General features: G+C 40.6%; 1 protein-coding gene and 2 pseudogenes across 1 annotated transcript; all 3 read right to left on the reverse strand.

Moving 5' to 3' along the window:
- Positions 1–2,983: 2,983 nt before the first annotated feature.
- LOC124515612 (60S ribosomal protein L17-like) lies at positions 2,984–3,767 on the reverse strand (annotated as a pseudogene).
- Positions 3,768–12,585: 8,818 nt separating this feature from the next.
- On the reverse strand, positions 12,586–14,031 carry FOXD3 (forkhead box D3). Its single transcript, XM_047082563.1, has one exon. The coding sequence runs from the start codon at positions 14,029–14,031 to the stop codon at positions 12,586–12,588; it is 1,446 nt and encodes a 481-aa protein (XP_046938519.1).
- A 41,468-nt stretch (positions 14,032–55,499) lies between these two features.
- LOC124514342 (40S ribosomal protein SA-like) overlaps positions 55,500–72,089 on the reverse strand; it is a 16,756-nt pseudogene continuing 166 nt past the window's right edge.

A 72,089-nucleotide genomic window follows, 5' to 3' on the forward strand; every position in this document is an offset into this window, starting at 1 on the left:
GGGCTCAAACTCACAAACCATGAGATCATGACCTGAGCAGAAATCCAGAGTCCAGTGCTTAACCCAGGTGCCCCACGAATCAACATTTTTTAAGGAGGGAAGTTAGAAGCTGAATGCAAATTATGTGCAAATATTTAGATTGTATCCTTGGGCTATCAATGTTAATTTAATAGTAAGAAACGCTAACATCTATTGAATGCTGATACACTCAGGACTATTCTAAGCATTTTACATGTATTAATTCATTTAATCCTCTCACTATGAGAGTAGGTTCTATTATTATTCCCATTTTACAGATAAGATAACTAAGGCACAGAGAGTTTAAATAACTTGCATAAAATAACACAGCTGAAAAGTGATGGAGCCCAAATTTGAAATTAGGCAAATTCATTTCCATCCCTGTGCTCTAAACCACTCCCTTACACTGTCTTTTGTTAGGATTTTAAGCAGAACTGCTTCTTAATTTTTCTCTTTCCCACCTACTTTTAGAACCAGTTGAGAAGTAGACACAGGAGTCACAGATAACAAATGTTATTTTTACTTCTAACGAAATCTACATTAAGTGATGTGCAACCAAGTGAACTGGCTAATAGTGGCTGAATTAGTTAGATTTACCTACCTAGTCACTGGGAGCACAAAACACCTGTAGATCTCAACCACAAGTAAGATCACGTTTTGCTAAGGTCATGGCATGACAGAGGCTGAAAACCATAATGCTTCCTTTCTGAGAGCAGGCAAATCCAAAATGTGTAGGAGTGGCTGATCCACAAATGCTCATTTCCTTCTTCTAAACTGAGTAATCAGGGGCACCTAGGTGACTCACTCAGTTCAGCATCAGACTCTTGATTTTGGCTCAGGTCATGATCTCACAGTTCGTGAGTTTGAGCCCCGCATAGGACTCTGTGCTGACAGCACAGAGCCTGCTTTGGGGTCTCGGTCTCCTTTGCTCTCTCTCCCTCTCTTTGCCCCTCCCCCTTCTCAAAAATAAAAAAACAGGGGCGCCTGGGTGGCTCAGTCAGTTAAGCGTCCAACTTCAGCTCAGGTCATGATCTCGTGGCTCATGAGTTTGAGCTGTGAATCGGGCTCTACACTGGTGGTTCAGAGCCTGCCTGGGATTCTCTCTCTCTGCTCCTTCCCTACTTGTGCTCTCCCTAAATATAAATAAATAAATAAATAAATAAATAAATAAATAAATAAATAAATAAATAAATAAATAAATAAATAAAATTTGTATTAAAAAATACCGATTAATCAGGTAAGTCCTCCTTCCTCCCTCAGAGAGGAATGAATAAGAGGTACAGGTTCATGTGTCCTCCGATGAAAATTCCTCCCCATGGAAATAGTAGGAAATAAGTATCTTCTCACCCAGCACTTCTTAGTTATTAAATTCATCTGTATAAGAAGAAAACATACTGGCTACACACCCACACAAGTAATGTGGAGGCTTCCCAGAAAGTGCATATAATATTTGAAACTGAGGTACCCTTAGAAGAGCCTGGAGTATAGAAAATTAAGTAGAACTTTTCCCAAAGCAGTATCTAGTTGAGATAATCCACTTAAAGCACTAAACACATTTCCTGGTTTGTTCTAAGTAGGCAGTTAATCAATCTTCTTAGCTTCTATCTTTATTATTATTATTATTATTGTGATTGTTGTTCTGTACACAGCTACAATTCACTTTCTGTGTGAAAACACAGAGTAAAACACTTAAATGGCTGACCAAGTCTTGTCCAGAGTACAGACACATTTTATATTTTATAGCACCGTGAATTTTGCAGAGCACTTTAACATATATTATCTCATTTGATTCCCAGAACAACCCTGGTAAGGCAGATATTATAATGGAAATTGCATTTTGTGCAGGAGTTAGATTACAAAGTAACATGTAAGGTAAAAAATCAAATATAATAAAAAATTAGTCACAAAATCCCTTAAAAGTTGCCCTTATAATAGACAAGCATATAGTCTCTCCATTAATCTAATAGTTTTCTCCTCCATTGTCTGATGTGTCTTTGGTTTAATTCTACATATAATAACTAGCTTGCATTTAGGGGCCATGTTGTACAAAAAGATAAGAGTAGTTTGTTTAAACACTGAGATCTCATCCCATTTTCTGTACAAGATGCTCACATTATAAGATACATAAGGGAACTGAAACTAACTGTGGAAACAGCAACTTCATGGCACCCTTACATATATCCCTGTGTCCCATGCCCATTGAATAGAATTAATGGCAGCTTCACATTTAAATGGTTTTCCACTCTTCCTTTCTCATACTTTTTAAGTAATGTTTGCTTTAATTTGAATAAGCTAAATAGACATATGTCTCAACTAAATCATCATGATTTGAGGTTTCAAGTGATTTAGTCAAAATCATGAGGCAGCAAACCCTAATCAATCTGATTTCTATCACATCTTCCTTTAACTATACGATATCACATCGTCCCATTAGCCAGATAGTACAACTGAGGAGATCTTTACAAGCTCAAAATTAGGCATTTGCCTGATCAGATCCCATCTAGGCAGTGACTTCTCCCAGTGAAATCTTAGTGCAGATGTAGAAAAATGTTAAAATTAGTCTACCTAGACCAGAGCTCAGCAAAGACATAAGGCACATGTCCTTGTTCTTGTGAAAGTGCTATCACATCTTTAATGACTATTGTCAAGACCTCTCATCCACAAGACTGAAAAATACCCTGAAAGTGAAAAAGTGATTTACCAAGTGGCACTACAGAGTAAATTGTTTCACATTTGTTAAGTTGTGAGAACACAAAAATGATACCTCGCTCAAACAGATGGAAGGGACGGTGGTATCAGCAACTTCATTTTTAAATATGAGATGTGACAACTATTGGTGTATGATATCAAAGAAAAAAATAAAGGTAGCCTCATGAAAATATGACCGCTATAAAATCAGCAAAACTGTAAAGTAATAATAACCACCATTTTTTTTACTTTCATTTGCATTTATTTTATACAGAATTTACTCTTGGGCCATAAGTTTTTGTTTCTTCAGTTTCTTCTGGGATATCTTTTTCTTCTGTGCAACCTCCTCTTCTGGTTTAGGAACAATCTGCTCTTTTTCAGTAAGGATCATCTCAATGTGGCAGGGAGAGCTCCCATGTGGGTTAATCCTACCATGAGGCCTAGAAGTTCTATGCCACATCTTGAGGGCTTTGTTCACCTGGATGTGCTCAATGACGAGAGAATCTACATCTAAACCCTGAAGTTCATCATTACTCTCTGCATTTTTAAGCATGTGCAGTAAAAATTCAGCACTCTTTTTGGGCCACTGAGCCTGTGTCCAGCCCCACTGTTTGGCCTGGGCACACCTCCCAACTCCACCATTATAGCCACAGAATGGCATACATTGCTTCTGAAAAGTGACATCTTTCAGATTCTTGGTTGCTTTTTGGATATGCATACTCTTGATGGCATGGACAGTTTCACATGTGTTCCTAAAAGTGAATGTGAAGATTTGAACCTCTTTTTTTTATTTTTTTTTTAATGTTTATTTATTTTTGAGAGTGAGAAAGAGAGAGGTGGGGGAGGGGTAGAAAGGGAGCCGGAGACATAGAATCCAAAGCAGGCTCCAGGCTCTGAGCTGTCAGCACAGAGCCCGACACGGGGCTCGAACCCACAAACTGTGAGATCATGACCTGAGCCAAAGTCGGATGCTTAACTGACTGATCCACCCAGGCGCCCCTTGAGCCTCTTGATTTGCATGATTTCATAGGGTTTTCTGGGTCAAGTGAAGAGCGAACCATTTTCAGAGATCATCTCAGGCCACTTAGGGGAAGAGCAATAACCACCATTTTTGAGCACTCCAAATACATTTTCATAGTAAATCTTCACAGTATGATCCCCATTTTATAGATCAGAAAACTGAGATTCAGAGAGACTAAATAACTTATGAAAATTATATTTAGGAATTGGCAGAGCCAGAATCTGACCCTAGAACTATCACATCCAAAGCCCATACTCCTTCCAGAATATCATTCTGCACCTCAAATAATAAACCCTCCTTAGCAAGGGAATCAATTTTGAAAATACAGTATAGCTATCTCTTACACAGTAAGTTTTTAGCTCTCAAAATTTAATGAAGTTTTTCCTCACACTTCATCTCAATTATGTAAGAATATTTAAAAGCAAAACATGTAACCCATTAAGTATGTATATTGAATATACTGTACTAGAATGAAATGATGGCTCCCAAAGTGGAGGGTGGATTCACTCACAGTATCCCGTAGGGGGGAGCTTCAATTTATTCATGGGGCCTCATGGATGATGGTGGTAGAGAGGGGGTGATTCAGTCCCCTACCCTAAACTACAATATACACTATCAATATCAGAGTAAAGGAGTCATCAAACTGCTGGAGGTTTGAATGACAGATGTCTTAGAAAAGTAGATATCTTAAGACAAAAGTGAAATTAAGTTTTAAAAAAATCTCTAAATTTTTAAACAGTTACTCAAAAAGATCTGTTGGCTAAAAATCTGAAATGATAGTTATAATACTATAATTCTTCTCTTTCTCTCAGCTAAATTTTCAATAGTAATCTTTACGTGGGCAAATACAGAGTCCACCAAATACTTCCAAGTTCAATGTCAAGACTAGGACTAAGAATTAGTCTTGTCTTTAAATCCAATCTATTAATACTTGCACTCGATTCCCTCCAGCAACAAGAGCAACTTTATCATAAAGTCATAATTCCTGATGTATGTGGAAAGGTGATACTGTTGAAGTACCATCAATAAAGAAGATGTTTCATAGTGGTTGTGATTAATTTGTGCTGATCTTGGTACCACCTTGCTCTTGTAACCAACATTTACATTTGCAAGATGGTAGAATTTGAGAGATGGCTTACTGGTATAATCTGTAACAATGGCAGAGGAAGAGGCTAACTGGGCTCTATAAAGACTAAATCAACAGAGACCACATAAACTAGATATAAATTTGTAAAAAAAAAAAGTTGTATTCAGTGTATAAGGCTAAAAAGCATGTTATCTTGATCCTAGTTGGAGGGCAATAGCCAAATAATCTGTGATTTCTTTTTTGTTTATATTAAACAGTAGAATCCACATGAATATTTTTCAGAGAAGACATCTAGTTTCATATGGTTGGGATGACTGCAGGTAAGAGGTGACTATTATGCCAATGGTTACAGTAATGAAAAATAAATTAAACGATTTAGCTTTTTAAAAATGCTTTTGAGCGGGGCACCTGGGTAGCTCAGTTAAGCACTGGACTTCGGCTCAGGTCATGATCTCATGTTTGGTGAGATCGAGCCCCAAGTCCATCTGTGTGCTGACAGCTTGGATCCTGCTTGGGATTCTCTCTCTCCCTCTATCTCTGCCCCTCCCCCATACTCTCTCTCCCTTTCTCAAAAATAAATAAACATTAAAAAATACTTTTTTTATGGTTAAAATAAAGAACATGAAATTCTAACAACCAACCATCCCACAAGACTTTTACTGCCAGTATTGCCTGAATTCAATCCTAGGGGAGGTGGTAGCTAGGGCTCTCTGAGAACAAGACCCCTGGACAGCCCTGAAACATGTATACTGAAGATAGAACCCTGATGCTGTCTCAAAGCTTTAGCTTTTGCTCACTTCCTCCCACAAACAATAGTTTTAATGTAAAAGCCAAACCACAGTGAATTCTTTGTTGTTTCTAGATAAAGAAACCCAACACATGATAATATGATCATCTTATAAGGTCATCTTTAATATTAAAATCTAAGCAAATGACTCTCCAATCCTCTATATTTTACTAAAGAAATAAAAGGGTTCTATAAAAGAAAGTGTAACAAATAAAGATGCCCCTAACGTTTGGCAAGGTTTGATTCCTCCTCTACTGGAATAATTAAAGCAGAAGCTGGCTAAAAACTGAAGTACCATAGAGGGGGTTTCCTCATTAGGAAGGTGGGACTTCTCATGGTATGTATTCCAGGTAGGAGAAGGCAGAGAAAACATTCCAGAAAATCTAATCACACTATGAACGTGACATGTCTTATACCTCTTAGATCTCTAATAAATGTTTTTAAAATTCCTTCATTTAAAATGTCAACATGGTGCTTATAAAAGCATTATCATAAAGAAGGGGACTGAAGAAAAGGAATGGGAAGAAAAACGGTCCCCAAACTCTTGAGAAAGACTTGATTTGATCAATTAACAGCCTTCCTCATCCTCATCCCCATGGTCCTCTCTTGTCATTCGCTAGACAAATAATTTTAGTTGTCTCTTTTGTGCTCAGCAATGTTAGACAGTAAGAAACTCACAGGGCATCAGTGACAACGCTTCATTCGTTGGCACAGTGGGCTCCAACGAGGCTCAACAAACCGGAGCTGGGAAGTTCCCTAGGGCTTCCTGGAGGAGGCGCTGCCTCCCAGTTGGAGTTTGAGAGCAAAGACAACATCAAGCTTTGGGGGTTGCTCCGGCACTGACAGCAAAGCTCCCTGCGATACCAGGCATACACGCCCCCTACAGAACAGGGTAACGGGCAAAATGTGTTGTCGACCTCTGGGAGAAAACTGAGTCGCGCTTACCATTTGTCGAGAGGAGAGAGTGGAAGGGATGGAATGAGGAAAAGAAGCAAAGCTCCCCTCTTCAATAAGGCGTGCACTGCAGCCCCTGTTGCCAGATCCATCCCAGGAAGGAGCATTCCAAATGCCCGAATCCGCGGAAGAGGGAGAGGCCAGGGCCGGGATGGCCGAGAGAACTTGCCGCGCATTGACGGCCAGGCAAACAGGACCGGGTTGGTGACACTTGGGTCTGTCCGCCACCCAGCCAGGTCTCCAGAGTCCTCACGACCCTCCTTTTAAGACTCGCCAGGGCTGTGGCCTAACTAGAATGCAGTAAACTTGCTCTCGGTTTCCCAGAGACCCCAGGCTGGGGCTTCCAGGCCGCCCGGCCGGGACTTGTTTCGCGTCGCGAGCTCTCCTAAGCGCTTGCAAGTGGGGCGCCGCGGGGGAGGGCGGGGAGGAGAGTCCCCACCGCGCCCTCCGCTGCCCCCACCCCTGCAGCAGGCACCTTTTACCGATGGGTTTTCTCCCTAATTAATTCAAATTCTCTTCTTCCCTCCCTTCAGACAGGGGGAGCTGGAGTCCCACAGGCCGAGCCCTCCTGGCTTGCGCAAAGGTGGAAGGGCGGGGGCGACTGCCGACCCCAGAGCGCTGTGGATGGGCCGCTGACCTGCGGGGTGAAGGGAGGTGCGGGCCTGGAGTTCCCGCCTTCTTTCTTCCCCTCCCAAATTACGAGGCAAGAAGGAACTCTAACCCTCGGTCCCGGCAGAACCGCCCAGTGCTGGGCTAGGGGCGCACCAGCTAGTTGGGGCGGAGCGGCCTGCCAGGTCTCGGAACCACCCCAGGGTCCAGGACTTCGATCTTCCTGGAGCCGAATCCCGCTCGGCCCAGCGCTTCTCCGTGTTTGTTGTTTGGTGTTTGTTTGTTTCCTTTTCTCTGCGCTTCCCAACCTTCTTTGCCCCAGGGTTCAGTTTTTTCCTTTCCTCAAGTCGAACATCCTTCCTAGGTAGAGAAGACTTTTTCCTCCTCTGTTTCCATAGCTTACGCTTGGGCTGCTGAGTGACCTTGGAGAAGTCACAGCACCTTCTGGGCCTATGTAAAAAGAGGGGAGAATGTTCTGTAGGACTGTTTTTTCAGAAGATACTTCCGAAATTCAGCCCGGGAGGACTCAGACCAGGGAACGAAGGCGTTTCCTCCTCCTCCCCACCTTGCCACTGACAGGACAAAGCTGTGCCCATCAGCACAATGTCATCTGGAAAAGAAGGTCTTTGAGTACGAGCTTTATATTAAAATGGGGGAGGGGTTTAATTTAATTCTTATTTTGAGAAATTCTGATGTAAGACACCCCCTCAGGAAATAAAAATAAGATGACAATGCTTTCTTAGGACTTTATGGCTGATTTTGCAGCATTTATTTTCAAATTTTATTCTGTGCAACTGCCCTCCTTGGCTGATCTTGCTCCTGGCAAGCAAAGAATGACCTGTACATTTCTAAGAAGGCAAGGGGAGGGGGTGGTGATAAGAGAGAAGTTGGCGCTAGGTATAACTCTGCCAACTGTTGGGGGCAAAGCAAAGGGATGGTGGTCTTTCACACATGTTTAAGATCTGGTTACCTTTAATTCCCCCCGGAGCCCATGTCGTCCGCTAATGGGCGTCTGTCAGCGGAGGGCTCCTGTTTCTCCACTTGCTGCGGAGAGTGGAAACAAAGGGGCAAACAGCAAAGTGGACTGCTCAGCCAGAAAGAAATAGCCAGGCCTCTAGAGCTGGCAATGAGGGCTTCTCCTCAGGCTCAAGGCATGGTAGGACTTAAGACCAGGAGGAGACTCCACCTTTTAAAAGCCTCTTCTCACCAGCCACTTTTCCTTCCAGGTAGACAGGAGCTGGAATAGGTTCTACCACCCTTCTTAGAAAAACCCACTTTTCACACCAAAAACCGAGCTTTTCAAAACCAAGCCAAATACTGCTGGTGTTTGGAACAGAGTTGTTTCTTTGTCCAGAAGCCATTAAAAAATACCACGCAAACTTCTTACATCTCCCCAGCTCCTTACAGTTTATAAAATATTTTTCACTGGCAACAGTTCACCTAATCCTGTAAGCCAAAGCATCAGGTAGACTCCTCATTCTCACGGTAGAGGTAAGGAAATGGAGAGACTCAAAGAAACCAAGCAGCTTGTTCAAGGTCACAGTCACAAAATGCCTAATCCCTGCTTGAAACCCCCCTCTGCAAGGCCTCTCTCATTTCCATTCCTTCCTGTTATCCCCCCCCCCCCCATGATTGGGCCTGGGCACCCAGAGAATGTTCTTACAACCCCTCCCCACCCCAGAAAGGAGAATATTAACTAATTCAGGATGCAGTTTGCCACCATCACAGACACAGGTGGAGTCCAACGGGCACATGCCTTTGGAACCAGCTTTCAGATCACATGAAGGCTGTGATCTTCAAGGAACCCACATTAACCCCCCCCCCCCCTTCAGCCATTGGCCATTCATGTTTTCCTCACTGCCAAGGCTCTTCCTATAAACCATGTAAAATAAATAACCTCAAATATAACTCTTAATTGCTTCCAAGTCGATGTTTCCTCATCACTAAACTTTATTGCTTCCCAATCTTTAAGATAAACTTCCCTCGGGACTCTGTCCCTTCCAGGAGACAGGCTGAGAGAAGCAGCTTCTCCGAGATTCTACCTGGATGTCCCAGACCCGGAAGATGAACAAGGGTGTCAGGGTGCTCCGAGGCTGCGAGGCAAGGAGAAGCCTCCGAGGGCTGGGGCTGGACTCTGGGAGACAAAACGGGTAAGTTTTCCATCTGCTCGTCGCCCCCTACAGGCCGCATCCGCCATCGCAGCGCGAGCCTATCCTAGCCCGTGCAAGTATTTTGCTCTAGCTAGGTTCATATTTCCCTGGACCTCCGGATTCACCCTCCATTCCCGGAGGGACTGCGTGCGAGGGCTCCACTCAGGGACTCTGCTCTGGATAAGTTCTAAGGACTACAGGCCTCGAAAGTGGATTGACATTCTGGAAATGAGTGCTGGAGGAATGGAAACCAGTTTAAATTCGTTTAGCCGAAAGCTAAAATTCTCTCCCATAAAAAATCAACCCCCTTCCTTTTTCTTTTTTTATTACAAATAAACCTGCCTAAGTGGAATAAAAAGTGGATATCAGTCGTGTTGCCTTTAAATCTCAATGTAAAGGGGGATTTCAGTGCCTTTCGTCGCTGGTGCCAGCGTTCAAACCAAATGTGAGTTTCAACCCTCCCCCACCAAATGCTTACGTTCATTATATATATTTGCATTTTCCCTTCTGCTCTAAACCTTCGTGGTTTAACAAGCTTAAACCAAAAAAAGCTTTCCAAAGGGGTACAGCCAGGTCTATCTCCCAGACATCTGCCAGCACTTTAAACAGCCGCTGGGCCAGCTTGGGGTCTGGATCTGAGAGTTTCCTATTCTCCAAGAAATAAAGGAAGGGGTCCATCTCCAGGCTCTAGTTCAAGGTTGAGAAGTAGCTAGAAGGAAAGTTTCCGGCGGATCTTTGCTCCTCTTCTCCCTGCCGCCTAATGCATCGCTGGAAAAAGCCCTGCGGATCTCAAGCGTCGGCTTGTGGCGGAGTGTCAAGCTGCGGGCTCAGGCTCGGCCGGTATTGCTGCTATGCGTGGAAATATGAGCGAGTAATTTTATAAGTAACAAAGGATCAGGGATGGAATGAGGCCTCTGTTATCCAATGTCATTTAGAAGCCTTGGATCAGCAGCTTCTTGAGGCTAAAAGTGAATTCAAGAAGCCCTGCCTTTCGCTTTTCCCAGGGGTGTCAGCTAAAATTAGAAATAACCTCTATGTGTTTGCACAAATCATGTACCATTTGCTGTTTGTGTAAAAACCGATTAGCCAGACACAACTGTGAAACAACTTGTTACTTTTATAGCTGCAACACACAAACAAATTTAGATCCGTTTAGTTTTCCTTGTAAAAGGAGATTAGAGGGGACCCGCCCGGAGACTGAGTGGTCCATAATCTCTTCTCCGTGAAGGTTACTGTTGCTTCTTTCGGCCGCAGTTGATTATCAGGTTCTTGTTTATCAGGTTAAACTATCTCACCCCCGGCAGCTTGTTTTATTTTAGGACCCTGATCCAGGAGGAATGTTTACTCAGGACACAATAATGTTTACTGTTTACCAGGAAAACAGATTCGGTATTTTCCAGGACACGTCTTTCAAAGCGACTCCGTAGCCCACGCCTATAGTAGAGAAATAAGGCTCGGATCTGAAGCCGGGAGGCATCTCCACGACGAAGAGGCGAGGTGGACGCCACCGACAGGGACTGGCTGTGTTTTGCAAGCAGGACGCGCATAGGGCCGAGCTGACAGCACTGCTACCCGTTCCAGTTTTAAAAAGCGATTCCGCATAAGTAATTGTAACAGCTAAATTAATTACAAAATAATTAGAATTGATGCCGTTTGAGGATATGTTGGTGGTGATGGAAAACGGCTTCCCGCTCTAGATGTTTTCTTTCTACCTTAGTACTTTTAAGGTTACGACAGCTGAAATGCACATTAAAAATAATCTAGGAGGACATCTCCCCATTCCTGCCCTATGATCTCTCATTTCACACTAACCTAGCCTAAGTTTATTTTAAAAAAACAAGACTTTTAAAAAAGGGGGGAGGAGGAAGGGATGATGTGCACCTATTTTTAAAAGGGTGTTAAGGCCAGTATTCTTTGGCCTTCGGAACACTGCGGGTTGGAGGGAGAGGCATGCACAGAAATCCTTCAGAAATCAAAATTATGTTCTGGATTTATTACTGCCATACAAAAGAGGTATATTATTTAAAAATATTATGAAAGAATAGGACAACTATGTATTATTGATCAGGTTAATATAGATAATACAATTCCACTGCAAAAACTAAACTGCCATAACATACATTTAAACAAAAAACTGGAGTTTATTTACCACTTCCACTAGGGGAATGAAAATAAATACTTTCAAAAATTTAAGATTTAAATGCTAAAATGGGGGGATGTTTGTAATTTATGTTTTTTGAAAGAATAATTGAAATAACCAAGGACTCTCATTATGGAAGACAAGTCTGGTATTAAAAAAAAAAAAAGATTGTGCTGTTGTTTAGACTTAGGTTATTTTTTTTTAACGGCAGCTTATTTTTGTCTATAGAAATATCTGGTCATTCAGACTTAATGGGTTGCTATGAACAAGATCCTCACCCACATTCCAATTTTATGTAAAAACTAAAAGAAAAATATTAACACGATTTAAATTAGGCATATTCTTTCCTTTCTCCAATTAAATTTTTCCTACACTCAAATCACGCATAGCTAAGTTTGAAAGGGTCATTACTTGAAACTCCTCAAATTTTTGGGAAAGATAAAATGTAAATACAATTTTAAAATATTGTCGTTTACCTCAGACCTCTAAATAAAACACTAGGGTAAGCATTTTAAAAATTTATTTACAAAGTTGTGTACAACACGATGGAATAACATTTAGAATACCATATATATTCATTCATATATAAACAGACTTTTATAATAGAATGACACTTTTTGCCTTTTGAAAATTTTTTTTATATTTAAAATCTCCCAACGTCTCTATACATTTTCTTCTCACATAAAACTGCGGAGAGTGAACCTTCAAAAAAAATGAAAGTTCAGAGCTCTAAATCTACTGAATTTTTTTTCTTAAAAAAATAAGAACCCCAAAAGGAAAGTCAATAATTTTTATACAAATATGTACAAAGAATTTCCCTCCCACCCCCACGGTACTGAGAGCAGGAGCCGTCGGGGTACATTTTCGGAAAATTCGGTTTTTCGGTTTTACCTGTACAGAAAGCTATTCCCGGCGGGCGTGCGGTGTGAGTTTGCTCCGCCAGCCTAGGTGTGCGCAAGGGGGTGGAGGCCGCCGAAGGTCGGTGTTGAGGGGTCGGGGGGAGGAAATGGAAGAGAGGCAGAGTCCGGGATTGGGCAGGGGGGCCGGGCCCGGGGCGGGGCGCGCAGACTAGAAGTGCAGCCACCGCCCCGGGCAGCCGCCCGGCCCTCGGTCCCAGCCACCGGCACGTCCCTATTGAGCGGGCCATTTGGCTTGCGCTGCAGCGGCGGCAGCAGCCGCGGCCGAGGCTGCTGGCTGCAGGAACTGTCCAGAGAGCGGCACGCTCAGGATGGGTGCGATGGTGGCCGTCGTCCGGCTCAGCGACAGCGGCTGGTGCGTGGCCATGAGCGCCGCGGACTGCACGGTCCCGGGCGGCCTCAGGAAGGACTGTGCTGCGCTGCCGCCCCCACCGCCCCCAGTGCCCCCAGTTACCCCGGCGCCCCCAGCGCCCGCCGCCGAGCCCCCGGGCGCCGCCGGGCCCCCGCCAATGATGTTTTCGATGCTGAACGACGGCCGCGCGCTCGGCTCGGACTTGATCAGTGACGCCGTGGTGCCCGCAGCGCCCGCCGTGCCCGCGGCGGCCGCCGCAGCGCCCAGGCTGTTGAGCTGCAGCTGCAGGCCCGGGCCGAGCTGCGAGCCGAAGGCAGCCGCTTTGCGGCCCAGCTCGCCCGAGGGCAGCAGCGGCACGGCAGGCGGCAGCACGGGTGCCACTGGCGGCAACGCGTATGGGTACTGGAGCGCTGCGGCCGCTGCCGCTGCCGCCGCAGCAGCCGGGTGAGAGTAGGCGCCAGCCGCGGCCGCGGGGTGCAGGCCGTAGGGGCGGCCGTAGGGCCCCGCGGCTCCTGCTGCCGCCGCCAGGCTATAAGCGCCGAAGCTCTGCATCATGAGCGCCGTCTGCTCGCGCAGGTGCTCCTGCTGGTGGCGCTTGAAGCGTTTCCGGCGCCGCAGGAAGCTGCCGTTGTCGAACATGTCCTCGGACTGCGGGTCCAGGGTCCAGTAGTTGCCCTTGCCCGGGTTGCCCGGCTCGCGGGGGATCTTGACAAAGCAGTCGTTGAGCGAGAGGTTGTGGCGGATACTGTTCTGCCAAGCGGGGAACTTCTCCCGGTAGTAGGGGAAGCGGTTGCTAATGAACTCGCAGATGCCGCTCAGGGTCAGCTTCTTCTGCGGACTCTGCAGGATAGCCATAGTGATGAGCGCGATGTACGAGTAGGGCGGCTTCACCAGGCTGTTCTTGGGCTTGCTGGGGGCCAGGCCTCCCGCCGCACCGCTGCCCGAGCCGGGCCCGCCGCCGCTCCCGCCGCCCTCCTCGCTGCCAACGCCACCCTTGCAGCCGTCAGCTTCGGAAGCGCCCGCCTCGCCCCCTGGCCCAGCCCCGGTTCCAGTCGCCTCTTTGGGCAATGCCAGGGGCTGCTGGTGCGGAGGCTGAGGCTGCCCGTGGTGGGGTACCGCTGGCGTCACCTCGTCCGCCTCGTCCAGGCGCAGCTCCGGCGGCCCCACGGGGCTATCGCAGCCCGCGTCGCTGTCCTTCTCCTCGAGCCCGTCGTCGCCCTCGCCCACCACATCGATGTCCACGTCCTCGGCCGTCAGCACCGTCTGGCCGGACATGTCGCTGGCGCTGCCGCCGCCGGAGAGGGTCATCCCTCCTCGGGGTTGGTGGCGGCGGCGGGGAAGGAGCGGCGGGGGATGGGAGTCGTCAGGGACTGCCGCCGAGCTCAGGGAAAGGGGGCTTGGGTGCTCCGGAAAGATGGGAGAGGGGAGGGGGACGTAGGTGGTTCGGGGCCCTCCCGGCTTGGCTCACACTTAGCAGCCCGGCATCGCGCGGCGCGGGCGCTGCCGTCCGCCCCCCGCGGCCGCGCTCTTCAAACTCCTGCTGTCCCTGGCTCTCGGTACTAGGTGCTCGATGCCGCTCCGGGCCACGGCGGCTTCTCCACGCCGCGCCCCCTCACTTCGCCCGCCTTCCTCGGCCTCTGGCCCGGGCGTGGAGAGCAAGAGCGGCGCAGGCGGGCGCGGGACGCCGGGCTCCCAACAGCTCGGGAGGGCGCGGACAGGGGCAACAGGGGGAGGGGGGTGTCAGGGACGCCGAGCCCCCGTAGTCGAAAGTCCCGTTTTAAGGACTGGCCTGATAGATTACTTTCTACTTAAAGATCCAGCGGGAGGCGGGGCCACGTGACCGCGCGTGACGTCAGGGCCGCGGTGGAGCCGGCCAAACTCAAGTTGGTTCAGGGAATTGTCAACAAAGGGACGAGGGACGCGCAACTCAGCGCCGCACGGTGCGCCAGCATCCCGAGGGCTCCGAGGGCGTCCTGGCCCACCCTGGACCCCAGCCTAGGCTGGAGCCTTGCTCAGGGGTCGAGGGAGCCTGTGGGTGTGAGTGTTGGAGGGTGGTTGTGAGCGCGTGAGGGCGTGGGCCTGGGAGCGTCCGCGGGACCCTGCGGCTCTCGCTGCCCTGCCCTCCCTGCCCCCTCTCCCTTCCCCCTTCCCCACTTTGCCAACACTGCTTAGGCTGGGACTGGGCAACACCGAACGAGATTCTCATCCCCCCCCCTTTTTTTTAAAGGAAAAACTTAGTAGCCTCCGTTTTGTTTTTGGGGTTTCTTTTTAGCTCTTGAGTAAGGGCCGAGCATCCGGCTCCGTATTGCTAATTAGACTTCAGATCCCCTTTCCCCTTCTGTCTCGGTGCTCTTTCGGCGGAGACAATTAGTGAGGTGACGCGTTCCCTTTCCCCTCAAAGCCAAACCACCTGGGTCCTGCCTTTGCTTTCCCCGCTAGATGTGAGCGTGCTTTTATATATATATATATATATATATATATATATATATATATATATATATATAAATTTTTTTCCCCGCGCGGCCACAACAGCGTCAGCTGGGGTTCCCGAAGGTCAGAAAATAGTTATTGATTAATCTATTAGAATAGTTGCCGAGAGAAATAAAAACGACGTAAAATAACAGCGAACCTATAAATAAAGAGGCTGTAACTAGCAGCTGGGAGTTGTTAAACGACTTAGCAAGTGAAAAAGTCGGAAATGAGGCGCTGGGGAAGGAGCCGGGACTGGCAGCGGCCTGGGTAAGTCGAGTGGAGCGAAGTAGAGGATTCCGGGCCTCCAGTTTGGACGCCGCGCTCGGGCTGGGACGCCGGGAGCTGGCGGTGTGACTTTACCGGGCGGCGGGGCCCAGCCTCTTGGGAATGGGGGGCGGCCTCGAGCATGCGGGTGGGCTAGGCTCTCAGTTGCTGCTAACTCACGTGGATTCTTTCCTCTTAAGGCTTAGGTAAATCCTCCAAGATTTGACTTCCCGCGGAAACCAGTAGCAGAGCGGGTGGAGGAGGCGAGGATGCGGCTGGTACACACCGAGTTTCCTTGGCAAGGAAAATCGATGGTAGGAAAGGCTGTGGGGATTTAACTGGGGTTGAGGGTGGAGGCTCGCAAAACCACCACCGGTGCGTGGCATTGCCAGTGCGTGCGCTTGGACCTCGCACCTCGGGATAGTGCTCCTGACCTGCTGAGTCCGCGACGCGCCACCTCTCCTTCCGAAGTTTTAGGCCGCCTCACAGCGAGCTGCAAGAGCGGGCCGGCCGTGGCGGGCTCCTTGAACCCAAGTCCTGTCTGTCCGCTAAGTCCTGGGAGGAGAATTTTGGCCTCGCCAGAGGAAGGAGCACAAGGGGAGCGAGCGGTCCGAGAGGAAATAGTTGGTGAAATATTTACAGAAGACGCTGGGAAACCGATTTAATTCCTGGTGGACAGTGGTGCTTCTGATTCCCTCAGTCTGTGTCTCTCACCTACGACGCTCTCAATCCTTGGCCTAGAAAAAAAATCCGTAAACTTACTTCATTATAGGCAGTGAGACACATAGATTGACTTTCATCTCCACTAGATAATTTCCTGGCTATAACACTAGTCCATTGGATCTCCATTTCGCAGGACGTTCCTGGTTTGTACTGGGGATTGGGGGGAGGGGGGCAGTTACTCCATCCAGAGACAGCCGCGGAACTCCAAAGTTGTTTTTTTTTGTGTGTGTGTTTAAATGATCCTCCCGATTCCCCTTTGTACCTGACCCTAAAATGTATCTCTGAGTTGATTTCCGCAGCAGCACCTCTTTGTGGCCCCGCAGGTGCGAACCGTTTACAATGCCATCTAGACAGCCTTCCGTGAAACCGACGGGAGTGGCACGAGCTGGCTGCCCCCTGCACCCAGCTGCAACTGTCCGAGCAACGCAATAATTACAAAAGGAAGGTCGGAAGGACAAAAAAGAAAAAAGAAAGAAATCCGAAATCTGAAATTCAGAAATTACTTTTACATAGCTTCAGTTGTCCAGCTCCAATGCCAGGCGTGGGCCCCAAGCCCCATTACAGCCCAAGAAGCTGGGCTCTCGTGGATGCGTGCCGTGTGTGTGTGTGTGTGTGTGTGTGTGTGTTTGAGAGAGAGAGAGAGCGCGTGAGCGTGGGAGTGGGAGTGTAGCGGCTCCGGGGGCTGCCCTCGGCAGCCTTCTTAAAGTAGCCTCCAAATGAGCCTAATTTCGATTCTGCTGTCCGCCAGGGCTGGCTCTCAGGACTCCTCGGCGCGGTTGGTCGCTGCCTCACCCTCCCTCGGCCAAGACCTGGCCTGATCCGTCCATTCCCTGGTGTCTCATTGGAACCTCCCTGGAGGAAGGGGTGGGGGGTGAACAACTCCCAGCCGCCAGTTCCATTTGTTGCGCTTTTTTCATTCGACACAATAAAAGTCAAATTAATTGATTCATACCATTAATTACGGCGCGTAGCGTGAAAAGCAACGCTTCCCCTCGGTTAGAGATCTATTGTGCTAATCTCTTGTTCAATCAGTGTTACCATCTGATGCCGGGTCTGGCCCTTACAGAAACTTTTCGACTCGATTAGCTAAATGATGAGACATGCAGGACCTACTGGCTGCGGCCCCGACGTCCGTCGCCTGTGCCGGCCCAACCGCTTAATATCGATTTCCAGCCAAGGCAGCGGATTTTCCCGCGACCACCCTGGACTGGGGAACCCGCCACGGGTTTCCCCCTTCCGGGCTGACTGTAGCACCAGCGCAACCTCCCGGGGCCGGAAGGAGGCAAAGCAGCGGCCCAGGTGGGAGGCCGGAAGGTTCCCGCAGTCCTCGCTGCGGGATGCCGCCGGGGCGGAAGGGCTGGAGCCCATAGCTGTGCAGGGACCTGCCTTTCGCCGACTAGATTCTGGGCTAAGTAAATCCTGCTTGCCTCGTAATTGCAGTTTGCAGCTAAGAGCCCACAAATCGTCAGTTACTGCCAGACTTCAGGACAGAGAGAGACTGAAGAAGCGAGACAGCTACAGAGAGAAAGTGACACATTAGTCGCGGAAAGAAAAATATGATAGAGGGACCAGAAATATTTGGGGGTGGGGGAGGAGAAATGTGGATTAATATTGTCTGGGTCGCAGAGGGCTACTGGGGAAGATAGAAGGAGAACGAGTACACACACACAATTATTATGAGTGAGAGTAACTACTTGGGTCGCAACAAACAAACTTCCCAAGAGGAATTTAAAGAAGATGGCACCCAGCTGTCTCACCTGTTCAAATGTTTGAAACGTTTCAGCCAAAGGAGAAGGGAATGAGGCTCCCTGCGTTTCTCCTGGGGCCCGTAGAGTCCGTGGTACCCAGCTAGGGAAGCCACCTGAACGGGATCCTTCGAGGGCGAGGTCGTGGCGGTGGTGGAGGGGACCGAGGTTCTAGCAACAGGAAACAAGAAAAGTGGAGTCTGGATCGATAAGAAGGAAATTGAGACGTCTCCGGGGAGGGGAGATTTAGTGTGTTCTGGGGGGTGAAATGGGGGTGGGGGAACAATTTATGACGGAGAAGAGGAAGTTAATTACAACTCAATTTGGGTTCCTAAGTGGTCAACACTGGAGGAGAGGCACGGTAAGAGTGTGCGGGAGGCAGGAATGGCCCACCTACCCCTCGCCAGGCCCAAGCGAACCCAAGTGCCCTCTTCCTCCTCCTTTAAGTCAGGGTCTATGCCAACGGCTTGAATAAATCGTTGGTCCGAAGTGAGATAGAATCATCACGCCCGTGCGCTGGTGCACTTTTTCTTATAATCCGGGGAGATGTGACCAGTTTCTGGGCAGTAAGGGGTGCCTCCCCCACCGAGAGCAGCCGCCCTCTATAGCAGAGGGAAGGAAACGTGGGTGGAGCCCATTTGGAAAATACCCCTCCTTTCCCTCCACTCCCGCCCCCCACCCTCGTCCCAAGAAACAAAGTCGGCTTCTTCTTGACAATCTTCATAGATATGTTAAACTATTATCAGCCTCTGTTTGGATGGCCACCACCGGGCAAGGTGGGACGGGCTGAGATGACACCCAGGTCCCCAACCCACCCAGATTATTTCTATTTCCAAGTGGGTGGGATTTTCAACTCACTTCCCACCAACCTTGTGTATGTCTCCAGATCTCTTTGGGGTGGGGAAAAAAAAAAAGAAGCTAATTTAACGTTCTTGTTTGGATTTCCATCTCAAAACTTCATTTATTTTCAAGGTGTCCGCCACTCAGGGCCCATGCCAAGAAGTACCTATAAATGGCGAAAGACCAAAGGGAAAGGAGGAGAAAGAGAGAGAGGGAGAGAGAGGATGGTTTCGAATTTATTTATATTGGAAATGTATAAACATCCATTCTGTAAAAGGCAACACGTTTAATTAACGATGAGAGAGCAGTTAGGGGCAGAAAGCTAGTAAAATTGTGTGATAAATTTATGGCATTGTTAGCGTGCTTTTAATTATGGCTATTATGTTAATTATTTCACATTAGCATGGAGTTATCAGCAGCATGTCAGATTTAATCAAAACGAGCCTTTCTCTCGAAAATTGTTCTTTTCATCCACGAGGAGAAAGGTCCTGGGCAATATCGGGGCTTAAAAATGACTTGGCATTGAAAGCTCGTGTCTTTCCGACACGGTTTGGAGCGATGCGGCCGGGCCCGGCTGTCCGCTGGCTCCCTCCAGGCTACCGGCAGCTCGCGGAGGAGCCGAGGGCTGGGTTTTTAGGAATTCACCATTTTCACCCCCTTCGGAGCCGACACTTCATCATACGGGTTCATTCTGTCAAACAATATGATGCTGCTCATTTTTATCTGTCCCGCTTTACAAAACCCCATTCAGCCCGCCGAGGAGCAACAAAAGCCTCGGAGCGGCGCTGCGGCCGCTGGCGGCCACGGCCTGCCCGGAGCCCCAGACTGAAAGGCAACAGGGTCCGAGGAAAGCAGGCGGCGGGCGCGCGCCCCTCGCCGCCCGAGGGAACGCGGCCGGCCGGGGCCCGCGCGCCCAGGTGACCAGCCCTCGGGTGTGGCCCGGGCGGGACACGCCTCTCCCAGGCCCGCGCCCGCCTGCGGCCTCCCCTCAGGCGCAGGCCGGTAGCACCTTTCCCTCCTGGCGAACGACTCGCCCACCCAGGCCACATCGATTTTTTTAATCACTGCCGATCGATTTATTGGGAGCAAATAAATAGCCCGTTTTGGAAACGTTTCAATTGTTGCCTTGATGGTTGGGCGACGCGGGCTGGCGCGCAGGGCCGAGGGGCGCGCGCCGGAAAGGGCTTGTGGGAAAGTGCGGAGCGCAAAGGCCGAACGCCACTTGCCGCGGGAGTCTCGTGTGTGTGCGCGCGCGGGGCCGCCCACCACAGGTGCTCCTGCGCCTCCATCTCGGGCGATGCCCCGGCGTCCTCGAGGGTCCGTCCGGCTTCCTCCTCTCGCACTCAGCTCCCTCTGGCGGCGGGGCGGGCAGGAGCTCAGCGCCAGCCTTTCCACCTTGTCACGTCCAGGCAAGTTCGCCCGGGTCTCTGATTCCTTAGCAAAGTTTTCCTTCAGGACACCGAGCGGCCCTGAGTCCAGTCCCCGGACGCTCGCAGGTTGAGGCCTCTCAGGCCCACGAGCAGCTTGCGCCCACGCCACTGGCCTTCCGGCCCAGGCCCGCGGACGCCACTGCCTCCGGGTCCCTGGATCGGGAGCGGTCTTCGGGAGCAGGACCACTCAGGCCCCCGCCCTTCCCGGGACAGGGCTGTGGACCGGCCAGCTGTTGCCTTATTTTTAGCGCCATTCCATTCGCGCGGTTATATTTAACTCGATCCACTCCTCCGAGGAGGTCGCTCGGACATCGAATTCTCTACATCGCAGCCTAGGCCGGCCCGCCTCGCCTCAGGGGCGGTCCCTCAGGGGCAGATTGGAAAACCCCTGCTTAAGAATCTTTGACATCTCTGGAGTTCGGCTGGGAGAAGAGAGGTTGGGAGGGCTGGTTCTAGGAGCTGTCGCTAGCGCGCCTGCCTGCACTCTGCGTGGAGGTGCAGTCTTGGGTGGGGGGAAGGGGAGTACGGCCAAGGAGTCAGTCCCCAGGGAGGGTGCTCTGCGGGGGGGGGGGGGGGGTGTCGGGTCCACTTCCTTCTTATGCATGGCCCAGAGTATCCATCCAGGTGAACTGGAAGACCTCTTACAACTTTGACCTTCAGAAGGTTTATGATTTTCTATTCCTGCAGAAGTCCCCCCTTCTCCCTAGTCCCAAACACAAACTCAACAGGGTACTTAAATTTGACTGGCATGTTGGCTTTCTGGTTCCAGCCCAGTCTTCCCTTGACAGAATCTCAAGAAGACCATGCCATGGACTCAGTCACATCCTGGGGAAAGGACCCACTTAGATCACATGTAGAAACGCCATTCTAACATACTTAATTCACTCAGCTCAAAGTGAGTTTACAAACAATGCAAAAGCCACATACTAAAGGTACGCATACAGAGCTGGGACATGGAAACACACTCTTAAAACTTAAATTCTCCTTCTGACACTTTTATGTATGTATTTATTTATTATTAGAGAGAGAGAGAGAGAGAGAGAGAATCTTAAGCAGGCTGTGCACTCAGAGCCCAGCCATATCGGGATCCCAGGACTCTGGGATCATGACCCCAGTGGAAATCAAGAGTGCCGTGCTCATCATGCTCATTGGACTGGGGCACCCAAGTGCCCTTCCTTCTAATACTTTTAAAGAAAGAACTTTCTTAACCTTTGGTCCAAAGCGGATATTTCTGGCTGCCTCTTTTTGTAGATCTCCCTGCAATGTATAGGAGAAGGATGGAAGTCATACAGCTGAATTCAGTGGGAGGGGATGTACAGTTGACCCTTGAACAATGTGGTTTGAAATGCACAGGTCCACTTATAGTCAGGGTTTTATTTGTTTTGTGTTGTTTTTTAAGATTTTATTTTTAAGCAATCTCTACACCCAGTGTGGGGGGCTCGAACTCACAACCCCGAGACCAGGAGTCACTCCCTCTATTAATTGAACCAGCCAGGCTCCCAAGAAGGGTTTTTTTTTTTTTCCATACAGTACAGTACTATAAAAGCATTTTCTCTTCCTTATGATTTTCTTAATAACATTTTCTTTTTTTCTAGCTTACTTTACTGTAAGAGTATAGTATATAATACATATAATATACAAAATATGTGTTGACTGTTTATGTTATTGACTAGGCTTCCTGTCAACACTAGACTATTAGTAGTTAAGTTTTGGGGGAGTTAAAAGTTATACCCGAATTTTTGACTGCATTGTCGGTGCCCCTAACCTTAGCATTGTTCAAGGGTTAACTGTATAAATAAATGCATATATATTCATTTACTCATTTATTAATACTTTGAACAATTCTAAACTCTGGAAAAGGCTAGGGAGGAAAAGAATTAAATTCAGGATTCCACGGTGATAAGTACTGTGGTAGAGGTAAACAGAGCACTTGGGAGGGCTCAGTGGGTGGGAAATGAGAAAATGTGAAGCTTTCCAATACAGAAGATAATACTGACCAGCTAGCTCTAACTTCAGGGGGCATTGGGAAAAAATCAGGGAGGAGTAAATTAGAACCTGGGGTACTTTGGGAAAACAAAGTACTAAGATGACTGAGTATCCTTCTAGATAGGCCACTGGGTACTTGGTCTCAAGGGAAATGGGGAATAGAGTGTGACAAGGAAACAGATGAGAATAGGAAGAAGGGAGAAGGTATAGTATAGAAATAGAACTTTGCTTAGAAATTTGGTCTAGGTCCAGTATGACCCATTTTAGATGACATGCAAGTGCTTTGACTAACACATGGGAGAGATTTAAATGGGAACATAGATGAAAGGAAAAGATTTTATGGAAGAGCCTGACAGGGAGAGACTACTGAAAAGACTGGCTAGTAGGCCCATCTCCTTTTCTAACCTTATCATATTAGTTCATCGAGGGCCAGGCACTGGAACTACAGGAGTTAATAAGGTAGACTCCACTTTTATAATATTAACTCCACAAGGTTAGGAATTTTCATCTGCTTTGTTCACTATTGTATCCCTGGCCTCCAGCTAAACATTGCCTGGGTGGGGAGTAGGTGAAAGTTGGGGGGTGGCACTAAACATGGGGAAGGAGAGTCATGCTCAATAAATATTGATTAAATGAAGGCATCAGTAAGACACAGCCCCACTCTGATGGGTGACTTATTGAAGAAATCTATAGCTAAAATGTAGTGTGATGAATTATAAATACTTAGAATATTATAGGAGTGCAGAGTAGACATACCTAAGTCTTCTGGGAAAAGACAAGGACTACATAGGAAGGTTTCCCAAAGGAAATAATGCTTGAACTGTCTTGAATAATGATAACTGCTGTTAGATGGATGAAGAGAGGAACAGAGTTCTAGGCAGAGAACACAGCATGAGCAAAGACACAGAGGTATAGGAGATGTGAGAAGTGTATAGTCTAATATGACAGAAATAGGAGGCAGGGGGCGCCTGGGTGGCTCAGTCAGTTGAGCGTCTGACTTTGGCTCAGGTCATGATCTCACAGTTCGTGAGTTCAAGCCCCACGTCGAGCTCTCTGCTGACAGCTCAGAGCCTGGAGCCTGCTTCGGATTCTGTGTCTCCTCCTCTCTCTGTCCCTTCCCCACTCATGCTCTGTCTCTCTCTGTGTCTCAAAAATGAATAAATGTTTAAAAAAAATTAAAAAAAAAAGAAATAGGAGGCAGGGAGTGGCTGGAGTTGATAGCAGAAAGCTAGACAAGGGTGAAATCATGAAGATTCCTGAATATGTGCTCAAGGGCCTGAAAATGGTAAAGAGTCACGGATGGATTTCAACTCTATGATTGGCATGATCAGAGTAAAATGTTGGAACAGTCTTTTAAGGGCACGTGAAGAATGAATTAGATGGAGTAAAACTGGACATAGTAAACAGGCAACTTCAGTTACCTCAAAAGTGATGGAATTGTGGCTCAAATTATTGGCAATGGGACTGGAGAGAGAGGATGAATTGGAGAAGGATGTAGGAGGTAAAATTGGTAGGAGTAAGTGTCTAATTAATAAAAGAGAAGGAGTTCATGGTAACTCCCAGATAAGAAATTTGGGTGTCTGGAGGCAATGTTGGGAAAATACAGATGGAGGAACATTCTCTAGTCCCTTTCTCCTCAGTCATCCCCATGACTACCCATGTTATTTCCTTAAATATTAGAGCATGACAGTCACTTTCTGATCAAAAACCTCATTATTTATAGAAGAAAATCCAACTCTTTAAGAAAGTAATTTAGGTGTGGCATGATCTGGCTCCAGCTTAACTTCTAGTGTCACTTGTACCCAATGCACTAGCTCCATGGGATATATGCTATTCTCAGGACACACCATGAACTCCTTTATATACCAGTCGGTGTGACTTTGAGCACATTCGTAGATTTTCTGTACCATATTTCCTCATCTGTAAAATGAGGATAATGATACCTTCCTTATGTGGTTATTGTAAGGATTAAATAACCCAACACGCTTAGAGCAGGGTTTGACACATACTTAAAATTTCTTTAATGAGTTATATCTTTGAAATGCCTTTTCCTGTTTTGTTTTGCTTTGTTTTGTTTTGCTTTTTGATTGAGAGACATAGTCTCAGCTTTCTAGGAATTTTCAGTTTAGTTGTAAGAGTAAGAGAGGCAGACATTGTAAGCCCTTGAAGATAGAGATTTCTCAATCTTAGATTATTATTATCTTTATCCTGAAAGTGACTATTGTAGAATTTTGAGCAGGGGAGTGATATTACTGGATATGTGTTTTAGCAATATCACTCTCATCAGCGTGGAGAACGGACTGAAAAGAGATGAGTTTAGTTTTCCACATACTGAGTTGGAGGCGCTGGTAAAATTTCTAAGTAGAAATACTTAGTAGGAAATAAGAGTTTAGAGTAGTGCTGTCTAATGGATGTATAATGTGAGCTACAAATGTGAGCCGTGCATGTCCTTTTAAATGTTTAATAACTACATTTTAAAAAGTAAACAGGGGCGCCTGGGTGGCGCAGTCGGTTAAGCGTCCGACTTCAGCCAGGTCACGATCTCGCGGTCCGTGGGTTCGAGCCCCGCGTCAGGCTCTGGGCTGATGGCTCAGAGCCTGGAGCCTGTTTCCGATTCTGTGTCTCCCTCTCTCTCTGCCCCTTCCCCGTTCATGCTCTGTCTCTCTCTGTCCCAAAAATAAATAAACGTTGAAAAAAAAATAAATAAAAATAAAAAGTAAACAGAAATAGGTCAATTGATTTTAATGATACATTTCATTTGCCCAATATTCCTAAAAGTGTTGTCATTTCAACATGTGTATGAAAATTTTTGAGATATTTCCCATTCATTTTTTCTAGGTCTTTGAAATATGGTGTGTATTTTATCCTTATAGCCATCTCAGTTTGAAGTGGCCACATTGCAAGTGCTACACAGCCACATGTGGCTAATGTCTATAGTATTGAACATCTCAGGTCTAGAACTTAAGAGAGAAGCCAGGACTACAAATAAAGATTTGAGAGTCATCAGCATTCAAGTGTAATAGTTCAAGCAATGAGTAAGCTCTGGGGTGCCTGGGTGGCTCAGTTCCTTGAGCATTCAACTCTTGATTTCAGATCAGGTCATGATCCCAGGGTTGTGGGATGGAGCCCTGAGTCAGGCTCCATGCTCAGCATAATTAATGAAGATTCTCTCTCTCTCTCTCTCTCTCTCTCTCTCTCTCTCCCTCCCTCCTTCCCTTCCTCCCTCTCTTTACCTCTCTTTCTCTCCCCCTCTGCCCCTCTCCCCACTCTTGCATTCTCCCTCTTAAAAAAAAAGAAGAATCTGAAAGCCATAAGCTCAGCAAATGGGAATGTGTAGGATGAGGAAAAGGCCATGGGAATATCAGAGATAAGTGAAAGAGAAAGGGCCCATAAAGGAGAGTGAGAAAATAGAGCATAAATTGGGAGGAATACCATCATGTAAAGGAAGCAAGAGGGACTTTTGAGAAGATAAGTGTAGTCAATAAGATCAAGTGTTTTTGAGATATATTCTTATTGTGTGTACTTATTATATAGATATTATTATAAGGGTTTTGCCATCTCTGATAGGAATTATTTAACTATAAGTAGGTTAGTTATTCAAATTCTGGCAAGACAGTTATCAAGATATCATTTCTTCATTTTGTGCATAGTCACAAAATGTCATTGTTTGATTTCATTAAACCATGTGTATTGCCTCTTTCTATTAACTTGTGCCAGTCACAGTGACCAAACTATTGCTACTTGCCCGGAACTGTTTAAGTCTACTTTTCAAGTATAAGTATATCTAGGGCCTGTTTTGTTCTCAGAATCGTCCCAGTTTGGATAATAAATTATTTGGTCACCCCATACATGGTAAACATAATTTTCGACACCTGGAACATAGTCAAACTGCCCTTCAGGTTTTCTACTAATGGATAGAAAAGTACTAAGAAAGAAAGAAAGAAAGAAAGAAAGAAAGAAAGAAAGAAAGAAAGAAAGAAAGAAAGAAAAGTGCTTGAAACACACATAGGTGCCACTTACTATAGTTTTAATTGCCTCCCAGTTAGATCAGGGCTTTTCTTTGGACTCTCCTGAAGTGTTCTGAAGGGAGTTGAAGCAGCATAACCTGCCAAGTAAGACTGTGACTGAATCTTTGTGAGTACATCTGTACATTCTCATCCCATCCACGTTCCCAGGATAATGAAAGTGATTTATTAAGCACTTGCTATGTGCTACATGCTTTCATATGCAATTTACATGTATTTAATTTTTACTACAATCTTATGAGGGAGGGGCTATAATTATTCCCATTTTACAAATGAGTAAGGTTAGCCAGTGTTTGAACCTGTGCAGTGTGGCTTCAGAGCCCATGCTCTTAACCACTACATTATACTGTTCTGTAATATCATCTTTCTCTTCACCTGCCCCTTCCATTCCTTCCTCATCCCCAACAACTTTCTCACTGGCACTCACAACTGAGTTAAATATTTCAGTATGACATATTGATTAAATGCTTCTATACTTTTAATATTAATTATTTGAATGATGGAAGATGAACCAAGAACAGAGACCTTTATTGTCTAGTCATTACTTTGATATTCTGCTCTTTTATGGGAAGAGAAGATTTGTGTCAACCATTTTGTGTTATTTTCTTTTAAAAGGATCCATAACACTTTTTTTTAGAGGAAAAGATTTATTTATGTTTTTATTAATTTTTTTTATTTATTTTTGAGAGAGAGAGAGTGCAAGCAGGGGAGGGGCAGAGAGAGAGGGAGAGAGAGAATCTCAAGCAGGCTTCATACTGTCAGCACAGAACCAGATGTAGGGCATCAGGCACTCAGGTGCCCCATGCTTAATCGACTAAGCCACCTTGGTGGTTCTTGCTCAGTATCTCCCATGAACCTGCAGACAAGCTGTTGACTGGGGCTACATTCATCTGAAGATTTGATTAGGACTCCATCACATGGCTGCTTACAGGAGGGCTCAGTTCATTGCCATGTAGGCGTCTCCATAGGAGTTCTTAAATATCCTTATGACATAACAGGTAGCTCCTCAGAACAAGAGAGAAAGCAAGAGAGAAGCCACAATGTCTTTTATAACTTAGCCTCATCACATGCTATCACTTCTGCTGAGTCTATTGGTCACACAGAACAACCCAATACAGTGTAGGAGTGCACTGTATAAGGATACGAATACCAGAAAGTGATCATCAGTGGCCATCTTGGGGGGCTGGCTACCACAATCCACTCTTTGATCCCCTATGACTCATGTTGCTCCTGCATACAAAATGTATTCACTTACTCTCAAGGTTCCTAAAAGTCTCATTTCATTATAGCATCACCTCAAAGTTCAGAATCTCATCATATAAATCAAGTTCAGGTATAGACAGCTCCTTGAGTACAGTTCCTCTTGATCTGAAGACCTAACTAAAGAGACAAATTACCTTCCTTCACACACACCCAACATGCAATGGTAAGATAACCATAGAATAATTGCTATAAAGACATTCTTATTCAAAAAGGGGGAATAGGGGAGTCACACAAGAGTAACTGGTTCATAGCAATTCTGAAATCCAGTTAGGCACAGGGTGATATTTCCTTGATTAGGTCTCTGTGCCTGAGAATAATTCCCCACGATCTTGTCTCTCCACCTTCTGGGTTATTTCCATTCTCCAAATCACCCTTGCTTTTTCATGAAAGATAGCACACGTTTGCGGCTGATTAATTTTTTTTTTTTTTTGGCCTGTTTCTTGCTTATGGAAGTTTGGAAGGTCCAAACACCTCTTTTAATTTTTCTGTGTGTATGTCCCTTTTTGTCCAGTCTGGAGATGTTTCTGCCAATGGAATTCTCTTCTGCCAATATACTTCTACAGGTATCTCCTGTCATCCTTACAGTCATATATATTGATGAAAATGAACCCCATTCCAGCTCCAGAGGGTGTGAAACTTGATTGATTTAATCTAGCTATGATGATTTCATTCACCTTGCCAGAGATTGATTAAGACATGGTGACGTGATACCATTTTGTCCAGTAAGAAAGAAGGAGAAGGTTGTTCAAGGGTTTCTAGGAAAGGTTTTCTTTGGTGACAAATATCTCTAGGGAAGATAGAGTTCCTCTTCTGCTATAGACATTGTTAGGTCTGCATATCATACTTGCAGTTGTCATCTTTTGGCTTTGAGGCTAGCAGAGGAAAAGGCTGGAAAGCACTTAGATTCTTCATTATGTAATTGAGCAACTGAATTAATCAATGCCAGAAAAGCAAATTTTCTTTAAGTTTTGAAATATTTATTTAATTAATCTCTACACCTAACATGGGGTGCACGCTCACAACCCCAAGATCAAGAATTGCTTGTTCTTCCTACTGAGCCAGCCAGGTGCTCTGTAGTCATGAATATAAAGTGACACCCAGTCAGCATGACTGCCTGTTTGTTTTGTTTATTTATTTGTTTGTTTGGGCTGATTGCTCAGGTGAAGGCTGGAGAAAAATAGTGGATAATGTGATACAAACAGGGTTATGTGCTTATGTGTTTACCAAGTATAGTAGGTATACTTTACAAAGAAATTTATTACAAGTATGAATCTCCCTCTTTCTACTTTCCTCTCCCCTCCCCCCTTTCCTGTGCCCTTATCTCTTTTTTCTGTTCTTGCCCATTCATTTTTCCTCATCCTATTTTTCCTTCCCCTTTCTTCCTCCTGTATAGGTAACTTCTCTGTCTTCTTTGAGCTACCACTTATTTTTATGCATTGTTTTATTCGATACCCATAACAGCCCTGTCTAGTAGATACTGATTAATATTCCCATTTTTTAGTTGATAGATTAGACTAAGCAACTTGTTCATGGTCATACAGCTAAAAAGTAGCCAAACAAGCATTCAGCTCAAGTCTATATGATTCCAGAGTCTGTGCTTTAGCCACTATGCAGGAGTGAAAGGAACTCTTGTAAAAGAAAATTTGCTAGCTCTCAGTGTTAAACTAGTGGAGTTCTAGTAGATATATCTTATATAGATATATGAGCAGAAAACTGTGATTAAGGCCTCTAATTCTTATGGGAGCCAATACTGTAACTTTAAAATAATTAATATTTAAGTGTTTATTATTCTTTAAAACAAGATAAAACCTTGAAAGTTTAAAACAAGACAAAGATTCTAATTTTTCTAACTAGTTTTACCCTATTAAGTTAGCTGGTTCCCTGAAGACTTGATTGCCACAACTTAGGTAGCTAAAAAGAGGAAAATTTCAGTCCCAGACCCTCTCACCCACCCCCCATATATGAGGATGCTAAAAGGGTGCCAACCACATCTGATATTTATCTCTTTTTCTAGGATATTTTATAACAAATCATGACCTAGAGAGAGTTCTCTGAAACCTAAGGAAATGAATCTTTGTGTATTAATTTAGAAAACTTTACTTTTAGTGGTCCAATTTTGCAGTTGTTTAGAGAGTCATATTTAGTTTTGACCATGTATCTTTCCTTTTTAGGAATAGGAAATTGGTATCAAAAAAACGATGAAATCTTCTGTCTCTGGTAGTCTTATCAGTCTGTAACTAGTTGGGACTACTTAGGAATTCAATTTTTTTTTGAATACTGTGCCTTGGAGAGGAAAATATTTTCTTTGTGCTCTGATTTGGGTGTTGTTTAGAGAAAGTGATATTTAGTTTGGAGAATGACAGTCCTCTTGTTCCCTTATAGATCAGTATTGATAACTGACAAATAGCCCTGATGCCTCCAGGGCATTCACAGTTTTTGAATATTCACTCCTATTTATTTAAAAGACTTAGAGGAAAACAGCTATACTTACTCTTTTATTATGTTAATCTAATTTACATACCGACTGGAATTGTTTATATAGGGGATTCTGACAGTGATACTGTTTGCCTAAGGAAGAAAACTTGGTAGCAATCTTGTCATTTAGTATTTACAGTCTGCAAGCTGTATATATTTGGAGAATCTTTCTAAAATATTGCATGACAGGAAATTTCAATAAGCATGTTTAAATGAATTCTAAGGAAACAGACAGAAAGGAAATATGCCTCTCTGGTTCTGAAACATTTATCTCCCTGGGTGGAAAAGGGTAGGGGTAAGCCTTTGAATGATAGATAGTCCAAGAGAAAAATGCACATTAATCTGTGGTTTAATGTGTTCCCTAAATGTCTTAATTGCTTTTAAAGCCATGTAAATAAATAACATTCAAAGGACGTGAATTAATATCCTAAGAAATGACTTTCCTGATATAAGGGCTCCTATTTCAAATAATATTTATATGGCACTACAAATAATTTTCAGCCAAGAATTAAAACCTGCAGTTGGGAAACCAGAATTTACCAACTGTTAGTAGGAACATTTTTTTGTTTTGTGGTTTTTGTTCTACCATAAGGCTAATCCTTGCCCTAGGTATTCACATGTTGTTTCACAAAGGAAGAAAGGATCAACACTCTCAGGGAGGGGACAGAGGATCTTGGACTGCTAAATCTTACAATCTTATCTTTACAGCACATTAAAGATAGGAATTGAACCTAAAGATAAATTCAGCATATCCTTAGTTTTATTTCTGAATACAACATTTTATGTCTTACAGAGAGATTAAAAAAAAAAAGGTTTGTTTTAAATGATCATCAATTTTGTGAATTAAAAGTGAGGTATCTGGTCATAATCCTCCTTACACTCTCCTCAAATGATTAAAATAAAAATCTATAAGCCAATTCCAATTTTGGAGAAGTTTTAATGTTGAACTTTATTTGATTTGTAAAACTCAGCTTATTTTCTCTTTTGCACCTGTGAGTGACCCACCCCCTGACTCCTCCTGGACATACGAAGGTTCTATAGTATTTATATCTTAGACTCATGATTAGAAATTCATGATTCAGTATATAAATACATGTAACTAAACACATACATATATGAAACATGTTTCATAGAACAAGATTCACACTGTGTGTTGTACTATGACTTTTTTTTCCTATTCTGGAGGGGAAAAAAATGCTAGTCACGACCCACAAAATTGATTTCATGGCCCACTAATGAGTTGCAACCAACAGTTTGATAAAACACTATCCAGACTCTAGAGAAATAAGAGAATTGAACAAGCACGTTCTTTTTGACTTGCTGAAATTCTGAAGCCAAGTGAAACCTCTCCTCCTTCCTTTATACCATCTTTCATGTTTTTCCCTATGCATTTGTTTCCTCATGTTATATTCAGACCTGGGACTTAACAGATTTGGAAGGTGGAAAGCTGATTTTTGTCACCACTAGCTTCAGAAGTAGAGAAGTTGCAGCTAAGAAGTGTCTCACAGAATAACCTGCAAATGAATGAAACAGCTGTAACCAGGGTATGACTATCAGATCCTGCTGGGCACACTTTAAACCTATTGTAGAGGAGGCCTTTATTAGAGATGTACTCACTTCTTGTGAAAGATGAGTCTATAGCCTTGCTTTTAAAGCACTGTGTATGGCTGTTTAAATGAATCTCTTTTTGAAAAAATTCATAATCCTGTTCTACAGCAAATACTAGAATATCAACTATAGGAAAGCAAGGATTTTTGTCCATTTTTTCACTAATGTATCCCTAATCCCTAGAACACTGCCTGATACAAGTTGGTGCCCATTAAATACTTGTTCGATAAATCTAAACATAGTTATTTCCTAAAGAATTCCCCAATTGGAGCACACCTGTATTCACATAGCATGGACAGTTGTATACAATCTTGCCGGTCATCATTCCTTATCACATTTTCTAGAAGACCCTTTGGGCCAAGATCACATTAAAAAGTAACATCGGGGCACCTGGCTGGCTCAGTCAGTACAGCAAGGGACTCTTAATCTTAGAGTCATAAATTTAAGCCCTACATTGGGCATGGAGCCTCCTTTAAAAGAAAAAAAAAAAAAAAGACAAAAAATAACCTCAATGCAGTTTGTGCACATCATTTATACCTTATTAAAGCTGTTTACAAAACTAAACGAAACAAAAAATAACCTCATTAATGTAAAAGTGTTGCTTTAAGAGAGGCCAATGATGCCAGGAAAGAACAAATAACCAAAGGGAGACAAAAGAAATTCTAATATGCATGATAATATCAAGCATTTATGAATGCTTAATAGCTAGGTAGGAAAGGAGAAATATTCAATTCTCTGTCATTCAGTTCTCACATTTCTGAGAAGTAGATACTACTTTTAGTCCTTTTTTTTTTTTTTAAAGAAATTTAGATTTATGGGGCTTAAGTGAATTAATCAAACCTGCATAGGTAATAAGCAGTTAAAGTGGAATTTGAACCCAGGTCTACTGTTTTAAGTTTATAGTAGATGAGGTTAAAGCTTATTAAGACACTAAAGTCAACTTATACACTTCAGTTTTAAATTCATATTCGTCATTTTTTCATTATTCATTTACTTATTAAATTTTAAAAGTTTATTTTTGAGGGAGAGAGAGAGAGAGACAGAACACCAGTGGGGGAGGGGCAGAGAGAGAGGGGGAGACAGAATCTGAAGCAGGCTCCAGGCTCTGAGCTGTCAGCACAGAGCCCGAAGCAGGGCTTGAACCCACAAACCAGGAGATCATGACCAGAGCCAAAGTCGCTGCTTAACCTACCAAGCCTCCATTCATTTAAACAAATGAGTTGAGACCCTACTATAAACTAGGTATTAGGTCAACAGTGTTAACTGCGTAGGTGTAGTCTCTGCTCTCAAGACATAGGATCTGGTGGAGCAGACAGGTAATAGAGAAGAAATAAACAAACAAAAAGTGTTTATCAACAAAATGTGATAAAGGAAGAGGTAGAGTGTTACAATACAGAATAATAGCTGGGAAGCCTAGGGTGTCTTATTTTAAGATAGAATTGCCTAATGGATCTTTTAAGCTAAGATCTGGAGGATGTGGAATCAGTCTTTCTAAGAGCAGGAGGTAGTTGTTAAGAGGTACAGAGGGTGACAACACTGTGTTCCAGGTAGCAGAATGGCTCAAGAGAAAACCTCTGAGGCAAAAAAGAGCTTAGGTAGGTGGACAGGAGCTTTGTGCACCAGAGGAACAAGAAATGTGGTTTGGAGAGGTTGGGCTGGGGCCACATCATACAAGGTCTTGTCAGCCTTGGAAAGGAGTTTGGATTTTGCTACATATGCACAGGAATAGCCATTCTCAGATCAGTCCTTTGGATAACACTGCCAATGAGAGGTTTTTAATTAGAATGCTTGATAAACTCATTGCATCAAATGAAATTTCAATATCTAATTAGCATGTATTACAGTAACTACTGTGTATCCCTTTACTATTATCTAGCCCTCCAGTACCTTTTCAAGAGTGCATATATTTTCTTTGGTAATTTCCCATTTGGAAATGCCCAACATTTTACTTTTATTCCTATATTGTCTACTCCTGTAATGTATCAATTGGCTTTTAGAAAGCGTGTATTGAAGTCTTACTAACTACTATGGATCTTATCCTGATGAACTAGCAGACTAATAGCAGAGTTGATACATAAAATATTACATTATAAAGTAAAATGTGTTAAATGGGATAAAAGATATCAATAAAATACTCCTGGGAATTCAGAAGAGAAAGAGATTCCTTTCAGCCCTGGGGGATTAAGGGGAAGGAGAGCAGGAGGATTAAGAGACTTCCTGAAGGAGGTAGCATTTGCTCACGGTTTTGAAAGGATAAGTAGGATTTAAACATTAGGAAGTAGAGAAAAGGGCAAAAAATCTGATTAATTCCAAGTATACATGAGTGCATGTGTGTTTAGCATGGTCCTTACTGCATTGCGGATCCTCAGTTTGATATGATTGTCACCAGACCCTTGGGAAACATCCAGGACTAAAATTTTTTGAATGTATTATGCCGTAGGATTGAAGTTCATTGTACTCTGTACAGAAATTATGTGTACTTCTACCCAGGGCTATTTGTCTTGACTTTCTCAGCTGCTTAAATTTATTAACAAATAATATGGAGAACTAAAGAATTAGAGAGGTAGTTTTAAAAGAGCATTGCATGGGGACAGAGAATCTAGTCTTGTTTCTTGCTATCTTAATGAGTGATCTTGTTTCTAAAACTATTTGTTTGTAAAGGGGAAAATAATATTTCTATCCCCTATCCCCTACCTATTCAGGCATAGATGACTATGAGCTGTGATGAAAAAGCTCAAAAGAAAGACAGTGCATAAATAAAACAATAAAAACAACAATTAAGAAAACACTATTATGCAAAATGATGTTGTTGAAACTCTTTTAGGCAGAAAGCTTTGTATAGAACCATGAGGTGCTGGAAATTCCTTCCCTTTATTTTTTTAAACAAGATTTGGAAGTTAAAAGATGATTACAGGTATTTAAATTTGTCGTTGAATGTGGTCAATTCAGAAGGCAGTGTAAGCAGGCAGTTTATAAGACTGCCTGTCTTTATTAACTGGATGGGGAGGACCAGGGTGGGTGGGTGGTGATGGTGTCCTTTGTTAAAATCTGGAAGTGAAAAGCTAAAATCTACCCAATTTAAAAAGCAGCGTTCACAGTAACTTCAGGATGCACTTCTGTAATTTATAGTTAAAACATAAAAAAAAATATTTGGAAAGAGTTTCAAGATGTTGTAAAGACAGATTTCTTAGAAAAGAGGGGTTTCTTAGAAAGCTAAGGTGCAATATTGGTGTATTTTATTCTGAGTACCTTTACTGTATGATATAGCTTGAAAAAAAAATCTTAATTTGAAGCATGGTAAAGTACGTTGTGGTGAAGCATTTGCTACATCCACCAATGTCCCAGTTCTCTGAAGCTTAATATATTTAAATAATCTGATTGCTATCTGAAGATTATTCTTTCTGATCTTAATTTGAAGATTCTGGTTTTAAACACTGAGAAGACAAAAAACTAAAAAATTAATTAACTTTTAGTTAATTAATAAAGCTATTGTCTAGAGAACTAAAAAAAACCTCTTAATCATTTTAACCTTATAAATTCACAGCTATACCATCAAATATATATTAGTTTTATATATTACTAACTGACTTAAGACATCTTTTTCAAAGAAAGTATTTTGAATGGAATCTTGACTTTTACATAACAATTGATAAGTAAACCCTATTCCCAAACTAGGATTTCTAAGGGTTATGTTCTAGTATGTAAAATATTTAGAGAGGTTTAAACAAATGTATATTGAAAATACTCCTCTTTTGTCTTTTATAAGACATTGTCTTTTGTCTTTTATATACATTGTTTAAACAAATGTATATTGAAAATACCCCTCTTTTGTCTTTTATACCAAAGTTTTAACATTGATCAATATCAAACCAGGTTGAATGTGGACTGGTGTTATGGGAATGGGAAAATAAACTTTTTTAGAAATGGCATACCAAAAAGAGGGCTAGACTTTACATAACAAAATTATACTTAAGGGACACCTGGGTGGCTCAGTCAGTTAAGCGTCCAGGCTCAGGTAATGATCTCACAGTTCGTGGGTTCAAGCCCCACATCCGGCTCTGTGCTGACAGCGTGGAGCCTGGAGCCTGCTTTGGATTCTGTGTCCCCTCCCCCCCCCCCCCCCCCCCCCGCTCTTTGCCCTTCCCACGCTCGTACTCTGTCTCTCTCTCAAAAATAAATAAACATTAAAAAATAAATTTGAAAGTAGGAGAATTATACTTAAATACTTAAGCAGGGCAGCTATAAGATAGAACATTAACGTTATCAATTATATAAATGTTTTCAAAACTTACATATATTTCCATAAGGAATAACAAAGCTTTCATTATTCTATATATGTGTATGAATGAGTATGTACATATACATATATTAAATTTTACTTATTATTTTGGGTCAAACAAATAGATCCTTAAAACGGGTACAATAATAGCTGATAGTAAAGAGCTATTGGTAATGGTTTTTTGATCATTGTAAATGATGAATATTGTCATTTAAGTCCTTTTTTTTCTTTTTCCTCTCCCCTTTATTCATGGTTTTATGTATCATTTCCAAGTTCTCTTCTATGAAATACTCCAAAATGATTATGCAGTATTAATATACAATTAATGAGATATGTTATAGATAACCAGTCCAATTACTTTACACTCACATCTAACTTTTGACTCCTAATAAGTACTGGCTTGATTATTCACTTTTCTATAACCCACTTTTGGAAGTTGTTATCTAAAAAAAAAGCCAGCTTCAAATGCTGACATTTCTCATCCTTAGGGATGACCAAAAGAATGTGCTTTACTCTGCAAAGGCCTTTCCAAACAGGGTTCTAAAAATGTTTTGAGCATTTGAAAATAAATATATAATCTTCCAAAATGATCTTTCAGAAAAACAACATTCAGGGGTGCCTGGGTGGCTCAGCCGGTTGAGTGTCAGACTTCAGCTCAGGTCATAATCTCATGGTTCATGGGTTCAAGCCCCACGTTGGACTTTGTGCTGAGAGTACAGGGCCTGCTTCAGATTCTCTGTCTCCCTTTCTCTGTGCCTCTGCCCTGCTTGTGCACTCATGCACTGTCTCTATCTCAAAAATAAATAAACATTTAAAAAATTTTAAAAAGGTGTGCCTGGGTGGCTCAGTTGGTTAAGTGTCCAACTCTTGATTTTGGCTCAGGTCATGATCTCATAATTCGTGAATTCAAGCCCCAAGTGGGGCTCTGTGCTGACAGCACAGAGCCTGCTTGGTATTCTCTCTCAAAATAAATAAATAAACATTAAACAAAACAACAGAAACTTTTTTTTAAAATTAAAAACAAAAAAGAAAAACAACATTCATCTGGAAAGAGAATATCTTTAAGAACACTGCTTTTCTAGATTTCTGTCTCTGAAATATTTTCCAGATAAATATAATACCTGTTACCAAAATTTAAGTATATATCCTGCTCTCCCTTTACCCTTGCGTTCTATGAACTGTTGTACACTTTTGGCTTCTTAGAATATCTGAACTCTGGCCATCTGCTCTCATTATGGGAGCTCTTTATCCTACTGTCCTGAGTTGGTTGCATTTTGCAATGGGTGTGTTCTGTAGTGGTCTGTCTCTGCCGTTTGTCCTGTGTTCCAGCAAATACGTAATGGCTGACAAAACATGCACATGAACAGTACTGGGTTATGAAGTAACAAAGGAAGAGTGTCATACTGGCTGTTAAAAATGCATTTTAAGGCAGTTTGAGGTGTCTTCAAGTGAAGGGTGAAGAAAAAAGAGGAACAGCCAGGAGGACTTTAGGGATTGGTGGAGTTTGACATTATGAAGAGCCTTATAAACATCACCAAAATCTTTCAGGATTGACAGATAGTTGTAGGAAAGGTAGCAGAAGATAACTGCTGTTACCTAAGAGATGTGGTGACTTCAGGGGATTTGAAGAGAACAATTGTTGACTGACAAAGCAACTCCACAGGGGCTATGCTAAACAACTACGTATAGACTGATTTCGTTTGCACACCTATTTCAGGAATGCAACCCGCCCCCCTTACCAGTACTAAACAGGATATTCATGCAATTAACCTTTACTCTGGCATAAAAACCTAATAATAGTCTGTGATATGGTGTGGGGAAAGTACACAGATTTGCTTTTTTCCCCAAATTAAGGAGAAAAATATATAATTTGTTCTTTCTTTTGCTTTGGTTACTTAAAATTGTAGTCTCCTAAGTGGAAGAAGGGTATCACTAAGGTGGATGAAGCTTTCTGAGAGAATAGGAATTGTACAATACGGAGGGTTAATGGGGACCTTTGTTGTTGTTTTTGTTTGTTTGTTTGTTTGCTTCCAACTTTCTGTGAGGTTATTGCAATTAGGATTTACTGGGTTAAGTGAATTTGTAGATTATATTATATAGTAAATTAAAATAACCTTAGAAATTGTACATGTAACAAAAGCTTGAAAAAGTTCCTGAAAAGAAAACTTCAGTTTGAAGATTTACTAATGATAAAATGGTAGAGCCCACATTTATCTCCTACTAGTAGATGTCTTCCTTAGTCACATTAGAAGATAAAAATAATGATGATCTAATTAGAACTTTTCTCTAGCACATCACAAAATAAAAACTGCAACAATGATCTAATTAGAGCTGACAAGAAATTGGCCAAAAAACTTTATTTTTTTAAAGTTTATTCATTTTGACAGAGAGAGAGAGAGAGAGAGAGATGGGAGGGGGAGAGAGAGAGAGAGAGAGAGGGAGAGAGAGAATCCAAAGCAGGCTCTGCACTGTAAGTGTGGAGCAGGATGTGGGACTTGAACTCACAAACTGTGAGATCATGACCTGAGTTGAAATCAAGTCTGTTGCTTAACCAACTGCACCACCCAGGTGCCCCTGGCCAAAAAACTTTAAATTATCAAGAAAAAGTTTTTGAAAAATGAATTTATATCTACCCTTGTTAATGATAAACTTGATCTTAAGTGTGTAGTATGCTTTGAGATAAATAATTGAACAAATCTTTGTAGGGCACTTGTCACAAGTCAGGCACTGTTCTAGGTGTTGGGGGTAAATCAGCGAAACAGATAAAGATTCTTATTTTAGTGGAGCTTACTTTCTTTTTAAAAAAATTTTTTTTTAACATTTATTCATTTTTGAGAGACAAAGAGAGAGACAGCAGCAGCAAAGGAGGGACAGAGAGAAAGAGAGACATAGAATCCAAAGCAGGCTCCAGGCTCCAAGCTGTGGGCATGGAGCCTGACAATGGGCTCGAACCCATGAACTGCAAGATCATGACCTGAGCTGAAGCTGGACACTTAACCCGCTGAGCCACCCAGGTGCCCCAGTGGAACTTACTTTCTATCAAGGCAACAAAAGATGTAACAACTTTATACATTACCTTAGAAGGCAATAAATGTTCAAGGTAAAAAAAAAAAAAAAAAAAAGAAAGAAAGAAAAAGGAGAAACAGCGTAAAGCAATCAGGAGTGCTGGGAATGGGACAGTTGATGCAATTTTAAATAGTGTTGTCAAGGTAGGACTGAAAGGTGACATCTGAGAATACTTGAAGGAAGTATATACTTTGTATACAGTCCTCCTGAGATATTTGCATGCTATATATTCTTTAAATTGGGGTTTATTTATAGTTATTGAAGATAATATAAAAATGCTGGGCCCATACTATGTACTAGTTTGAATAGCTATATGGAAGAAAGGAAAACTAACATTTATTAAATAGCTACTTGGGCTAGGTACTGATTACATTTATTAGAATTTGCTTTGTAATCTAATACCTGTTGTTGTTTTAGTTAAATGTTCCTGTGTGCTTGAAAAAAGTGTATTTTCTAACAGTTGAATTCAGAGTTCTGTTATTAGCTAAAATGACATCTAAATTTTGTTGTTCAAAACATCTGTATTCATATACATCTATCTCTTATACTGATCTATCATTGCTGGGAGAAGTGAGTTAGAATCTCACATCATAATGGTTGACAGTTACTCATTCTGTGTGTTTTTGCTTTCTGTATTTTGAAGCCTTAGTTCTAGGTGTATACAAATTTAGAATTGTTAGAGCTTCCTGGTAAATTTTTCTTTTTGTCATTATGTAGAGATTCTCTTTGTACCTATGCATATCTGCCTTAAGGCCTATCTTAATTGATATTAATAGTCTACATCAACTTTCTTTTGATAAGACTTTGAATGGAATAACCTTTTCCATTCATTTACTTTCAACTTTTTAATGACATGTTCTTATGTTTTAGATGTTTTTCTTTCTTGTAAATAGTATACCATACAAACTTTTGCTTTATTAATTCACTATGAATATTTTTTAATTGACAAATTTAGTTGATTTATATTAATTTCAGTTGTTATTTATTGTCACCTCATTTCACGCTTTCTAGTTACTTAAGCTTTACTTTGTTCCTTCTCCTTGCCTTAATCTTTTCCTGTATTCTATTCATTAAGTTTTCTGTATTCCTTTCTTCTTTCCTTTACTATTGCTTTGGAAATTATACATTTGATTCTGTCCTTTTAGTGGTTACCTATATATTTTATTGAAATTTTTATTATGAAATATTTTATATGGGGGGCACCTGGGTGGCTCAGTTGGATGAGCATCTGACTTCAGCTCAGGTCATGATCTCATGGTTGGTGGGCTCGAACCCCACGTTGGGCTCTGTGCTGACAGCTCAGAGCCTAGAGCCTGCTTAGGATTCTGTGTCTCCCTCTCTCTCTGCCCCTCCCCTACTTGTGCTCTGTCTGTCTCTCTCTCAAAAATAAGTAAACATTAAATAAAATTGTAAACATAAATAAATATTTATTGTAAACATAAATAAAATAAACACAAAATAAAATAAAACAAAAATAAAAATTAATGAAATATTTTATCTGGACAAAATAACATGTATAATGTACACATAACTATAAAAAATAATGGAGTGAACACTTGTCTAACCAACCCACAACTTAAAAATAATGTCACCAACTCGATTGAAGCCTTCAGTGAACCATTTCTTACCATTCTTACCAGAGATAATTATAACCCTGAATTTTAAAAATCATATTTCCCTTGCTCTTCTTTATACTTTTATTATGAATATTACATACATGCACACACACATTTTACATGTTTTTGAACTTTAGTAGAATCATATAGTCTGTATTCTTTTGCAACTTGCTTTTTCTTCCCTCTATTATGAGATTTATTTCTAAGATTTGTCTATTGATATATACACTTTTAATTCTTTCATTTTATACTCCTAAAATTTCTTGATCAATTTGGCTAGAATTTTATCAATTTTCCTGATCTTCTCAAAAACCATCTTTTGGTTTCATTAATTTTCTGTCATATTTTCCACGTAGTTCATTTTTGCTCTGGTCCTTATTACTTCATTTTTACTTATTTGGGGTTTAATATGCTTTTCTTCTTTTTTTTTAAGACCAGTCAGTGCAGTGGTAAGAAGAGGGAAGGGTGGAACGAATTTGATGTGCATCTGGCTATGAACAGTCAATTGAGATAACTCACTACCTTTGGACAGCTGAGGTCATTGCTTTGAAATCTTTTTTCTTTTCTAGTATAGATGTTTTTGCTGCTATAAATTTCCCACTGAATATGGATTTAGCAGCATCACACAAATTTTGATATGTTGTATTATCATTTTTATATAGGTTAAAAATACCTCCTAATTTCTCTTTTGTTAAGTTTTTAAATTTACTTTGAGAGAGAGAGACAGAGAGAGGTGAGCATGAGCAGAGGAGGGGCAGAGAGAGACGGAGAGAGAGAGAATCCCAAGCAGGCTCCCCACCACCAGTGCAGACCCCCATATGGGGCTGGAACTCATGAACCATGAGATCACCATCTGAGCTGAAACCAAGAGTCAGATAGCTTAACCGACTGAGCCACCCACATGCCCCACCTAATTTTTCTTTTGATTTCTCCTTTGACCCATTGGTTATTTAGAAGTTTAGTTCCCTAATACTTGGGGATTTTCTATATGCCCTTTTGTTACTGATTTCTAATTAAATTCCATTGTCACTTGGTGTGACTTGAATACTTTTCAATATACTGAGACTTATTTTACTGCTCAGAATATGGTTTATCATAGTAAATGTTCTGTGTACACTTGAAAACAATGTGTTTTCTGCTGTTGTTGGTTAGAGTGTTTTATAGATATCAATTAGGTCAGATTGATTGTGTTTTCTTTAAGTATTTATTTATTTATTTATTTAAGTAATCTCTACACCCAACATGACCACTCATGACCTCAACATCGAGTTGCATGCTCTTCCAACTGAGACAGCTAGGCTCCCCAATGGACAGTGTTTTTAAATTCTTATGTATATTTGCTGACTTTCTGTCTAGTTATTCTATCAATTTTAATACAGGAATATTGAAATCTCTGAATCTAATTGTGGATTTATTTACTTCTTGCAGTTCAGTCAGGTTTTTCTTTATGTGTTTTAAACCTATAGTTATTAGGTTTATTAGTGTTTAGGATTGTTATGTTCTCCTAATGAATTGACTCCTTTATTTTTAAGAAATGACCATCTTTATCCCTGGTAATGGTCTTTGTTCTGAAATTTGCTTTGATATTTATATAACACCTCCAGCTTTCTTTTGATTATTAGCATAGTATATTATTAGCATAGTATAACTTTTCCCATCCTTCTATTTTTAATCTATGTATACCTTTGTATTCATAGTGGGTTTCTTATAAGTAGCATATAGTTGGGTCTTGCTTCTTTACCCAATTTGATAACCTCTGCCTTTTAATTGGGGCGTTATTACTCCATTTACATTTAATGTGATTATTGATAATCATTAGGTTTAAATTTGCTATTTGTCATTTGTGTAATCTTTCTTTGTTCTCCCTTTTCCCCTTTTCTGCCTTCTTTTGGATTGAATATTTTTATGATTTTATTGTATCTGCTTTATTTGTCTTTTAGTTATAACTCTTTTTTTTTAAATTTTTTTTTTAATGTTTATTTATTTTTGAGAGAGACAGAGACAGAATGCAAGTGGGTTAGGGGCAGAGAGAGGGAGACACAGAATCCGAAGCAGGCTCCAGGCTCTGAGCCGTCAGCACAGAGCCCAATGTGGGGCTCGAACCCACAGAGCTGTGAGATCATGACCTGAGCCAAAGTCAGGCACTCAATCGACTGAGCTACCCAGGCGCCCCTAGTTATAACTCTTATTATTATTTTAGTGTTTGATGTAGAATTTATAGTATTCATCTTTATCACAGTTCATATTCAAGTGATATTGTATTACATATATGGTATAAGCACCTTATAGTAGTATATTTCTATTTCTCTCTTCTCAGCCTTTGTGTTATTGTCATACATTTCACTTTTACAAAATATACATCCCATACCACATTGTTGTTATTTTTGTTTACATTTTAATGATATTAAGACAAAAATTCGTGTGTTTACTCACATAGTTACCATTTCTAGTGCACTTTACTTTTTTGAATATGCCCATATTTTTATCTGGTGTCATTTTCCTTCTCCCAAAAAGACATTCCTTAATACTTTTTGTAGAGCACTAGGCACCTGGCTGGCTCTGTCAGTGGAGTATGTGGCTCTTGATCTTGGGGTTGTGGGTTTGAGCCCCATGTTGGGTGGGGAGATTACTTAAAAAAATAAATTCTATAAAGGAAAATAGAAAGGTATTTGGGTGGCTCAGTCAGTTAAGCATCCAACTTTGGCTCAGGTCCTGATCTCACGGTTCATGGGTTTGAGCCCTGCATTCAGCTCTGTGCTGACAGCTCAGTGCCTGGAGTCTGCTTCAGATTCTGTCCCTCTTCCTCTCTCTCTGCCCCTTCCCTGCTTGCACTCTGTCTTTCTCTCTCTCAAAAATAAACATTAATAAAAAAATAGTTCTAGTAGTACAAGTTTTCTGATGATGAATTCTTTCAGCTTTTGTATGTTTGAAAAAGTCTTTATTTCATCTTCATTTTTAAAAAACAGCTTTATTAACTTATAATTCACATCAATACAATTCACTTAGTTAAGGTGTACAATTCAACAGTTTTTAGTATGTTCACAGTTATGTGCAACTATTACCATACTTAATTTTAGAATATTTTCATCACTCGAGGAAGAAACCTCATATTACTTAGCTATCACTCCCTGTCCCCTGTCTCTCTTATCCGCAAACCCTAAGTAAGCATTACATTACTTTCTGTCTCTATAGATTTCCATGTTCTAGACTTTCAATATGAATGAACATGGGGTTTGATCCCATGAACCATGACATCATGACCTAAGCTGAAATCAAGAGATGGCTGCTTAACCAAGTGAGCCACCCAGGCACCCCTGTAATAACTCTTTTAATGTTCTTATCTAATAATCCTAACATCTATGTTAGTTCTAGCTTGGTTTTGGTTGATTGATTTTCTCCTCATTCTGGCATACCCTTAAACATAAATAAGTAGCATTTTGTGTCTGACTTCTTTTACTTTAATGTTCTCAGAGTTCACCCATGTTGTAACATGTATCAGAACTTCACTTTTTTGTGGACAAATAATATTCCTATGTATGGATATACCGCATTTTGTTCATTTCTCAGTTGATAGGCATTTCAGTTGTTTTCTACTTTTTGACTATAATGACTAATGCTGCTATTAATATCCATGTATAATATTTTGTGTGGAAATGTATTTTCGATTCTCTTATACATATACTTAGAATATATCACTGAGTCATACGGTAACTATGTTCAACATTCTGAAGAACTGCCAAACTGTTTCCCAAAGTGGCTATACAATTTCTGTAGCTATTATTTCTTCAATATTGCATTTCCCCTAATCTACCCATTCTTTTCTTATCAGAGATAAGTTGGAGTTTTTGATTCTATCCTCCATGTCTCTTTACTTCTCTTTAAAATTTCCCATTTTTTTTGGCTCTTGGTGTGTCATTCCTCAGATCTATGTTTCAGTTCACTAATTTTTTTCCAGCTGTGTTTAATCTTCTATTCAACCCATTCCTTGAGTTTTAACTTATTTTTTTAATTTTAGAGAAAGAGAGAGAGAGTGTGAGTGGAGGAGAGGGGCAGAGGGAGAGAGAGAATCTTTTTTTTAAAATATAATTTATTGGGGCGCCAGGGTGGCTCAGTTGGTTAAGCAACTGACTTTGGCTCAGGTCATGATCTCATGGTTGGTGAGTTCGAGCACCACGTTGGGCTCTGTGCTGACAGCTCAGAGCCTGCAGCCTGCTTCGGATTCTGTGTCTCCCCCTCTCTCTACCCCTCCCCTGCTCACGCTCTGTGTCTGTCTCTCAATAAGTAAACGTTAAAAAAAAATTAAATATAATTTATCGTCAAATTGGCTTTCATATAACACCAGTGCTTATCCTAACAAGTGCCCTACTCAATGCCCATCACCCACTTTCCCCTTTCCCCCACCTACCCATCAACCCTCAGTTTGTTCTCTGTATTTATGGGTCGAGAGAGAGAGAATCTTAAACTGAGAGTGGAGCCTGACACAGGGCTCAATTCCATGACCCTGGAATCATGACCTGAGCTGAAATCAAGAGTTGGATTCTCAACTGACTGAGCCACCCAGGTGTCCCTTAATTTTTTTTTTTTTTTTATAATTTCTACACCCAACATGGGGCTGGAATTCATGACCTGAAGGTCAAGAGTTATATATTCACCACTCTGGAAAACAGTATGGAGGTTCCTCAAAAAATTAAAAATAGAACTACCCTATGACTCAGCAATTGCACTACTAGGTATTTATCCAAGGGATACAGGTGTGCTGTTTTGAAGGGACACGTGCACCCCAATGTTTATAGCAGCACTATCAACAATAGCCAAAATATGGAAAGAGCCCAAATGTCAATCGATGGATGAATGGATAAAGAAGATGTATATATGCAGTGGAGTATTACTCGGCAATCAAAAAGAATGAAGTCTTGCCATTTGCAACTATGTGGATGGAACTGGAGTGTATTATGCTAAGTGAAATTAGTCAGTCAGAGAAAGACAAATATCATACGAGTTCACTCATATGAGGACTTTAAGAGACAAAACAGATGAACACAAGGGAAGCGAAGCAAAAATAATATAAACACAGGGACGGGGACAAAACATAAGAGACTCTCAAATACGGAGGACAAACAGAGGGTTACTGGAGGGGTTGTGGTAGGGGGATGGGCTAAATGGGTAAGGGGCATTAAGGAATCTACTCCTGAAATCATTGTTGCACTATATGCTAACTAATTTAGATGTAAATTAAAAAAAAAAAATTAAAAAAAAAAAGAGTTATATGCTCTACCAACTGAGCCAGCCAGGCACCCAGAGTTTTAAATGTCAGGAGTTTAACTTTTTTTTCTTTTTTCTTTTTGGGAAGACAGAGAGAGAGAGAGAGAGAGACACAGAGAGAGACACAGAGAGAGAGAGACAGTACATGCTTGAGCTTGTGATCTGGGGACAGGGTAGAGGGAAGAGGAAGGTAGAGGGAGAGGGAGAGAGAGAGAAAGTCTTAAGCAGGCTCCATACACTGCACAGAGCCTGATGAAGGGCTTGATCTCACGACCGTGAGCTCATGACCTGAGCTGAAATCAAGAGTCAGATGCTTAACTGACTAAGCCACTCAGGTGCCCCTCAAGAGTTTAATATTTTACTGGGGCGCCTGGGTGGCGCAGTCGGTTAAGCGTCCGACTTCAGCCAGGTCACGATCTCGCGGTCCGTGAGTTCGAGCCCCGCGTCAGGCTCTGGGCTGATGGCTCGGAGCCTGGAGCCTGTTTCCGATTCTGTGTCTCCCTCTCTCTCTGCCCCTCCCCTGTTCATGCTCTGTCTCTCTCTGTCCCAAAAATAAATAAAAAAACGTTGAAAAAAAATAAAAAAAAAAAGTTTAATATTTTACTGCTGAAAGTGCTGAATTTTAAAAAATTTTATATTATCTTTTTCTCCATAATCAACTTATTTTTATCATAGTACCCCCTTTTTTATGCCTTCATTCCTTTCTCAGTATTGCTTTGCAGAGTGTTCTTTTATTTAAAGCTCTTACACACAGACTCTTGATCATTGTGGATTGTTTACTCATATGTTTTGTGAAATTATCTTTATTGAGGCTTTTTAGCTTTTGCTTCCACCAGTTGTTTCAGAGAAATCACCAACCATAGCTTGTTGTGTTAACTTCTCAATTTGAGGCCTCCTAAACCATGCATATTATATTCACTTTAGCCCCAAATTTATGGGTGGCACAGGCTTGAGGTTGTGAATTTGGGGGAAGTTTTTTCCCCCCTCCAACTTAAATCCCAAAAGAGACAGATAAGTTTCTTTGTCATCTTGTCCTGGTAAACATATTTCTTTTTTAGTTTATCTCTTCTCAGAAAGAGTAGACATTTGGGAGTCTTGGCTTTATCCAAGGATTCTTAGTTCCTCATACACACCCAAAGCCTTATGGTTTTTTATGTGAATATTAAAACTTAAGTCTTTAGGTTGCTGGGACCAATTCTTCCTCAAGCCAATTGAGGATCCATTCTACCTTATGGTTCAGTGATCTTTTCATTTTTGGCACCTAGGATTCATTGATTTCCTTCCTTCCTTCTTTTTTTCTTAGTCATACTTTTATTTATTTTTATGTTTTTTAAAGATTTATTTATTTATTTATTTATTTATTTATTTATTTATTTATTTTACATAATCTCTACACCCAGCGTGGGGCTCAAACTCACAACCCTGAGATCAAGAGTTGCGTGTTCTTCCTCACTTATACTTTTATTTATTTATTTTTCTTTGTCATATGTTAAAAAAAAAATTTTTTTTAACATTTATTTACTGTTGAGAGACAGAGGGAAACAGAGCATGAGCATGGGAGGGGCAGAAAGAGAGGGAGACACAGAATCCAAAGCAGGCTGCAGGCTCTGAGCTGTCAGCACAGAGCCTGACATGGGGCTCGAACTCACTAACGGTGAGATCATGCCCTGAGCCAAAGTCAGACGCTTAACTGACTGAGCCACCCAGGTGCCCCTGTCATATGTTTAAAATAATGTTTATTTTATTTCTTCCAGCATTTCTAGGTCTGTAGTGGGCAGTTTGTTTTTGTTATGTTAGACCATTGTATTGTCAAAAGTCCCAGTTGCCTTGCCAGTAATAGAGGAAAGTAATTTATTTACCTCATACAATTTTTAGGATTAATTGAGAAAATGTAATAAAGTACTTAGCATAGTACCTGATACGTAAGTGCTCAATAAATGTTAGTTATAATAATATTTTTTTTAAGTAAGCTCTATGTTCAATGCTGGGGCTTGAACTCACTACCCCCAGATCAAGATTTGCATGCTGTACTGACTGAGCCAGCCAGCCACTCCAGTAACAATTAATAATTAATTCTGATTGACAAGCTCTAGCTAAGAATCCAAATCTGCATAAGGAAAATTACTAAAATGAATTTAAAAATTAATATTTTGGCCTCCTTTTAGAATGTAATATTGGCCCATCTAAAACTTAGCTCCTTTTTTGATAAAATGTGAAGATATACAAAATTTACCATTTGAGTATCTACTGTCTTGTATTTTACATCTTTGAGTGTCTTATGTTACTTTGATCCTACTCTGCTTAGAATGTGGGTGGGCATGGAACAGTATTTACAGATATTTGATGCCCGATTCAATTGAAATGTGTCTTTTTTTCATTTTACAGATAAATTTCAATTCAATTCTTTATAATGTACATAAAATTAGATAACTTGAAATTCATTTTATTAAGAAAAAATAAATCTCTCAGTCTTGTTCTAAAATATTTATTTACCAGCAGACATGAACTTTGAAAAACATTGCATGGATTATTAACAGGCTATCTGGTTCTATTATTTCCACTTAGGAATATAATTCATTTAAACAAAGGCATATCTGATTAAAATGCTGTGTAGAAGTGATCTCTTTTATGTTCTCAAAAAAGTGGCATGATGGAGGTAAAAAATAGTATTTTTGATCTGAGTTTTTATGTGAAATTGAAGGTGCTGCCATTCTTTTTGCTTCCTCTTTATAACAGACATTGTGTTTGTGATTCAGTCTGTGTGTGTATGTGTGTGTGTGTGTGTGTGTAGTCCCACTTTTGTTAATGTGTCTTCATTTCTCCGTGAAATGAAAGCTGACCTAGAACCATGGTCATTCCTGTGTCAAAGTTGCAACAACTGTGGTCACTGAGCAATTACTATGGCAATCTGACTGGTCCTAAAGGGATAGTTGTGTTAGACCAAGATCTAAAATAACCTGTAGAAGGGGAATGAACTGAGCTGTACGAGCTGAGTGAACTGTAATACAGTTTGATCTTGTGTCACTGTTTAACCTGAACAACCAAATTTATCAACAAATAACTTATTCTTCAGAAGGATTAAAATCCTAGAAATCCTTTAAATGCTGTTTTTTTACGTAACTGCTTTTTCTTGACAATTTTATTTTAATACTGAAATATTGGTAGAACTCTAAGAAATGACATAGATGACTATGTGGTTTCTATGTTCAAATAAAGGGCTATTTTCCTTTTTTTTAGAAACATCAACAATTTTTTGAACTGGTATGTAAAAAATGTTATTGGTTTTCTTTTTAAAAAATTGATCCTAAAATATTTATGAGGTGTGTAACTGATACAGATTATTAATATATAGCAGAAAATTTGAAAAAGTGATAAGATATGTAGCAGTAGGACACGTATTTTTGTTCCTTTTTTTCTAGAGGGGTAATAGATTTGTAATGATCCATCTACTTCCTCTCCTTCAGTCACATCTATAGTTCAGTTGTGAGATTTTTGTCTGCAGTTGAAATTACTCAGCTGGAAGTAAATGAATTTCCTGCTTTTTTTCAAAACTTTTTGGTTATTTCTTTATCTCCATTTTTAAATTAATACACCAAACACTTGTTTTATACCAGGCACTGTGGTAGGTGGTAGGGGTACCTTATTGAACAAGACAATATGGGCTTCCTTGATGAGTTTCTAGTTCTGGACAACTTTTTCCTTCTCTTTTCTTTCATTCTTGTATTTTCCTACTGTTTTCTTTCTGTACTCTTTCTCTTCCTTACCTTTATTTCTTTCCCTCATTTTCTTTCTTTTCTTTCTTTCTTTGTCAGGAAATTGCTAAAGGGCTTTCCGTTTTTGTTCAAGCTTGTCTAGGCTCAATAGATGAAACTCCTTTCTTTGCACTATAGTCTTTTCCCGTGGGAATTCAGGGACATTCATAACTTTTGGCCTGACTTAGCTGTGTCTGTATCTCCTCTGAGGAAAATTGGTTGCCAGCTGATGAGAGTATCATTTCCTCTACTGCCATGGAATCATACTCCTCTGCCTTTCATCATGCTGCCAAACTTTGTGAAGAGTGAATCCTTTGGGGAAAGACATCTTCCTGTCTCTGTCTACAAGCAATCATTTTTTGTTAAAACCATTTTTAAAAAATTGGTTTTTATATCTATGTACCTAAATTTATCTCCAATTTGGTTCCATTAGTCGCAGAATAATTTTACCTTGCTGGCTGAGTATTTTCATTTCTGCTGAATTTTCCTCAGTGATGATTACAGGGTATTTTGCAGCAGTATTTTTGGGAAAGAGGGGTGGTGATAGACAAAAGCCTAATATAAATTCAGATATGGCCATTGTCCTATTGCTTTCTGACACAATGTAGTAACAAATCAATGTAATCAGGGTCACAAATGACAGTAGATAAGGATAAACAAGCTGGGTTTATCTGAAAGCACAGATGAATTAGAATTATGGGATTAAAATTGTCTTAGAGGAGTTCTTTTGATCCTTTTGGCTCTTTAAAGTTGAAAAGTAGAGGGGCACCTGGGTGGCTCAGTTGGTTAAGACTTCAACTCTTGGTATCGGCTCAGGTCATGATCTCACAGTTCTTGAGTTCGAGCCCTGCATCAGGCTTTGTGCTGACAGCTCAGAGCCCGGAGCCTGCTTTGGATTCTGTGTCTCTCTCTCTCTCTGCCCCTCCTCTGCTCACACTCTGTCACTCTCTCTCTCAATAAATAAATAAATGTTTAAAAAATTAAAAAAAATTTTAAGTTGAAGAGCAGAAATGTGATATGTTAGAAATCATACAGTCAATTAATGAGAGCTGGGGCTAGAACTCATATCTCAATTCCCATTTTTCTTTTTTTTTTTAGATTAGATTAGATTTAATTTGATTTTTTGAGAGAGAGAGAGAGAGAGAGGCAGAGGGAGAGGGAGAGGGAGAGGGAGAGGGAGAGAGAGAATCTTAAGTAGGCTCCATGCTGTGCATGGATCATGTTAGATCATGACTTGAGCTGAAATCAAGAGTCAGACGCTTAACTGACTGAGCCACCCAGGTGCCCCTTAAAGATTTATTTTATTTTATTTTATTTTATTTTATTTTATTTTAAATGTTTATTTTTGAGAGAGAGGGGTTGATGGGGCAGAGAGAGAGAGGGAGACAGAGGATCTGAGGCAGGTTCTGCACTGACAGGAGAAAGCCCGATGTGGTACTCAAACTTACGAATCATGAAATCATGACCTGAACAGAAGTCGGGTGCTTAACCAACTCAGCCACCCAGGTGCCTCTATTGATTTTAATTATAAGTAATCTCCACACCCAACATGGAGCTCGGACATACAACACCAAGATCAAGAGTTGCATGCTCTACCAACTGAGCCAGTCAGGTGCCCCTCAATTCCCATTTTTCTTTTCACCCGGCAGGATATAGGAAGTAGGATATAGGGAAAATTATCTTTTGGTGGCGAGTTATCATTTAATGGAAAAGTATTTGTCAAACCCACTGGGATTCAGACTTTCATACCGTTCAGCTGAGAATCAGAGAATCTAGTTGCATATGATCCTGTACAACCACCTGAGATGCTGAAAAGAACTAGTATAATAAAATGCCCCCTATGAATATTCAGTCTGTGTCTTTTAGCTCCTGTATCCATAGATGTGGGTGTATTTTATGTCTTGGCTATTGATGTTGTTTATTGCTTAGGAGAAACATGATTTTTCCCTAACCCCAAGTGTTGCAGTTATAGGTGAAGTTGGAGAAGATAAATTTGCTTTTGGTCATTTCAGGGAATAAGTGATACAATGAAGAGTTCTGGATATAAAAACCATAGGAATAAGGAGTCAGAACTCCAAGTTCATCTACTTAATTCATTGTTATTTGGGGTGGCTTAGTACACTTGAATCTCAGTTCTGGAAGTCATTTTGACTGTGGCTTTCCACCCCCTAATCAACTAAGAATCATTTCTTCTCTGCTCCATTGATGTGGATATTAATTTTTATTGGTGTGGTAGCCAGGCTCCAAGATGGCCCCCAATGATCTCTTGCCTACTGGTAATCACGGCCTTGTATAGTCCCCTCCCAACATTGTATCAGCATTGGTCTGTGTGACCAATAGAATATGATAGAAATAATGATATGTCACTTCTGAGGTTACCTCATAGAAGACATTGTGGCTTCCTGCTGCCTTGTACTGTCGTCTTCATTCCTTCACTCTGGGGAAGACAGGTGCCAGCTCATGAGGACACTCATATAGCTCTGTGAAAGGTCCACATGGCAAGGAACTGAGACCTTCTACTCAACAGCTGGTGAGGAAAACCAGCTTTCTGCTAATAGCCATGTGAGTGAGCCATCTTGGGAGTGGATCCTCTAACTCTGGCCAAAGTTTCAGATAACTTAAGTACTAGCTGATTGTTGGAGTGCATGAGAGATCCTGCACCGGAGCCACTTAGCTTAGTCATACTCAGATTCCTGACTCCCCAAACTGTGTAAATAATAAATGCTTGCTATTTTAAGTTGTTGTATTTTAGGGATCATATGTTACACAGCAGTAGATAGCTAATACAATTCACAAGACAAAAGTTGAACATTCTCAATTTAAAAGCAATTATAATAACAATAAATATAGATGTTTGACCCTTATAAATAAATGCAGTATCTATACTTGGCCTGTATCAGTATTTTCATTTTATTAAACTGGTAACAGGAATAGAAAAGTCAAATGATTTGTATTGGAGGGAGTGGTGGTAGCTAAAAATTGAAACATACTTTAAAAAAATTTTTTCTACTTCTCTTTGAACTATGGTTCTATTTTTTTTCTAATTTTTTTTAAGTTTATTTATTGATTTTGAGAAAGACAGTGAGCTAGTATGGGTGGAAGAGGGGCAGAGAGAGAGAGAGGGAATCCCTAGCAGGCTCAGCCTTGTTAGGGCAGAACATGATTCTGGGCTCAATCTCATGAACTGTGAGATCATGCATGATGTGAGCTGAAATCAAGTCAGATACTTAACTGACTGAGCCACCTAGGCACCCTGAACTATGGTTCTTTTAAAATACAGGTAAAGACTAAGTACAAAGTGACACCAACATATTCAAAAGAGAGAATTATGGTTTGAGGACACTTTTATTTAAAGCGAAGTTTTCTCAGAGCTCTTTTTTTTTTTAATGTTTATTTCTATTTATTTTGAGAGAGAGAATCCCAAGAAGGCTCCATGTTAAGCATGGAGCCCAACATGGGGCTCAAACTCACAAACTGTGAGATCATGATCTGGACTGAAATTAAGAGTTGGGGGGTGCCTGGGTGGCGCAGTCGGTTGAGCGTCCGACTTCAGCCAGGTCACGATCTCGCGGTCCGTGAGTTCGAGCCCCGCGTCAGGCTCTGGGCTGATGGCTCAGAGCCTGGAGCCTGTTCCTGATTCTGTGTCTCCCTCTCTCTCTGCCCCTCCCCCGTTCATGCTCTGTCTCTCTCTGTCCCAAAAATAAATAAACGTTGAAAAAAAAAATTAAAAAAAAAAAAAAAAAGAGTTGGGCACTCAACCAACTGAGCCATCCGGGTGCCCACAGAGCTCTTGTTTTAATATTAAATCATTTCAAGTGGTCTGAGTCATTTTATCTTTACATGCAGGTCAATTATGCCACTTTCACTTAATAAATGTGAAGGAGGTTTCAATGGATAATTTAACTCAGGCCTGGATGTGAATATATATATACACACACACACACACACACACACACACACACACACACACACACACACACATTATCAATTCAGCAAACATTTGTCAAGAACACCACTGCTGGTCAGGAGATACAAAAATAAATAAGGTATCTGTGCTTATGAATAGCTTATAGGTTAGTGGTGGGGAAGATAATGCAATAGTGCGGAAGAGTTCTGATACAGGATTCACAGGGAACAGGTAGATTTGGAGGAGTGCACTTAACCCAGCTTGGGAGTTCAGGGAAGACAAAGACTTTCTCAAAGGGGAACAGCTACTTTTTGTAGCATTTTGAATCTGTCTTGGCTGTTTTCTAGACACCTGGGCGGTATAGTAACAAGATTGTATGCTGCCTGCCTATTATTTTTCACATATGGGTAAGGTGCTCTCTGTTTTTCTACGGAGACCATTATTCATTGATATATTATTCAAACTTTTTTTTTTAAAGGACTTCCTTTTTCTTTCAACCAGACTAAATGGAACAGGATAGAGACATTAAGAAAAAGAAACCTTAAAATGCAAAACAAAACCCAGTAAAGAGAAGTGTTGGAAATATGAATTAGATTGAAACATACAATGACAACCTGTATTCTTAGAAAACATACAGGGTGTAGGATTCTTTAAAAAATTTTGTTAAACAAATCTTCTTAGCTATTTGTCATACATATTTTTAGCCACCAGTCAGTAAGAAATTTGGGTCAAAGTCCTGATTTGGCTTTAAAGGAAAGATTGCACCTGTGGATCAATTTGGTGGAATCTGGAACTTCTGTCAGGATGAGCAAGCAAATTTCAGACATTAGAGAGCCAAAGGAACTTCCAACATTGTTTCATGAATGAGGCAGTATGAATGAACAGGCTTTCATATCTTCATTTTGAACTCTGCCTGCAAATCACAAGTCAGCGGGCTCTTCGATCCAGAGAGGCTGCACAGTGCCTGGAGGCGCTTGCTGCTGGTGCTGTGGGATAGATGGGGTAAAAGAAGAAGGGAAGAGGGGGGCAAAAGATAAAATGAAGGAGAGTAGAAGAAGTGAAGAGGGAGAGAAAGAAAGGAGAAGGAAAAAGAAGAATTAATAACTATGGTTTGTTGTGCACTGTTAGCTACAGTACTAAGTACTTTGTAGAACTGATCTCAGTCCTCACAACAGCCCTATCAGGTAGTTACTGGTAGTACATACCTGTTTCACTGATTAGGATATTGAGGCCAAAAGAAGGTCATTTGCAAGAGTCATACCAGTAAGTAAGTAGTAAGTAGCATAGCTGTGATTTGAACTCGGGTCTGTCTGACTCCCAAATCCAGCACTCCTAACCATAATGCTGGGAAGGAAATAATATTCACCTACTGTGGTGTGAGAGAGGGTCACCTGGACTGCTCCATGGCTGGCTTTGGGATTTTTTTTTTTTAAGTTTGTAGACAAGTCTTTAACAGAATGAAGATCCCTTAATTGGATTTGCCTGTTATCCAATATTGCACACCACATCGCATGCTGTGCTTCAGTTCCCTACATGAATCAGTTAGAATCTTCCCATTTAGTCTAATGAACCCTAATTTCAGACAAAGGTAACTGTCACCTTTTGTTTCATCCTGTGCTTTTATTTTTCAAATACCAGAGCCGACCTCTGAACTCAATCTGCACTTGCCTATTGATGCATAAATATCTATAATATCACAGTAAATTAAATTCTATTTTAAAGGGTTTCTATTTAACAATCTGTCAGAACTTTCACAGTATTTGATTTCTGGTCTCCTTCGTCCAGTGACAGGTTTATCTCAATATGGCTTGATTAATGAAACCTTTTATTTGGTGTAAGCACACCTATTATTACCATAATCTCTTAATGCTTGCTTAGGCAACATTGAGGTCTGGTGGCAGGGACTCTCAAAACTTCTAGCTTCTTTAGCTCCACCAGAACATTGGGTGAGATTAACGGGCCAGGAGACTGATGCCCTCCTAATGGGAAGTATGGTAATGTTAGTGTCAGCTAAATGATATAGCACTCTGGCTCAGAGGCTTGGCCAAACTCCCTTTTAACCTCTAGGGTTTAAGAAATGTTTCGGACTTAGTGCCAACAAATCCGCCTTCCTCTCCGTTGCTACCTTGTCCTTGCATGTCAGTCATTGGGGGGCGTGGCTGACAGCTCCCTTGGTGGCCGGGAAATTGCAATGTGCACTGTGTAGCTGAAAACTGGGATGAAGTCTAAAATAAAAGAATATATTGAAAAAGAGTGTCTTAATGAAGCCAAGGGGCCAGGCACTAATAGCTCTTAAGAAATAGAAATGACTTTATGATGGATATTCCACAAGCAACCTTTACAGAAAAGAAGAGTGAAACTGAATTATGTTTTGTTCCTGACAAGTATTTACCTCGGAGAGAAGCTGCCATTACTGCCAGATTACCTCCTTCGCGTCCTACATGCTTCCAAAGCTCTGGGAAAAAAATATTTTGGATTTCACCTAGACTAAATGCTCTCACTCTGCTTTACTTGGCTATTAAATATTTAGTAACGTTAAAAGTGAGACATTGAAAATAATGTGAAACTTGTTTGTGCTGCAGAAATTGTCTTCTCTGCAGGTTTTTTCCTTTCTAATATTTTCTGCACTGGTAAAATGATAGGCTTCTGCCATATATTATACTGTGCCTTTATTTGTACCCCTGTCTGCCTCTAATACTTAAAACATCTCATACTTTTTTTTTTTCTTTTTCTTTTCAGTTTGTGGTCATTGTGGTTTTAAGTGCAATAAAATCCACCTGGAGAGTTTTGCTGTTTTTAACTTCCTGAGGTAGGAAAGACAACAAGGTAATATTGGTAAATATTACTCAAGGTCCTAACAATAATAAAATAAGATAAAAGAAACAAGTTTGTCTGTATTTAAAAAGAGCATTATGATTGCTAAAATTCTTTGTTCAGACGTGAATAATTAGACAGAAAATAACCCCTGAAAACGATAGAAAGTAGTATTTGTTTATCTAGTGACTGTATGAACTTGATTCTTCATTTGAGTTTACAATTTGTTATTAAAATATATATGCTTATGTAGACTTTAAAATGCAGAAGTTCTCTTTCTGGAGTTTCCATAATGAAAAGGAAAACACTGTAGAAAGTATTTCTTTTAAAGTGGTGACATGAGATTTTTATTATCAATTTAGCTTTAACTGGATTAATTATAGTATACTGCATAAATAAAGTATGGTTTAACTACTTTCAAAATTAGATAGATGTTTTAAGAATATCCATTCAATAAAATAAGGAAGCAGATAACCTGGTTCAATTTAAAATGATGCTGAAAGTCAATCAAATAATTATCAATTAACATAATTAATAATAAGGATCTTGTGTTCTGTTTGAAAACTATAGAACATTTTTCTTCATTAAAAATGTTCTTTTGCAAGAAAATATAGAGACCTTTCAATGAGATACTGAGTGGAGGATTATTATAATTCTCCAACATGTTTCTTAGTTTTTAGTTTATTTCACATCATGCTTTTTAACCTTCGACAACAAATATTGTTGTACCATGAAGACAGCAAATCCAAACAATTACATATGTAGTCCAAAGGCATACACAAGAAAATCAATATTTGACATCTTTGCAACTCCCTCTTTGCAGTAGCGTTCAATAGCTCTTATTCATTATACACTTATATCTCTTTCAGATTCGCCTTTGTCACTGGAAACCCATTTTTTTTTCTCCTTTGACTTCCACATAACTTCTTTGCCCTGTACTTTTACAGATGCCTTCTGGCTATAAATACTAATGAAATCTCTTTGCTTAATTCAATTTTGCTGGTACACTTACAGTTATGACCTAACTTTCCCACGAGAGAGACTGATTGAACATTCCACTACCTTATGGATGGGAGCAAACATTCTTACAGAACTGGACTGACAATTTCCATAATTATAGAATTCACAGCCTAATGACCTTAAAAAACAATAAAAAGATCTCTTGTTAATTCCATTTCTGTTACTGACATTCAAGATATTTCATTTTTCACGGGACAACAAATTTACTTTTTTATTTTCCAAAGAGCAGTCTATCCTTTCCCCCCAGATTAAATTTTCTGAATATTGAAGTATTCCATTGAATATTTAGCATTTCTTTGTCTTTTAAAAGTTAGAATATTTATGATCCTTAGAATGCGTTTGACTGATTTATAGCAATCAATTATAAGAGTACGTTTTCAAATAGCCCTTTTAAAAATGAAGAATAGAATAATTAAAAAGATCACAAGTCCTCCCTTGCATATAATTATTTCATTATTTCATTACAGTGCAGAAATTATTTTTGCTGACTGTGAGCAATTTTAATTGAGCGAGATCTGTGTTAATATACGATAGCAAGCAGTTCTTCCTAAGAAATAAGATCACTAATTGCCTAAATTTTTATTCAGTACAGTGAGTCTTATGAGTCACATTGCAATATAAACCTAATCACTAGGTAGAGTGGGTACAATACCTTTTCTGTAGTATAGATATCCTAAAAGCATAACCTGCCTGCTAATTTATTCTTTCAACAGGTTTATTGCCTTATTAAGCATTTGTTTTGTAGAAAAATTTTAACCTATCCAGTTATCACAAAAACTATGCTGATGAAACATTAAAATTCAGACTCAAAGTCTACTAAAGCTAGCACAAGTAAGCAAAGCTAAAACACAGCTTCTTTCATTCTTCTTAAATACCAAAATGCTCAGCACCCTAGCACATATTCTGGAAGCTTTTGGCTTTACAAATAAAGACTACTCTTCAGATATGGAAATCTTGAGTAGCAAGATAGCCTGCTATTAAGTGAAGTTAAATTAAATGTTAACAATAACTATATTCTTGCAAAAATTTAACATTCATCATAAATATTATAGTATCTTTGGCATATCTAAATATTTTATATGTATCTGAGATAGTTTCTTCCCAATAAATATTTTACATATGTTTTTTGTTATGAAAGAATGAATGAACAAATTGTAATAAAATTAATCAGAACACTATCTTAATAAAGAGACTGTTTTGATCAAACCCGAGTAAACATTTTAAAAAGTATATTTGTTTTTATGTATAGTTTAGTATTAAATATACTGTTGAAGGTTTAACTTAGACCTTAACCACTAAGTACTGTATTTGAGTGTATTCTTAGTTTATATATAATTTTTGAAAGTGGAAACAAAATATTGAAAAACTCAATGATATTTATGGGTAAATTAATTTATTCATTCAACAAATATTTAGTAAGCATTCTGTGTGCTAGATAGAATTCTAACATGCTAATACTACTTTCCCGCACCCTTCCAAAAGGAGTGCTAACATATTTGCCTTCTTTGCCTGCATTCAGGTATGTTTGCTGCTAAACGGAGAGGCTGACCAGATTTGTATTTAACCACCAATGTAGAAATCACAGAGTTGTTTACAATTCTAATTTGTAGATTCTAATATTTAATGTGTTAGCAGTGACTAAAACTTTTTGGAAATCTCTAAGAAATGAGTTACTATTGAGAAGAGAACAATTTTTTTATTTGGAACTTTATCACTGGAGGCCAAGAATTATGTGTGTTATGAAGTGTCAGATAAACTGTTGGCTATAGAAAGAGGCTTTCTTCTGGTGAAGAAGTTCCAGTGGGAGGGTGATGTGATCTAGAAGAATAAGAACTAGACTCTGCAGAGTCCTGGGTTCTGCTACCGCTTTCTGTGAACAAGCTGTAAGACTTTGGGCAAGTCTTGAAACCTTACTGGACCTTAGTTTCCAGATCTGGAAAATGTTAATGATAATCCTTTCTCTGCCTCCTCATAAGAATGCTGTCACGATTAAAATAGTAGCTTCCTCCTTTGTAAATTGAGAGTTGTAAATTAGAGCAATTCTTAACCGGGGCAGTCCAAGAATCCCCATGAAATTTTGCAGATTTGTATGTATATGTTCATTTGTACATCTTTCTGAGCATGAGGTCTGTAGCTTTTGTCAGATTCTCAAATTGGCAAGTGACCCAAAGAAGGTTAAGAAACACTGGATTTGAGAATCTCTAACATCCTTTCTACTCTTAAATTCAAATTTCATTCTCCCTCTCTGAATAATATATATGAAAGCACTTTGAAAGACTGCTAAACAAATGCAAAGTATCATTCTCCATCTCTCTTTATGGATGTAGCCTATGTAAAAGTCATAGCCTTACTTGAAAAGGTGATATTATATTATGTTGCATGGATTATTGAATAAACATATTGCCTGGGGGAAGTCCTCAAATACAAGGTTCCGTATTGGACCCCTAGGAGAATTAGAGTGTGTCACAGAGGTTCAGAGAAAATAGAAGGAAATCTAGGTGAGAGTGCAAAAATATTTTAACATAGATTTAGTGGAGTTTAGTGGGGAAGCTCTAAACTAGTAATTAAACTAGCATGAGGCTATTGATCTAGTTCTAGTCTGGATTTTGACACCTATAGCTGTGTCTCAATTTCTTCTACTCTAAAATGATTTTACTAATTCATACTTCACAGGATTTGGGGGAAATTAAGTTATTTAGTTAGATTAAATTACTTAGTATAGGTGAAAGTGTTTTTAGTCAACTGTACAGTGTTACAGAAAAGCAAAAGTTTTCTATTCAAAGGAGGAAATTCCCACTATTCAGGATTTCCTGATTATGGAGGGGAGTCACATTAGGGAGGGCACATTGGGTTAGACTACTCTTCACCAGTCAAAAAAACCTGCATAAGCAGAAAGTTGTGTTGTTGGTTTTTTTTTTTAATTTTAATTTTTTTTTTAATTTTTTTTTTCAACGTTTATTTATTTTTGGGACAGAGAGAGACAGAGCATGAACGGGGGAGGGGCAGAGAGAGAGGGAGACACAGAATCGGAAACAGGCTCCAGGCTCCGAGCCATCAGCCCAGAGCCCGACGCGGGGCTCGAACTCACGGACCGTGAGATCGTGACCTGGCTGAAGTCGGACGCTTAACCGACTGCGCCACCCAGGCGCCCCTTTTTTTTAATTTTTAAAACACGCTTATTTTTGAGAGAGAGCAAAAGCACAGGGGAGGTGCAGAGAGAGAGAGGGAGATAAAGGATCCAAAGTGAGCTGTACACGGACAGCAGATGTGGGGCTCAAACTCACGAACCATGAGATCATGACCTGAGCTGAAATCAGAAGTTTAACCGACTGAGCCACTCAGGTGCCCCGGAAGGTTTTTAATCTAAGCAATCATTGACATGGGTTTCAGTTTACCTCTTTTTTTTTTTTTTTTGGATTTGCATCAGAACGGAATGAAAAGAACATTTGGTTCTAGAACTTGTTTGCTTTCTTACTGAGAGTATGAGTTTGTAGGTAGAAATAGAGATGGGATTTCATGAATTTTTATATTCACAGCCCTATGCAGGTACTCAATGAAGTCAATTCCATTGAATGCCCTTGGGCTGGTTACTTTCTCTAAGCGATGTTTCCTCTATTTGTAGGGATAATAATAATTAAAAAAAATCCAGGCTACCATTTATTGAGTACTTTGTACCAAGTACGTTACATATGTTATTTTGTTTTAGCTTCACAGCAACCCTGTGAAATATATCCCCATTTAAAGATGAGGACTCTGAAGTTCACACAAGATAAGCGACTTAATACTAATAACATAACTGCCTTACAAATTTATTGGAAAGATAAAATTATGTAATGTACTTGATCATACTTTAAAAACTATTTAGGCTACATAAATGTAATGATGCTACTACTGCTTTTTGTTTTTTGATCCTTTTGTCAGTTGCTCTAGCTTCAAAGAGTTATACTTATCAGTAAACATCTCCCCATTGAATCAAGAGGGTTCTTTGACAGAAGATTTAAGGTACATTGTGTCCCAGAAATGCAGATTTGGTGATGGAAGAAAATGGTTTTTGCTAGGTTATTTTTTCTAATGTTTATTTATTTTTGACAGAGAGCAGGGGCGTGGGGTAGGAGCAGAGAGAGAGAGGGACAGAGGATCTGAAGTCCGCTATGTGCTGACAGCAGCAATCCTGATACGGGGCTAGAACTCATGAACCGTGAGATCATGACCCTGAGCCAAAGTGGGACGCTCAACCAACTAAGCCACCCAGGTGCCCCTATTCCTAGGTTGTTTTTGATTGTGACACACCTATTGTGTCACCAAATAGCTGCTGCTGGGAGCTGAAAGAGAGAAGGAAGAAGCAGAACCATGAATGGTTGATGAATAAGACCCTTTGTAAATATTTTGCCTGGAGCTCCCCCCACCTCCTCACTATTCAAATAGATTAAGATCATAAAAACCAAGACATTCAGACCTAAAGCTAAGATTCAAGGTTGGAGTATCATCAATTTTAACTGGTGAGTGTAAAACTAGTAATCTTTGTGGGACCAAGGCTGTGAGTTTGCTCTGAATATCTTGTTTTTGTGGAGCTGAGATTCATATTCACTATAAATATGCAACATTGAAATACTTTAAAGCTTCATAACATAACAAACACAGACTTATAATTATAGAAAGGCACTAACTACCAGCCTGTCATTAGAGGAAGGAGTGGTAAAGTCAGGTTAGAGGAAAACTGTTGATTACCAAGGAGAGTTACCTTTTATTTCTGACAACTTATTTCTCCTTGTTTTTAAAAATACCTTTTTATGAAACAATTTGATTTTGTGCAATTTTTTTCTACTTAAAAAATTTATTAGGCGACCTGGTAGAAGAATTTGATCCTTTATTGCACCTCTACACATTCACTAATAATGATGGAAGATTTTTTGGTTGTCTAGTTTATCTGAGAGAGAAATGAGACACACCATAAGAGAGGGTGGGGAATCTGGGCTCAGTGCCCAGGATTTTTCTTTGCTATTTGGATCACTGTGTTTGCTAGAATATTTAATTAATCCCACTCTTGGAGTAATGCTTATTGCTGATGGCCATTGCTGAACTGAAATATTAAACCATATGTAATATATCTCCAATAAAATTTAGATTTAAAAGCCCTAAATGATGTATGTATTTGACAGTCCTTAATGAAAACTGACTAAAGGAATTTCAGAGAATGGATAGGCTTAACAGTAACTTCTTTTCATTCATGTGGAAGCAAGTTCAGGATTATAAAATTAAACATAGGGAATTAGCGCAATATTTGGAGTAGGATTGTACCAATTCTTGAATATATAGGTTGTTGTTGTTGTTTAAGTTTTGGCTCTTCTCCCATATCTCTGGTGAAGGCCTTTCCTGAAGTTCTTTAAGACCAGTTCTTTTTGGAGTACATTTTACCCATAGTTAGACCATCAGGGGATTCTCTGATAATTCTCTTTTGAGTAATTCAATACATGGCATGATTTTCTCTTATTATTGAACCGATGCCTCAGCAAAGGGTTAGAGGAATTCTGCTGTTTGTAGCAAAAATCTTGTGCCAAGAGCATTAACCTTGAAGTTCTATACACTTTGCAGGTCAGGCAATTACCACAGTTATCCTATTTACTTATTTAAGGATGTGGCAAGAAGAGCTTCCAAAAAATGGACTGATAAATGTGAGTGGAGGGGAAAAAATCAATTTCTTTTTTTGAAAGGATAGATCCAGAATTGTAATGATGGAAAGAATTCTAAGATTCAGTTAAAATGTCTCTTGAACAGGTCAGGACAAATAGCCTGACGTATTGGAGTATGCCTGTGCAGTCAAGAGGGATAGAATGCTTGAAATGAGACAGTACTTAAGAATTTGATCAAATCCATTGGTCTTCAAACTTTGTAAAGGCTTGAGTTCCTTTATTCAAACAAAATCTCATATACTTAGTATGTAAAACAGGTTTAAGGGGAGCTATTCTCCTTGAAGCTGAAGAGGTCGCACCTGTTCATATGCTTTGCCTTCTTCCTTCCTTCTGAACTTTGAAAATCAGTCATCTAATCCAACTCTCTCATTTGACAAATATGAACATTCATTTCCAAGAGGAGTGAAGTGATTTGTCCAAGGTTGTATAATAAAAAAGTGTCAGGGTTGATTCTCAGACCAGTGCTCTGCTCTATTATGTAACTTTGTACTTGAGACACTCTGCTTCTTGCTTGGAACTTGGGGAAGAGAGCAATTAGGGAATACTAGATAAAATACTAGGGAATACTAGGGAAAAGTAATATGATTGTGAAGACAAGTGGATAACATGGGTCACAAATACTGTTCTCTGAGCCTAGAGCTCAACCATCCGTAGGACAGCTATTTGTTGATTGTCTGTTATGTACAAGGAATGGCTTGAGGCTACAAGGAAGTGCAAGATTCCACAATAAAAGAAGAAATAATGTCTTTACTATTCTTTGCCTTATATTTTCTCCTTAAAAATGTGAACAAAGTGATGGGATGCCTGGGTGGCTCAGTCAGTTAAGCCTCAGACTTAGGTCATGATCTCGCGGTTCGTGAGTTAAAGCCCCACATCCGGCTCTCTGGTGTCAGTGCAGAGACCACTTTAGATCCTCTGTCCCTCTGTCTCTCTCTGCTCCTCCCCTGCTTGTGTTCTCTTTCTCTCTCTCAAAAAATAAATAAACATTAAAAAAATAAATAAGAATGTGAACAAAGTGATAATTTAGAGAATACATATCAGATATTCACCACATAAGCATAGACTGTGGAGACAGACCACATGGTTTGGAAGTCTGTCCCCGACACTTACCTTGGGCAAATTACTTAACTTCTCAGTACTTCGGTTTTCTCATCTGTAAAGTAGGAATAATAAATTACCTGCATCATAGAATTGTGAGGGTGAAATATGTACTTACATATAACTTAGAAAGTACTTGGCACCTAGTAAATACTAGGTGAATCTTAGTTATGATTATCATATCTTATGTCACTCAGAACGACAATTTAAGGGTCTCCTCTCAGTCAGTGTTTTGGTTTTGTACTTCTTATGCATATTATTAAAGAAATAATATGGGGGGCGCCTGGGTGGCTCAGTCGGTTAAGCGTCCGACTTCAGCCAGGTCACGATCCCGCGGTCCGTGAGTTCGAGCCCCATGTCGGGCTCTGGGCTGATGGCTCAGAGCCTGGAGCCTGTTTCCGATTCTGTGTCTCCCTCTGTCTCTGCCCCTCGCCCGTTCATGCTCTGTCTCTCTCTGTCCCAAAAATAAATAAACGTTGAAAAAAAAATTTAAAGAAATAATATGGAAATTATATTCTGAATATCTAAGTTACCAAAGCATTATCAATTCAATTTGGTAATCTTCATTTCTTATTTTATGCAGTGGTGTGTTTAATGCTATGTACTTGTCTTAGTAATTTTGGGCTACTATAACAAAGTACCATAGACAGGGTGGCCTGTAAACAACAGAAATTTATTTCTCACAGTCTGGAGGTTGGAAGTCCAAGATTAGAGTTCTGGCATGAATCCTTGTGAGGGCCCTCTTCTGGGTTGCAGACTGCCAGCTTCTCATTGTACCTGACATGGAGGAAAGAGCAGAGAGATGGAACAAGTTCTTGTGTCTATTCTTCTAAGGGTGCTAATCCTACTCATGAGGACTTTACTCTCATGACCCAGTTACCTCTCGAAGGCCCCTCCTCCTAATACAATCACATTGGGGGTTTAGGATTTCAGCGTATGAATTTGGGGGGAACACAATCATTCCATTTATAATAATGCTTTAAGTTTAATGATAGTTCTTATACTATATATACTACATGCAGTATGATATACTTCACTTATTCATGACTCCTAAGATGCTTTGTACATCTTAAAAGGGAATCTTGATAATTAGAAATATATGGCACTTGCCAGTGATAACCTTGTACATTACTTATTCTTTTCAATACATATGCTATCTTCTCAGATAAAAAGTAATACTGTGGGCATGGACAAGGTCATATGTTTCTCTTCATGTTTCTAGAGTGTAGCCTTGTTCCTTGCACACAGAAGGCAATCAACAGATGTTTGCTATGTCATGAGTTCTGCTGTTAATGACATCTCTTCTCAATTTTAGTTTTTCTTTTTCTAATTTTAAACTGTCAGCCTAATTATAATATCTTTTATACTAATTTTTCTTTGTTCCACTGGATCTGAGGTTCATAAATTTGTTGAACCATGAATAAAAGCAAAAAGCTAGCACATGTAGGTAAGAGCCATATGCATTGCTTTAATGAATAGTCATAGTGACATATGGAGGAGGACTGCCCGATTAATTATTGGATTTGATGGAGTTGCTGCCTGCCTGAATGAGTTAGTCCAGGGGCCAATTTATAGTGGCAAAATTCTGTGATGGGCTGGTCTGACCGATAAACAAAGTAAATAAATGAACCAAGTTGACTCAGTAGCCCAGATAATTTGCTAGATTAGCATGAAAATATTATATTGCTTCTTAACAAGAAGATTTGCCTACATTTTGGAATTATGTAGAATTTCATGGTGAGATCCCATTTACATGTGTTTTCAATAACTTAAAAATTTTTTAATGTTTATTTATTTTTGAGACAGAAAGAGACAGATCATGAGCAGGGAAGGGGCAGAGAGAGAAGGAGACACAGAATCCGAAACAGGCTCCAGGCTCTGAGCTGTCAACACAGAGCCCAACGCAGGACTCGAACTCACAAACCATGAGGTCGTGACCTGAGCCGAAGTCAGACACTTAGGTCTGAACCACTCAGGTGCCCCGTGTTTTCAATAATTTAATAAATTTCTTCAACACATATAAACAGAATGTTTTAGTTCTTTAGAACCAATGGTGTGAATTGTCAGTCATGTTAATAGTCAAATAAACAGGTGTTTTTTAGACTTTTTTTTGACTTTTTAAAGTAGTGAAAACCATGAGTACTAGGGAAAACAAATTAAAATTCCACAGGATATAAATTGAAAAGTGTTTTCTTCCTGCCACTGCTAACTCCCTTGTACTTCTTTCCTAACAATAAACAGTGTTACACATTAAAAAAATACTCTTCCATGAGGGTTGATGGGGGTGGGAGGGAGGGGAGGGTGGGTGATGGGTATTGAAGAAGGCATCTTTTGGGATGAGCACTGGGTGTTGTATGGAAACCAACATGACAATAAATTTCATATATTAAAATAAAAATACTCTTCCAGGGGCTCCTGGGTGGCTTAGTCAGTTAAGCGTCGGACTCTTGATTTTGGCTCAGGTCATGATCTCATGGTTCATGAATTCAGCCCCAAGTTGGGCTCTGTGTTGAGCATGGAGCCTGCTTGGAATACTCTCTCTCCTCTCCCCTGCTTGCTCTCTGTATCTTTCTCAAAAAAAAAAAAAAACAAAAAAAAAACAAAAAAACTTAAAAAAATAAAGTAAAAAATAAAAAAGAATTCTTCCAGATATTTTTTGTGTATTTACGCAAGCAGGATTATATTTACCTATATTCTTACAATATGCTTTGTCCCCTTAACAACATATCATAGACTTCTTCCCATATCAGAACATATAGATCTACCTCATTAAAAAATAATTGTGTAATATTCATCTCTATGAATGTATCAAAAGTTAACAACTTCATGTTAATGGACAGTGTTTTGCCATTACAATCAATGCTTCAGTGATCATCTTTTTTTTAATTTTAGTTTTAATTAATTTTTTAAAAATTTACATCCAAATTAGTTAGCATATAGTGCAACAATAATTTCAGGAGTAGATTCCTTAATGCCCCTTACCCATTTAGCCCATCCCCCCTCCCACAACCCCTCCAGTAACCCTCTGTTTGTTCTCCATATTTAAGAGTCTCTTATGTTTTGTCCTCCTCCCTGTTTTTATATTATTTTTGTTTCCCAGTGATCATCCTTTAAATAACATCTCTGTGTGCTGGTGAGATTTATCTGTAGGATAAATTTCTTGAAGTACAATTGGGCAGAAAGAAAGTACATTTGGGGCGCCTGGGTGGCTCAGTCAGTTGAGTGTCCAAATCTTGATTTCGGCTCAGGTCATGATCCCAGGGTTGTAGGATCGAGCCCCATGTTGGGCTCTGCACTGACAGCGAGGAGCCTGCTTGGAGCTTTCTCTCCCTCTCCCTCTGCCCCTGCCCTGTGCTCGCTCTCTCTCTCTCTCTCTCTCAAAACAAATAAATAAACTTTTAAAAAGTGCATTTGAATTTTAAATAGATATTGCCAACTCAAAATAATACATAAAAATGTCTGTTTCCGTATTTGATGTTTTGCTAACAGTTTGTTTAAAAATTTTTATCTTTTAATAGGCATTTAGTTTTTCTGCTGCTCATTATTTCTGCTACCCAAATGTCTTTGGAGAACTATCTCTTTCCCACGTAGTTGATGGGATTCCATTAGGAATAGGCCAGGTGACTCAGTTCTGGCAATGAAGAGCATCAGTTCTTCCTGATAACTAATGACTTGTTTTTTTTAATGCCTTTATTTTTTACAGTTTTATTGAGATATAATTGACGAAATTGTATGTATCTAAAAGGTATAGTGTGGTGACTTGCTCGACATATGTATTGTGTAATGATTATGGCAATCAAGTTAGTTAACACATCCTCACCTCACATAGTTACTCTTCCTAATAACATTGTTGTCTAGAGGAGGAAGAGCATGACCTAAGTTGTTCCAATGCCCAAAACTCATATGGGAGCACCAGAAGGAGGCACTCTTTTGCTGGACTGAAACCTGGGAGAATGTAGGCATGAGTTGCTGGCTGGTGCATTGCCTTCTTGTTGCATACCAGTGAAGTTGAAACAACAGTGAAGTGTGGTGGAGCATACAGCTGAGAAATTGAGGCAGATGGTGCCTTCTAGATCAAGTTTAGATGAAAGTCAGAAAAATCTACCTCTACACATTCACAAGTGCATGGGGACATTTGCCCTAAATTTTGACTTTTTTCTTAATGATGATTGTCAGGAAATATGTTCTCTTTGGCACCTGTTTCTCTATCCCAGCCTGTTTTGTTGTTGTTGTTGCTGTTGTTGTTGTTGTTTGTTTTAACTGCCTATACCCTAGAAGTGAGTCTGTGTGACATTAGACTTACCACTCTTTTCTCTCTGGGCCTGTTTTCCTCATTCAAAAAAAGCAATGGGAAGTAGAGGGTAGGCATGATCTAAGGTAACTTTCAGCTCTGCCATTCTGGTTCAACTGTGTTTCTCTGGATTCTGATCCTATAGGTGCCCAGGAGAGTATCTAGTCTGGTTGTTTTTCTTCAGGTGTCTTAGCTTTAATTTGAGTGCCAGCTTCCAGCCTTACCTGTTTCAGTTCTGCTCCTGCTGCTGTTCCCTGGCTTTCTAGAACATCCCAGTACAGAGAGTAAAAGTGAAGTCTCAAGACCAGCCAGGCTCCTGGCTTCATGTCATAGCTCTACCACTTATTGGTCATATGACCTTGGTCAAAGTACTTCACTTTTCCATACCTCAACTTCCTCCTCTTTATAAAGGTTCTTGTTAGTGTTAAGGGGATTTTAGATGTAATACTTTCTCAGTCTGTCTTTTTTTAAGTTTATTTATTTATTTTGAGGCAGAGGGCACAAGTGGGGGAGGAGCAGAGAGAGGAGACAGAGAATCCCAAGCAGGCTCTGTGCTGTCAGTGCAGAGCCTGACACGGGGCTCAATCTCACAAACAGTGAGATCGTGACCTGAGCCAAAATCAAGAGTCTGATACTTAACTGACTGAGCCACTCAGGCACCCCAATACTTTCTCAACATCCAAATACTTTATCACAACACCCAAATCTAATTCAGGTTCTGGTACATTTTATGTTCTTAAAACTCAATTCTTTTTTGCAAAGTACTTCACATTAGCAAGTTGAGTAATTCACATTGGCAGATACAAAAACAACAGTGAAGTCCAAAGAGATTGAAATGACTTGCTTAAAATCACACTGAGAGTAAATGACAGAGTCAGGATTCAAAATCAGATTTATTGGCTCCAAATCTCTGTGCTTCTCACTATTCTCAGCAGTGATAACCCATATCTTATTTATTGGAGGACTTTAATACTCTCCTGATGCTTATGGAGATGTCCATCCTCCACCTTGGAATCTGGTTGGCTTGTTCTTTCTCAGGCAGGCATGTCTTAATGGGTTTCCTCTTCTAAACCCACCCATTCTGTTAGATAATCAAATAAAAATGTATCCTCACCTTCCCCAGAAAGAATTAGGACTAGTATTAAATCTGGACACTACTGTACTTTCAGAGCCTTTGTTTTCCAAGGCAAAATGGTTAGTGGAAAGCTAACTGGGTCTAGTTCTGATCCATTAATTCTTTCCTTTAGTAATTGTATGGCCTTGGCCAACTCAATTAATTTCTCTGGGCCTCAGTTTCTTTTATTTGTCAAGTAAGGATAATAATGTTACTAATATCTGCTTTATAAGATAACTGTGATGCTGGAGGTAAAGTATGGTAAGTGCTTGGTTATAGTACACATTCAATAAGTCACTGTTATTGTCAACAATAGTTACTTCAGCTTGTGGGAGACTGAGCTGTTATGGCCCTAAAGAGATTTGATATTATTTGGGGGCTACTCTCTGAGTATATAGTCTTTCAGTTGTGTTTGGGAGAGGATGGGGGAAGAGAGTAGTCTGGTGAGAAGGGCACACATTTTGGATTTAGGTAGTTCTATATTTGGATCTGATTGTGGCAGTTACCAGTTGTGCAAACAGGCAGGTTATTTAATCACTTTGAGCTGCAACCTCTTCATTTGAAAACCAGGGAAAATAATGCCAATTTCACAGAGGCTATTGAAGCAACTGAAATAGCATATGTAAAGCATGGCAGTGATTTTAAAAATTATTTGTCCTTAAAAAAATAAAAAAATAAAAAATAAAAAATAATAAAAATATTTGTCCTCCATAAGGCATTGTTAAAGAATGTCCCAACATTATATGTCATTGTGTTCCTCTTTGTGCTATTAGCACTTAGTGCTGCTATCACGTGGTAGGAACTAAAAAAATATTTGCTGAGCTCTCTAAAGCTCTCTAATAAAATCTTTGAAAAAGAAAAAAAAGTATTTGTTGAACTGAATGGGCCCTTGAGTTGAACAGTAAAAACATTTTACACCCAAAGTTGTTTTTTTTTTTTTTTTTTTTTTTTTTAAGAAACTGATATTTATTTTCTATCCACCTTATTTCCACATTCTGTTTTGGAGCCTGTAGAAGAATTGCTTAACACCACCCAGTGTTGTTCTTACCCATTCAATGGTCTGAGAATGAGAGCTGCAGACCAGTCTTCAGTGGCAGACTATGGGCTCTGGTCTGCAGTATGGAACTGCCGGATGGGCACAGAGGCCACCTGCGTGCCTTCAGGCCAGTCTGCAACCTGAGCTCGATAGCAGTAAACTCAAGCAGTTTGCTTGGGCTAGAGATGTCCATTCACCCTGAAATTCCTCCTTGGTCATGGCCTTTTCAGCAGTGGCCTGCTCTTTCTTTTCTATTTCTTTAGAATCTCTGTAGAAATAGATCAGGCATGATCTCCCATGGGTGTGCATGAGGGATGGTGGCACAGGTGCACAGAACTTCCCGCACCATCATGTACCACACGAGCCCCACTGAGCTCCCTTGTTGTTGCACAGGATGGCAATGTGCACATAGCATGGGGGAGAGTCTGTGATACACAGAGCAGTGGTTGGCAGGTTAACATAAGATGCCTCCATGGGAGGCTGGTGGTCAGCCCTGGCCTCAGTAACCACCAGAAGATGTGGTTCTTGGAAGTCTGCCTGGATCTGGTTATTGAAAGTTCTGGGAGTGAAGTACCCAGCAGTAGGAGTGGCTACAGTGGCACCAGCAAAATTCAGGACAGCCCACTGGCCAGTGTTCCTGGAGGCCGTGACACTGACACCAACTGGGTTTTCAATGGCAACAATGGCACAAGCCATCAGTGGAAGCTTCTTCCAGGTCCCCTTCAGATTTATGATGTAGATGCCATCACTTTAACTTTTGTAGATGTACTGTTCCATTTGGAAGTCAGAGTTGGTGCCACCTAAGTAGGTTCCTGCTGCAAGGAATTTAGGGATATCCTCTTCCTTCATTTGTAGGACATCAGAGGCTCTGGGCACTGTAAAAGTTTCCCTTTAAGTTATTATGGGACCCTATGACCACACCATGTGGACCCCTGTCTGGGTGGTACAGAGTGGCATACCTAAAGTTTGATCACTGATACGCTCACTCTTCTGTGGCTGGAAATCCTAAAAAAAAGATAAAATGTTAAGGGAGTTATTATGCTGAGTAAAACACCCAGGCTTAGGAACTAGTGTGCATAAGACCTCAAATTTCTTTCTGGCTCTCAATATGAGAGTCATGATTGTTTCCCTTGCGTCATCCTCTGCATGTGGCTTTTCATCTTACATTCTGGTTTTGCTCCAGGAGACTACACTGTCTTATGCCAGGAACCTGATGAAAGGTCACACTCAGAATGGCCAGGCTGGGAAGAGCTCACTTAACAGCATAGGTCTCTAACTACATTCTCTAGTGCTCTACCTCAGTGAGGTAAAAGTAAGAATGAAAAATTCCAAAGAAGCCTAAAATTTAGATTTTGTCCTGAGAGTATAACTGGAAAGTTTTTTGTTCTGAGTTGTGTAACCAGGAATGGGTGAGTTTCTGTCATTTCCCCACCAAATAAAAAGGAATTTATGACGAATCATTGTTAAATACAGTGATGTGGACTTATTCTTTCCAGCTTAGTGTGACCCATCCCAACCTTTTACAGCCAGTTTCTTTAAAGACAGCATGAGAAACCTCAGTGTCCTCTGGAGGTGTTTGTAAATGGATGC

The sequence above is a fragment of the Lynx rufus genome, unplaced genomic scaffold, assembly GCF_022079265.1.
Source record: "Lynx rufus isolate CCGP_SWC_20201006 ecotype Redwood Valley unplaced genomic scaffold, mLynRuf1.p SCAF_2, whole genome shotgun sequence".
In the NCBI taxonomy this organism is placed as follows: Eukaryota; Metazoa; Chordata; class Mammalia; order Carnivora; family Felidae; genus Lynx; species Lynx rufus.

Coding starts and splice junctions, on each gene's coding strand:
- FOXD3 (XM_047082563.1), bottom strand. CDS start 14,031: ATGACCCTCTCCGGCGGCGGCAGCGCCAGCGACATGTCCGGCCAGACG.